The 72,089-nt window shown below is 43.6% G+C and overlaps 2 protein-coding genes and 3 pseudogenes across 2 annotated transcripts; 4 read left to right on the top strand and 1 right to left on the bottom strand.

The window, feature by feature from the left end:
- Positions 1-28,857: 28,857 nt before the first annotated feature.
- On the top strand, positions 28,858-33,739 carry LOC130137096 (disease resistance protein L6-like; annotated as a pseudogene).
- LOC130137077 (uncharacterized) lies at positions 32,386-34,631 on the top strand. The gene is made up of 2 exons (XM_056307809.1): positions 32,386-33,483; positions 34,356-34,631. Exons 1-2 carry the CDS (start codon positions 32,386-32,388, stop codon positions 34,629-34,631), a joined length of 1,374 nt encoding a protein of 457 aa, XP_056163784.1.
- A 1,635-nt stretch (positions 34,632-36,266) lies between these two features.
- Positions 36,267-38,352, bottom strand: LOC130137076 (geranylgeranyl transferase type-2 subunit beta 1-like; annotated as a pseudogene).
- Positions 38,353-66,495: 28,143 nt separating this feature from the next.
- Positions 66,496-67,930, top strand: LOC130134544 (disease resistance protein L6-like; annotated as a pseudogene).
- Positions 67,931-68,101: 171 nt separating this feature from the next.
- On the top strand, positions 68,102-71,264 carry LOC115664454 (disease resistance protein L6-like). The gene is made up of 4 exons (XM_056307808.1): positions 68,102-68,758; positions 68,930-69,244; positions 69,420-69,935; positions 70,149-71,264. Exons 1-4 carry the CDS (start codon positions 68,210-68,212, stop codon positions 71,262-71,264), a joined length of 2,496 nt encoding a protein of 831 aa, XP_056163783.1. The 5' UTR covers positions 68,102-68,209.
- The last annotated feature ends 825 nt before the right edge of the window (positions 71,265-72,089 follow it).

Genomic DNA, 72,089 nt, shown 5'->3' with positions numbered 1-72,089 from the left:
GTCTCGCCCGGATTTGATCAATCACGAGATACTAATCAATTGGGAAAGGCTAAATGGAACAAATACGTGGACCGAGGACCCGATCGCGATTGGGCACCGATTTCGAGAAACGTCGAGGGAATATTTTGAGCCAATATGAGCCGATCTTAGGAAAATGACGGATTTGATATAGTCAGTAACGTACCATCGGATCGCGGGTGATTTCGCACGACCGAAAGTACGCCTGACAAACGAATCCCGATTTTAATCCGAACGATCGCGACCTCCGGTACTAGTGATAATTCCTCACGTTCGCCCGATAGTCGAGGTCATCACAACTCGGACAATACTAGGTCGATACGCATAACACCTAAACAGCCGCCCATTAGTGAGAGTCCCTAGAACTTCAAAACGAGTAAAATTTGATCGCGATATTTGACCCGAACTTCGATATCAAAATTTCAAGGGTAATTACGACTATTTTGTAAGACGGACATCATTTTAGAGTGGCCACACATGTTTGGGACTAGCACGGCTGAAAATTGAAATTTCGATAGAAATTGAGAAAATTACAATTTTGCCCCTGGGGACCTCGATGTCCGTTTCCGAGGCTAAACGAGGTTATTTTTCAAAATCGATGCCAATTTGGAGTGGCCACGCATGTCGAGAGTGCGTACGGTTGAAAATTGGAATTTTGACCCTGGAACGAAAATTTACAGTTTTACCCCTCAAAACTTTTGGACTGATTTTCGAGGGCTTAAAGGATGATTTTTAAGGATCCGACACCGTATTATACTTGCCATGAATATATAAGACAGGTATGGACAAAAATTGGAATTTCGGTCCAGGATCGGAAAATTACGAAAATGCCCCTAAGGCCATTTTAGTTAATTACGAAAATTGGACCAAATTTGGGGGATTAACCAAGGTTAATTAGGCTAAACCAAGTCTGGTCAGCCTTGGGTTGAGGACAAATGACCAATTAACCCTTGAATTATTGAATATGGATGGATCTTGGCCATTAGATTAGGGGCAAAAGTGTCCAAACCTTTGGATTAGTGACACTTGGATTCCACTAAGTCCAATTTTGACCATAACTGACCTCTTTCTCTCTCTTCTTCCCATTGTGATCAGCCGAGACCCCCCATTTCCCCCTCTTCCTTGCCGTTCTTCCCTTTGACGTCATCACCGCCGGGAGGCCACCCACGTCGGACCGCCGTGCCGGAGCCGCCACCGCCGAGCCAGCCACCGTCGACCTCTCTCTCCCCTGGACCGCCACCCACAGCAGCCGTTCCAGCCCCAAGCCGAGAGGACCAGCCGCGAACCGCCAACACCGTCGCCGCCGTAGACCGCCGGCTTGCCCCCGGGACGCAGCCGTCGATTTTTACCGCGTATCGGTGATCGACCGCTCGTTCTCGTCGTCCCGAGTTAATATTAGGCAAGTATAAACCCCTAAACCCTTAATTAGTCTAATTGTGCATTTAAGGGGGTAAATTAGGGGTTAATTAGACTTAATCATGGTTTAATTAGGTCTAATGTTGTGTGGGGTGATTAGGGGACCGAATTAGTGCCTAATGAAGTGAATTAGAGTTGGTTTAGGGCTTAATTAGTGTCCTGCCCTGGTACTGTTCACCAGTACCGAATTTGCCTAAAATGGCTTAAGTTGTGCACTAAGTGGGTTCATTGGCTAAGGACTTTGAATTGGGCATTTTAGGGGTTAATTAGGCTTAATTAGGTGTATTTGGTTGTTGGGTGATTAATGGTTGTGATTAGGGCCTAATGAGATGGTTTAAAGGTGGCTTAGTGCCTAAATGGTATTCTGTCCTGGTACTGTTCACCAGAACCGAAAATGGCACTATTTTGCTTAAATTGGGACTTAGTTGGTTCATTGATCATTGGCTTGAGATTGGGCATTTTAGGGGTTAGTTAGGACTTATATAAATCCTATTGAATGACCCCGTGATAGTGAGAATGAGGACTAAGATTGTTTTGTCCAAGGCGGGCCTTAGGCGCATTAAAATGATTTGTAATAAATGTGCAAAGTAATGTTGGATTGATTGGACTAGAATGGGAATAATTGGGAGTGCCAATATTGCGTTGATTTCGTCTAAGTTGAGAATGGTTGTATTTAGCATATTGGCGTTGGAAAATTGACCTTGGATGCCCTGACTTGTAATTCATATATTATGTTGTGAATTGATTTGAAATCGGGCCTACGGGTCGTTTTATCAAACTGTTGCCTTCGGTTCGGGCCTACGGGTCGTTATATTCAATTGTGAGCCTTCGGGTTGATATAATTACACATGATTTATATTGATGTCAAATGCTTAACCTGCAGGGTTGAGATAGTGAATTGGGCTGTAAGCCTGGGAGAATTTATAATGATATACTGGTTCAATGCTTGATGTGTTTGATTTGCCTGTCTGGAAGTGCACGTTAGCCTAGTTTAGGATTAGCGATTTATACTTGCTGAGTTTTCTCACGGTTGTGGTAAAACCAACATTTCGGATCCTCGACCATGAATTTTGGAGACGCGCCCGTACGCTTTGGGATTCCCCACCACATAGAGCGTATGATGACCGTGCACCCCGTAGGGAACGGGGAGAGATACCTTAGACATTACACGATAGTTTGGGTAGATATAGGTTTGTCCCATTATGAGGCCCACGAGTATCTGACTTGGTGCTTTCGAGACAGTGATGGAGAGGTGTATGGCCCCATCAGATCGGCAGACGTTCCATTTAATGGGGAAGGTCAGATGGATAGACAGTGCCCGGATGGCGACGTTGTAAATATTGATATGGATGACACGGATTCCGATCTTCGGAGATGAGATTTTGGAGGTCGAGGAGGAGCATGAGGAGCTTGGTGGGATAGCTTTTGAGCCGAGAGGTTGTCGATCCCGTTCGGAGCGGGCGGACGCGAGGCCCCTAAGCCGATGGATATTGATGAGGACGAAGAGCGGGACCTTGAGCCGAGAGACAGTCGAGGCCATGAGTTCCGAGGAGGAGCCGGAGCGGTAGAGAAGTTCCTCTAAGTCGTTAGGCTCGATCCGGCCGGGTGCCACGGGTTAGATTTCGATTATAGAAGTGAGGGCCGACCCTTTTTACTATAACCCTCCTGTCATTAGTTATACCCTCGACCACCTTGATCCCTTTTTGTTTTCGTGGACCCTTTTTTTGTATCTTTGTTTATAAATAAATAATGTACATAAGTTTTATAATGAATATATATATTGTTTTAATCGTTCTTAATTTGTTGTCTGTTGCTATTCATGGTTGCTTTGTTTATTGTCCAGGTGTATATATAATATATATATACGTCATTTTCGCATGTGTCGTGTTTTCTCTGATTTGAGTTTTCGGGTCGGTAACGTAAACTGGGAGCGTCGCACCACTTTTTTGACCTGTAAGCGGGATGTTCATGCTTCGTGGGGTACGGGGCATGACATTAATCGTATTGATTTCTCCTGTTGTGCTATCCTTGGTCATGTCAATTGATTTATACGGGTGTATATATATATATATATATTTATATATATATATTTATATACGTTGTTTCTGCATGTGATATGATCTCTTATTCGGGTGTTAGGTCGGTGACGTAACCTGGGGACATCGCACCAATATCGACCGGTATGTGGGATGTTCGCGCTACGTGGAGCGCAGAGCGTGACATCCCCGTTTGGATTGATATCAGAGCAAGGTCAGCTCGGTCCAGTCAGGTCGAAACTTGGAGTGATAATGAGCGATGACCATGGATAGCCAGTAGGGTGACCTCGTGTGCTAAGTGTACCTCCCCTGCGTGTTTAAGTGTTTTGGGTGATTGATTTGACCCGTATGATGCAGGTCTTTGCAGGGACCCGATATAAGTGTACAAATTCCTTGGGTGAAATTACGTGTTGTTGTGCTAGGCCGCATCTTTGGGTGCTTGGTTGTTATTGTGTTAGATACCTGCCTAGGACTTAGACCAATTTAGTTGGTTTAGGTCTCTAATTCATAAGCGGAATTACAACAGGTAATTGAGTACCAGAGATTTGAAAGATGAGCCGAAGAAGGGGAAAGGAACCCCAGGGTCAGTCGAGTTCAAGAGGCCCGAGACCCCAGACTGGAGGACGTTATTCAGACCCTACATGAGATCGGGAATATCATGGGTAGACAGGCTCAGGAAAGGGCCGTTACGATTGTCGAGACTACAGCAACTGCTGCTATTAATGGGAATCAAGCACAAGCTCAACCAGTGGTGTCGAATAGGCAGATGCACCAGTTGGTAGAGCAGTTTCTTAAATTGAAGCCGCCCAAGTTCACGGGCCAAGGTGACCTCGAAACCGCTCCACGTTGGGTGGAAGAGTTAGAGAAGGCATTCGATTTATTGGGGTGCACCGAAACCGAGAATATTACCCTAGCAACATACCAATTACAGGATAACGCGAATGACTAGTGAAAAGCCACCAAAGACCGAGTGTTTCCCGAGGGCGTAGACCAGACTTGGGCTGCGTTTACTGAGAGTTTTTATGGGCAATACTTTTCAGAGAGTGCACAAGAAAAGAAAATGGCAGAGTTCATGAGATTTCGTCAGGGTTCATGAGGCTGAATTTGCGAGACTATCGAGGTTTGCTCCTAGAATGGTGAAAAATCCACTGGACAAGGCTTGAAGATTCCGAGATGGTTTGAAATCGGATCTTCGCACTCAGATGCTTTTGCTGAACATTCGAGACTACCGAGAGCTATATGAACGAGCTCAAACCATGGAACGGGATCATATGGATAGAACTGCCGCATCAAGGTTACGGTTTGCTCAAGACTGGGACAATCGCCACCTTGGCAAGAAATCGATGACGGGTAATAGGCGATTTGTCCCACCGCCTAAGAAGAACATTGGGAAGCCTAATCATCAATCGAACAGATTTAGAGCTTGCATTCGATGTGGGAGTTTGGAGTACCAAATCAAAAATTGTCCCCAGCAACGCCCTTTGGGACCCTCAGGACAACCACAACAACCCAGAATTGGGAATCAAGCCGGGAATCCCCCACCGGCTATTCAAGGAAGGTCGCCGGCTATTCAAGGAAGGCCGCCTGCACAAGGAAGGGTCTATGCAATGGCACGCAAAGACGCTGAGGATGCGCCGATCGTGGTCACAGGTATTATTTCTCTCTATGATCATGCTGCATATGCGTTATTTGATCACGGGGCGACCCACTCATTTATTTCAGAGCAGTTCGTTAGGTTGGTCGGTATTAAACCAGTATTACTTGAGAATATGCCCTGTGTGACGACCCCACTGCATGCATGTTATGGTGTTAGTGTCGTTAGGGGTGTCTTGATTGTAAAATCGTGATTGGGGATAGAGAAGAAAGAATTGATTTGGCTATATTGGCCATGTATGAGTTCGATGTAATCATCGGTATGGATTGGCTGATAAAGCAAAAAACCGTTATGGATTGCGGCAACAGGATGATCCGGTTTAATCCGATTGGACATCCTAGGTTTGAATTCCGGGGAAACCGAGGAGGAACCTCGATCCCTTGGATTTCCTCGCTTGAGGTGACTAAGTTATTCGATGAAGGTTGCGAGAGGTATATGATGAATGTAATGGATCTAACAGTGGCAGAACCTAAATTGGAAGAAGTACCCATAATGTGCAATTTCCTCGAGGTCTTTCCTCAGGAATTATCGGGTTTACCGCCGAAGCGGGAAGTGGAATTTGTAATAGAGTTGGCCCAGTGCGAGCCAATCTCTAAGGCTCCATATCGAGATGTCCTTATCGAGTTGAAAGAGTTGAAAGTCTAGATGCGGAATTCTTTGGATAAGAGGTTTATTCGTCCTAACGCGTCTCAGTGGGGGCGCCAATCCTATTTATGAGGAAAAAGGACGGGACGAGGTTATGTATAGATTACCGGCAAGCGAACCAGGTGACTATGAAGAACAAATATCCTTGCCAAGGATCGACGACTGTTCGATCAATTACAAGGAGCTTCGGTGTTCTCCAAGATTGACTTACGGGCCGGGTATCATCAGGTGAGGATTCGGAAGGAAGACATACCCAAGACCCCTTTTAGGACGAGATATGGACTCTATAAATTTACGGTGATGCCCTTCGACTTAACAAATGCCCTGCGGCTTTTATGGATCGATGAACAGGGTATTCAAGGAATTCTTGGACCGAGTTCGTCATAGTATTCATTGACGATATCTTGGTGTATTCAAAGAGCCCGAGGAACACAAAGTATATTTGACCGAGGTACTACGGACCTTGAGGGAGCACGCACTAAACGCCAAGTTCGGTAAGTGTGAATTTTGGCTTAGTAAAGTAGCATTCCTTGGGCACATAGTTTCGAGAGACGGAATCTCTCGTGGACCGGCTAAGATTGAGCGGTGCTTTAATGGCCCAGACCGATGTCCATGACGGAGATCAGGAGTTTCTTGGAATTGGCTAGTTATTATCGGCGTTTTGTGGAAGGATTTTCTTTGATAGCCATGCCACTAACACGATTGCTTAAGAAGGAAGTCAAGTTTGAGTAGGATGATAAGTGTGAACGGAGTTTTCAGGAGCTGAAGCTCAGGCTGACGATCGCCCCGGTATTGACTATTCCGTCCGGACCCGGAGGATTTGAAGTCTACAACGATGCTTTGCTAAAAGGACTCGGCTGTGTATTAATGCAACACGGAAAAGTAGTCGCATACGCGTCGCGTCAGTTGAGGTCACACGAGACGAATTACCCGACGCACGACTTGGAGCTGGCTACTATTATTTTTGCACTCAAGATCTGGAGGCATTATTTGTGCGGGGAGAAGTTTTAAATTTATACGGATCACCAAAGCCTCAAGTACTTGTTCTCGGAGAAGGAGTTGAACATGAGACAGCGTAGGTGGATGGAACTTCTGAAAGGCTACGATTGCGATATCATGTATCACCCCGGAAAAGCGAACCGAGTAGCGGATGCGCTAAGTCGCAAGTCGAGTATGGCGCACATGATGATTAAAGAGTGGACTTTGCTAGAAAGGCTCAGAAATTCATAATTTAAGTTTGAGTTGAGCCATGTATCGAACTTGTTGGCTACACTGAGGATCGAATTGGAGATTCAGACCAAGATTAAGGCACTACAATTCACGGATCAGGAAATTCAAAAGATCGTGGGAATGGATGCCGCTACGAGGAAGTCGGATTTTCAAGGGCAAAAGTACACCACAAGTGCCATAACTTGTGTACGGTGATCACTTTGGTGCCATAACTTTTTTTCGGATCACTTTGGTGCTAAGTCGAAGGAAAATAGATCACTTTAGTGACTCCAGCCAAAATTCCGACCAAAAAGCTAACTTTGGCATTTATATTTAAAAAATGGTTTGCCTTGTACACGTGAAAATTACGTGGCTTTTTTTTGAATTTTTAAAATTTTAGAAAAATAATAAGAATTAAAATAATTTAAAAAAAAAAAAAAAAGTTGCGGCGGCGGCGAGGAAGCCTTCGTCGCTGCTGCCGCTAGCTTCACCACCGCCGGGAAGGGCGGCGATGGTGGCACTGATGGTCGCGAGGCCGGATCCGGCGAGGCAGGACCTCATCGTCGCGACCCGGGCGACGGCGAGGTCCCGCCTCGCCCGGCCAGGCGAGGCCGACCTCGCCATAGCACCGGGTCGCGACGGCAAGGCGCGGCCTCGCCTTCGCCCGGGCGAGACGGGACCTTGCCGTCACGACCCGGGCGACGGGGAGGTCTCGCCTCGCCCGGCGAAGCGAGCCGTGCCTCGCCGTCGCGACCCGAGCGACGGCGAGGTCCGGCCTCGCCTTCGGGCGAGGCGGGACCTCCTCGTCGCCCGGGTCGCGACAGTGGGTCTCGCCTCGCCGGATCCGGCCCTCGCCGACCACTGCGCCACCACCGCCGGCCCTTTCCGCGGTGGTGGCTTGAGCGGCAGCAAGCGAAGGAGCCTTCGCCGCTGTTGCAAGGGCTCTGTTTTTTTATAAATATAATATAATATAATATTTTTAAAAAGTACACGTCGACGGGCTAAACGACGTCGTTTTGGTTTTTAATGCTGACTGGACCTCTTCGACGAGCCGTGTCAGCGCCACATCGGATTTCCGACGAGCCACGTCAGCTTTGGCACTAAAATGATCGTTTTTCAAAAAAGTTGGCACCAAAGTGATCCGAAAAAAAGTTATGACACCAAAGTGATCGCCGTACACAAGTTATGGCACTTGTGGTGTACTTTTGCTGATTTTCAAGTGACTGACGATGGGATTTTGAAATTTCGAGGGCGTTAGTATGTACCCGATGATACCGAACTTAAGGAAGAAATCCTAAGAGAAGCTCATCGCAGCAATTACAGCATCCACCCTGGCAGCACGAAAATGTACCAGAATTTGCAGTAGCATTATTGGTGGAATGGAATGAAGAAGGACGTGGCCAAACATGTGACTAAGTGTTTGACATGCCAACAAGTAAAGGCACAACACTGTAAGCCTGGAGGGCTGCTGCAACCGTTGAAAATTCCAGAGTGGAAGTGGAAACACATCACCATGGATTTCGTGACAGGGCTATCGAGAAGCCAGAGAGGACACGACTTTATATGGATGATAGTGGATCGACTTACTAAGTCAGCGCATTGTCTAGCAGTGCGAAAGGACTTCGAATTCGAAAGGTACGCCGAGCTATATGTACGACAGATCGTTCGTCTGCATGGAGTACCAGTGACGATCACTTCGGATCGTGACCCGAGATTTACGGCTAACTTTTGGAAGAGTTTGTAGACGGCCTTGGGAACGAAAGTACAATTCAGTACGGCCTACCATCCGCAGAAAAATGACCAATCTGAAAGAACAATCCAAACACTTGAGGATATGATAAGAGCCTACGTGTTGGATTTTCAAGGCAAATGGGAAGAACAGCTGCACTTGGTAGAGTTCGCGTATAACAATAGCTACCAACAGAGCATCCAGATGGCACCATTTGAGACCTTGTATGGTAGGACGTGCAGGATGCCGGTGTGTTAGGACGAAGTAGGTGAGCGAAGTATTACTAGCCCAGAGTTGGTACAGCGAATAGTGGAAGCTGTCGAGATTATTCGGGAAAGGCTAAAGACAACACAAAGTCGCCAGAAAAGCTATGCCAATCGGAGACGATGACATTTGGAGTTCCAAGTCGGAGATCACGTATTCCTCAAGGTGTCGCCTATGAAAGGATTGTCCCGATTCGGTAAGAAGAGAAAGCTGAGTCCGAGATTTGTCGGACCATTTGAGATTTTGGAGAAGATTGGCAATATGGCCTATCTATTGGCATTGCCGCCCAATTTGTCCCAAGTACACAACGTGTTCCACGTGTCGATGTTGAGGAAGTATGAACCAGATCTGACCCACATTCTAAGATACGAAGAGATAGACGTGAATGACAGAGTGTTAGACGTAGAGAGACTAGTGCGGATCGAGGATAGGAAGGATCGCGTCTTTGAGGAACAAGACGATCCCGATGGTCAAAGTCGTATGGGAGCACCATGAAACGGAAGGTGCCACGTGAAAAAAGTGAAGAGGCCATGCGACGTCAGCACCCCCACTTGTTTAAGGAGTAAGTGCAGATTTCAAATTTCGAGGACGAAATTTTTTTGTAAGGGGGGAAGAGTTGTAACATCCCGAATTTCAACCCATTTTCGGAATCAATAAAGCGTATATTAATTCTCATTTAATTTTAGTAAGTCTCGCTTGGACTTGATCAATCGCGAGATACTAACCCAATAGGAATGGCTAACTAGGAAACGATACGTGGACCGGGGACCCTATCGCGAATTGGGCACCGATTTCGAGAAACGTCGAGGAAATATTTTGGGCCAATGCGTGCCGATCTTAGGAAAGTGACGGATTTGATTTAGCCAACGACGTACGATCGGATCATGGATGATTCTGCATGACTAAAAGTACACGTGGCGAACGAATCCCGAATTTAAACCGAACAATCATGACCTCTGGAACTAGTGATAATTCCTCGCGTTCTCCTGAAAATCGAGACCATCACGACTCGGGCAACCCTAGGTCGATACGCGTAACCCCTAAACAGCTGCCCATTAGTGAGAGGCTCTAAAATTTTGAAATGAGCAAATTTGATCGCAAAATTGGATCCGAACTTCGATGTCGAAATTTCGTGGATGTTTGCAACTATTTTGCGAGGCCAACGTCATTTTTGAGTGGCCACACCTATTTAGGGTTGGTACGGTCGAAAAATGGAATCTCGACCCGAGACTGAAAAATTACCAAAATGCCCTTATACCCTATTTTTATTATTCAGAATTTGGGCTGATTTTTGGGGTTTAATTAAGGAAATTATTAAAGAAATTACATTAGCCTAATAATTGAGACATTGGACAAAAATGACCTTGCATTATTGGAGAAGGAGGAATGTAAGCCCTTGGATGAGGGGTAAAATGGTCCAACCCCTTGGATTAGTGATACTTGGATCCCACTCACTTATATTTGACCCAACTTTGACCCCATTCTCTCTCTCCTTTCATCTCAATTGGTCCCTCTCCCTCACGTTCTCTCTCTCTCCCGTCGATCACCCTTCTCGGCCACTCACCGTCGGAGCGCCGTCGCCGACCGCCGCGCACCACTCAAGCCGCCGATGTGCCGCCGCGCCGCTGCCACTCCGTCCGCCCACCCTCACCCCCCATCGTCCACCCCTTCTTTCTCCTCCTCTCTCCTTGCCATTCGAGCAACCGCCGTCCGCCGGTTGTGGATCACCACCGGCCGCCGTCCCCGTCGCCGTTGATCACCACCGTCACCACCACCATCCGGCCACCGTCTCTCTCTCTGTCCCTTTCTTTCTTTCGTTCAGGCCAAAGGGACCACCGAACCAGCCCGTGGCCGTGAGGACGCTGGCCAAGCCACCGTCGTCGCACACCGTCTGCCGTTCGTACGACCGCCATTTGTCGTTGTCGCCCATCGCCTTGCCATACCACCACCTGGCCACCATCGATCATCATCATCACCGCCGTTCGTACACCGAGAACCGCCGTCCGTACGCCGAGGACCGCTGTCCGTATGCCGTGCCGCCATCCGTACCATCGGAACGCCGCCGCCGATCTTGCCGTCCTTTGGTGATTGGTCGCTCGTTCCCATCGACCCGAGTTAGATTAGGCGAGTATTAATTCCTAAATGTAAATTAGTCTAGATTGCATTTCTAAATAGGTGGATTTTGGGTTTAATTAGACTAGAATTTAATCTAATTATGGGTTGTTAAGTATTAGATGATTATGGGGGTACATTTGGGAATCAATAAGCTAATTTGGAGGTGGATTGGTGCCCTAAGTTGGGCAGTTTTATGACTACCCCTTATAGAATCGAATTTAATTAATTTTGCTAAGTTGGGGTTCAATTAGGTCATTGCCGTGATTGTTTGAATTGATTGATTCAATGATTAATTGGTGTTTGATCGTGATCAAATGTGTGGTGCCACGTGTATACTTAGTGGCCGAGAATGATTTGATAGTGCCGGGCCTTGATTGTGCAGGTTTGTGTGCACTAATTATGTGAATTACATGTCGTGTCGAAATGTATTAAATGGCATAATTGGGCATGCCGTGGCTGAATTGATTGGACATGTTGAATCGCTCGTTAATTTGGCCATTTGATGATTATGTGCTCTCGAGAAATTTGGCATTCATTGTGCATGGCATTGTCGCCTGAGTGTGAGAATTGCATGGCCAATAATTCGTATGTTAAGGAAAGTTACGAGTTGTTATATTCGTTGGCCTTCGGGTCGGTTTATCATTGTTGGCCTTCGGGTCGTTGGCCTTCGGGTAGGTTTATCGTTGTTGGCCTTCGGGTCGTTGGCCTTTGGGTCGGTATATTTGTCGGCCTACGGGTCGGGCCCAAAGCGTTCGCGCGGGTCGGAATATCTATTGGCCTTCAGGTCGGTTTATAACTATAAACGAGTTGCGTGCCGGAGTGCATTGCTTGAAATGATTTATGACCATGGCAAATGTGTGCCGAAGTATGTGAACCGTTGTACGTGTTCGGTGAATCGTATGTGAGGCAGACATTAATAAGCATGAGCATGCGTGTGGCGTACATGTGCCTAGTGTGTGCACGTATGTGCCGTGATTATTATTGTAAAATGCCTAACCTGCAGGGTAGTTGTATGAGTGATCTGGGTCACGAGCCAAAGACAATGATTGTGACATTTGTGGTATACTGTTATGAGTGTTTTATTCATCTATCAGGAGGTACATGTTAGCCTAGTTTAGGTTTAGGGGTTATTACTTGCTGAGATTCGTCTCACGGTTGTTGAAAACCGACATTTTAGACCCCCGACAGTGAGGATGGCAGAAGCGCCAATCCGTTTTGGGATTCCCCAGCACATCGAGAAGATGATGGCGGTATTTTCGGTAGGCAATAGGGAAATGTACATTAGGTATTATACTTTAGTTTGGGTAGATGTGGGAGAGACACACTACGAGACCCACGAGTATGTGGCATGGTGTTTTAGAGATGCGAGACGGAGTGGAGCGGGGACCCCTTCGGACGTTTGATGTTCCATTTACGGGGCGGGCCGGTTGCCCGCGGTGCCCGGCAGACAAGTGATAGACCCCGGCACCTCGGACGAGGAGAGTATGAGCTTCAATGGCGTACTAGTGGAGTACGAGATTGATGAGGTCGAACAGAGATGGACATGGAGACAGAGATGAGGATGAGTTAGATCAACCGATGGAGGAGGACCCCGAGCTCGAGGAGATGGACACGGAGGACGAGCCGAGAGGCCGAGTGCGAGTTAGACTCGTTGGATTCGATGAGGAGCTGCCGGCAGGTTCATCTTCGTCGAATCTTACGGTTCGACCCGGACGGGTCTCCTAGGTTGACCCTGACCATAGATAGAGCGGGCTGCATCTTTTTTACTGAAGCCCGTTTTAGCTCAGTAACCTTTGGCCACTGACCCTTTCTGACCTTAGTGGCCTTTGATCGTTTTTTGTGGTAGTCTGTACTCCTCGTAAATGGATATTATATCTACTTTTAATAGTAATGAAATGTATGTGTTTTAATCGTATTGATTTCTCCCGTTGTGCTATCCTTAGTCATGTCAATTGATTTGTACGGGTGTATATATATATTTATATACGTTGTTTCCGCATGTGATGTGATCTCTGATTCGGGTGTTGGGTCGGTGACGTGACCTGGGAACGTTGCACCAATATCAGCCAATACGTGGGATGTTTGCGCTACGTGGAGCGCGGGGCGTGATAGTAATAGATCTTCTATCATCTGGAGACCCTGCCTAATCAGCATTAGAAAATCCTTCAACTCTACTATGACCATGATTTTGATAAATAATGCCTTTCCCTGGAGTCTTCTTCAAGTACCTTAAAATTCGAATTACTGCATCCCAGTGAGAAGTACGAGGAGAAGACAGAAATTGGCTGACCACACTAACTGGAAAAGGCAATGTCTGGTCAAGTAATTGTGAGATGATTTAGTTTGCCTACCAATCTTCTATATCTCTTGGGACTATCGAATAGCTCTCCTCCTTCGGCAACCAGTTTAACTCCTTGTTCCATGGGTGAATCAAGAGGCTTGGATCCTAACATGCCTGTCTCAATGAGTAAATCTAAGACATATTTTCGTTGTGACGAACAATACCCTTCGTGGCTTGTGTCACCTTAATTCCTAAGAAATACTTCAATTTTCCTAGGTCCTTAGTCTGAAACTGTTTCTGAAGATTGATCTTTAGTTCATCTATACCAACTAAATCATCTCCCGTGATAATAATATCATCCACATAGACAATCAAGAATAATTTGCCTTTCCTTGACTGTCTATAAAAGAAAGAGTGATCATTGTCACATCTAGACAGTCCAAAAGAAAGTACAGCTTCAGAAAATCTTCCAAACCATGCTTGAGGAGACTACTTCAAACCATACAAAGATCTTTTTGATTTGCAAACCATTCCTCCAAACTTCCCCTAAGCAACAAACCCTGGAGGTTGCCCCATATAAACTTCTTCATGTAGAGTACCATGCAAAAAGGCATTCTTAACATCAAGCTAAAATAAAGGCCAATGATAGGTGGCAGCAAGTGATATCAAAATACGAACAAAAGTAAGCTTGGCAACAAGAGAGAAAGTATCCGGATAGCCAATCCCATACACTTGAGCATACCCTTTTGCAACAAGTCTCGTTTTTAAGCGAGCAAGAGAACCATCGAGATTAACTTTGACAGCATACACCCATCTACAACCAATAGCAGTTTTGCCTAAAGGAAGAGATACCGAGTCCCAAGTTTGATTTACCTATAGAGCTTGTAACTCTTCTTCCATTGCTGTCCTCCACCCAGAAATTTGTAATGCCTCAGATACAGACTTGGGAATAGGATATGATCGAAAAGAAGGAGACATAGAAGAGTATGAGATAAAATTTGCGATAGAATGTTGTGTACAAGCACGTGTACCTTTGTGATGAGCTATTGAAAGATCAAGATCTGACACATGAGGAGAATCGACTAATGGTGGATGCAGGACGGAAGATGACGCGATCGTGACGGGAGGAAGGGGCGGAGTATGAACCCAAAGACGCCGAGTATAAACTCGTAGAGGAGGTGGTTCCTGTGTAGACGTAGGTGAAACAAGCTGGAGCAGAGTGGAACAGGTGAAATAGCTAGAATAGTTGACCAAATTGTAGTCATGTGTAATTCTTCATCCAACTCAGACATAGAAATTGGAACATCATGATATGGAGTGGATTCGAAAAATGAGACATCAGCACTTATGAAGTATTTGTTCAATAATTGAGAATAACAATGATAACCCTTTTGAGTACGAGAGTAACCAAAAAACATACACTTGATAGCCTTGGGATCAAGTTTGAATACTCCAGGTCAATGATCACGAACAAAATAGACATAACCAAATACATGAGGTGGTAAGGCAAATAGTGGCTGATTTGGAAACAAAGTAGAAAATGGAATACCACCTCGTAGAACAGAGGAAGGCATGCGATTAATGAGATAGCATGCAGTCAAGACAACATCAGACCAAAAGACTTTAAGGACTTTCATCTCAAATAACATATATCTAGTAACTTCCAACAAATGTCTATTCTTCCTCTCAGCAACACCATTCTGATGTGGTGTATCAGGACATGAAGATTCATGAATCATACCATGTTATGTCATAAAATCAAAAAAAGGTGCAGAAAAGTACTCCTTAGCGTTATCAGAACGTAACACTTTAACATGCACACCAAATTGAGTAAAGATTTCAAATATAAATGCGTGAAATATAGAAAACAACTCAGAATGATTTTTCATTAGATATAAACAAGTAACTCTGGAATAGTCATCAACAAAAGTAACGAAATATCTAAAACCCAACTTGGAAGTCACATGACATGGATCCCAAACATCTTAATGAACTAACAAAAATGGAGACTCTGTTCATTTAATGACTCGAGGCGGATAAATAACGCGATGTAATTTGCCAAGTTGGCATGATTTACACTCTAAACTAGAAATAGATTTAAAACTGGAATTCAATCTCTGAAGACTGTGTAGAGAAGGATGATCAAGACAACAATGGATCTGATGTAGAGAAGTAACACCAGAACATGCAAAGGAAGTTGAGTCTTCAAGCACATACAGTCCCCCTTCCTCACGTCCTTTACCAATCGTCCTCTTCGTAGCCAGATCCTGGAATATACAAGAATCAGGATAGAATGTTACCGAACACTAAAAGGTTTTAGTTAACTTACTGACTGACATGAGATTAAAAGGAAATTGTGGAAGATAAAGCACTGAGGTCAAAGGCAGTAAAGGAGTTGGATGAACTGTGCCAACTCCCTTAGCATGTGTAGATGAACCATTAGCTAAAGTAATGGTGGACGATGATGGAGTAAGAGAGGAAAATATACCTGAAAGACCTGACATGTGATCATATGCCCCTGAATCAATGACCCAAGAGCGAGAACTAGCTGAAACGCATGCAGTAGCATTACCTGTCTAACTAGAGTAGCAGTGGAAGACGAAGTAGATAGTGAAATCTGAGACTGGTTGTATCATGCAAATTCCTCATCAGATATAACAACTACATTGCCTTGTGAAGGCTGTGGTAGGGACAAAGAGTCAATGCCAAATGCCGCATTTGCAAATTGTTGTTGTTGTCCTGGTCTACCATGTAACTTGTAGCAAAATTTCTGAATATGGCCAGGTTTTCCACAATAATGACAAGTTTGAATAGTTCCTGAGCTCTCAGCAGTAGTTTGGGGTGATCCATAAAGCCGCCTTTGTCCTTGGCCTCTTCCTATTCCTGTGCCATGGCCACCACGACCATTATACGCTCCACGATTTCTTTCGTCACCCCTACCTCCACCAGTTCGATATTGAGAAACAAGAGCTGAATTATCAACCACAGCTGTGGTGCTTTGAGAAAAACCACGGGATGCTCGAAGAACTCGAGCATATCTATCCCTAAGTGACACAATAGTCTCTCCTCCAAGAATCGGAGACCTAACAGTATCATAGGGTGGACCAAGACCTCCTAGAAAATTCATTACAGCCAACTGTTCTCTTTGGAGTCGCATTTGTTCAGCATTAGAAGAAATAGGAAGGAGAGCATTCAATTCTTCATACATTCTATTAAAATCAGTAAAGTATTGATCAATAACAAGCCCTTTGCTATTAGATCGGTGAAACTCCTGTGATAGTTCATATATCCTAGAAATATTGTTCTGGCCAGAATACAATACATCTAAGTACTCCCACAAGTCCTTGACCGTATCAATATGAGTTACCAAGTCTACAATATTACTCTCCATGGAGTTCAAAAGCTGACCCATAAGATGTGCATCAATAACATCCCAATTTGCATCATTAGTAGGTATAGTTTCAGTCAAGTGCATATGCTGATTTCTACCTATCAAAACAAACTTAACAATCTTCTTCCATTATTGAAATTGGTAATACCCTCAAGCTTCTTGTCAGTAATTCGAGAAGATGAAGAGGAAATTACCTCAGTCGTCACGATATCACTCTTTCTAGAACTACCATCAATTTTACTTTGATCACTCATCCTTAACAATTCAATAATCCACCACAATTGAAAAAATATCGCATCAATCCACCAGAGCCCCAAATAATTAACTCCAAAATTCACCTAATCAGCATCGCATAAGTTCCGAAAAACATTATCCACATCTCTAATAAAGCGCTACCCACATCATTATCAAGCCTAATCAACAAATAACGCCTCAAAATTCTCTTTGTGAAGCTTAGTAACTATCAAGCCACCAAAAAATCAAACCCGTGGGTCCTAACCGAGAGAAATGGGTGCTGAATCTGGCTCACTGACAATGGGCGATGCCTCACTGATGCTGGACGACCTCTCTACAAGACTGCCCGATGATAGACAACGCTGGATTTGGACTTGCTGGCCTCGGTGACGCTGGGTGACGTCTCTACATGGGTCCCTGGGTCTTGCTGACTCCAAATTTGGCCTCGCCGGGCCTAGGCGACATTAGGCGATGCCCTGGCAAGGCTCGCCGGCTTAGATGACGCCCCGGCAAGGCTCGCCGGATCTCGGTAACACTCGATATGAGCTCGCCGGGCCTGGGCAACGCAAGATCTAAAGAGTCCGGTGAGAAGGGGGTTGATTGGTGGTTGACGGTGGATGGTTCACGGCGGCGACTAGTGGTAGACGGTGGTAAGCGGTTGTTTAGGGTTTAGAATTTTTGTGGGTCTGATACCATCTTAGACAGGGAAAAATTATCGTATTATTAAGCAAAATACTGTATTTATACAATGGTAATCAAATAAACCCTAAGAGTCCTAAAGACCACTTTGCCCTTGACACTTCTAACACCTAACATATCAAAGATTGACGTTTTTAATGGCAACAACTTCAAAAGGTGGCAAGAAAGAGTTTTCTCCATCCTAGATGTGCATGGTAGCTTTCGCACTTACAAAGGTCGAACCAATTGATACTAAGCTGCAAGAACAATGAATACATGCTAATAAGGTATGTAACACAATTATCGGTATGCTTTCTAACAAATTGTTTGATGTCTACTGTCCGTACAAAGAAGCCAAACAAAGTTTGTAAACTCCTTAAATCATTATATGGTTTGAAGCAAGCACCAAAACAATGGCAGTAGAAATTTGATCAAGTTCTAGTTAATGATGGATTTTCCTATATTGGAATAGATAAATGTGTGTATACCAAAACCGTTGATGATGAATCCATAATAATTAGCTTATATGTTGACAACAAGCTTATTTTTGGTAACTATATTGATGTAGTGAAAGAAGCACAATGTTTTTTTACTTCAAAATTTGATATGAAGGACATGAGAGAAACCAATGTTATTTTGGGTGTTAAAATTATAAGAAGTGATAGTGGCCTAATGCTTACTCAAGAGCATCACGTGGAGAAGCCACTTAAAAAATATAAACACTTTGAGTCACACTTACGAGTACTCCTTATGATGCTAATACACAATTAGTGAAAAATAAAGGAGATAATAGTGTGGCTTAGTTAGAGTATGCTCAGGTAATTGGGAGTCTAATGCACATGACACTGACACCTTCTATGTCTGTGCATTGTGATTGCCAAGCGGCAATTACTATTGCAAAGAATAAAATTTCAATGGTAAAAATAGACACATCCAATTAAGGCATAAAATGGTAAAGCAACTGTTTAAAAATGGAATTATGTCCATCGATTATATAAAGTCAAAAGTGAATTTGGTCGATTCTCTGATTAAACCCTTGGAAAGAAAATTAATTTATGATACATAGAGCGGAATGAGATCCAAGCCAGTTGAGAAAAATTAACAATAATGACAACCCAACCTATGTGATTCGCAATCCCATGAAGTAAGTTCATATGGGCTAAAAAATCATTTGTTAATCTAGTGAAGCACTATTGAAAACTATTGTCCCTTCCAAGGTGAGAGTAGTGTAAGACTATAACAAAAGAGTGGTTGAGCTAAGTTTCTAATGAATTATATGTCCATTATTGTTGGTGCATTAAACTGTAGTTTACACTTGATGAAATGACCTACATAAGTGTAGAGTGGGGTCACTCCTGTGAAAATTTTGGCAAAATCTCTAAAAGTACTTATGAATAAATTAGGCATATGCATGGTCTATTAGAGAAAAATTGTGCTGAGCAACAAAATTTGTGGGGAAGTAACGTGATCGATGAAAATTATAATTCACAAAAGAAATTCTTGATTCATAGAAGTTTCAGACTTCACCAATGCTTCATGAATTATGTGGTCTTTGTGCAGCAACTGGAAGATTAGGGCAGGAATCCAAATTGCGAGTCAATGACGACGAGCAAGGAATGTTGATGAGAAGAGTGCGACGACCCGCAAGCTACATTGAATGTAAGCAATATTAAAGCCGCGATGGTGACTGCTTCAAACTTGAAGTGGCTGTGAAAAGACAAGTTATGCCGTATGAGGAAGCACGTTAGTACAAAAGAAATGTGTTTGCTACTGGAGTAACCGACACTTTTGAAAGTCGAAAGCGGCCTTTTACCATCCCCCTAAAAGGAGAGAAGAAAAGGATAGTGTTACATGATCTGAATAAACTAGAAACTCACCAAAGTGGCGATTTAGGCTAGCCAAATGCCGCATGAGAACGCTCCTATAGAAGGGTTGTTCTACCATGTCGCGCCCCTGTGCACGGCAATCCGTCGGGCCCGAGCTATAGGTCGACATCAAACATTAGTGATCTAACCTTCGAGATTATTAATCACATTCAGCAGCAGCTGATTTAAATCACTTTGATTCGACTGCTGATGTCACGCCTACTTTTCCGTGCATCAGGGCACTATATTATAGAAGTACACTCAAGTAATAGGTAGCACTGCCCCGCAGGTGTGAAAAAAACATTACCGACTTCGGAAGGGTAGTACTCCTTATGATAGTTTCTTTGAAATATAGTCCAATCAATCATCCACGACAATGAAAACGAAGCTAGCAAATGACCACTTCCAATTGCCTCCCACCCCCCAAACTTTTCCGCTACTAATCACTATTGCCATCTCCATCGCCATCGCCATCATGCTGCCAAACAGGATGGTGAACATGATGTTTATGCTATTATGATGTTCTTAGAGATTCATGTCTACTGCAACTCCGTGTAATAAAAAGTTATCGATCATGCAATAACTATTACTTCATCGCCGGTGGGGGCAGCAGGGATGGCCGGCGACCCTCGCCGGCCAAAGGCGGGGGCCAGTAGGCCCTCGCCGGGGGGGAGAGAGGCGGCGACCCTCGCCCGGATCCGGGCGAGGGTCGCCGCCTCTCCCGCCTCGCGAGGTCTACCGGCCCCTACCGACCATCCCCGCCGCCCCACCGGGTGTGGGGGCGGCGGCCATAGGTGGGGCTGGCCTCCCCCTTCTTTTTTATTTTAAGTTTAGCTTTTTTTTTCATTTTTGAGTTTATAATAAAGGAAAAAAATAATAAAAAAATAATAAAAAAACGAAAATGCCCTTGATTCCGGTGAGGTGAGGCCTATTTTTGAAACTAAGATGGTCACTTCAGTTCCTTATTTGAAATAAGGTTATGTTCATGTCCTTATTTGAGAACTTAAGTCCACTTCAAGTCCTTATTTAAAAAAAGATCACTTTGGATCCTTATTTGAAAATTTTCTACTAAATTATGACTCCAAAGACCTTCGACAAAATCACAAGAACTCCTGGCCCACTGGGCACTTGTTTCGCCAGGCCAAGCAGCAGCTCCATCGAGTCCAAAAGCCCCATATTACTTTAGAAATTGGGCGTGTAAAATAGTACACTCCATAATTGTCCTCCATCTCATTTTTTTCTAAAGCCATCAACTTTATTGACTATAAATTGAAAGCTGCAGCTTCTGTGAAGTTGCCTGTCTGTAATTTCAATTAAATCCCGTGAGTCACGCAATACAAACGTCCAAAATGATGTCTCTGACCAACAAAAGTGGCATCGGACTTCGGGCATTCAAATCAAGAAATTTATCATTTATATCTTACAATAAAGATCCTTTTATCCTTTTCTAATGTAACACACTCGTTCTTCTTTTGTAAATTTCTGAAGGAGGATGATACGGTGGAGAAGCTTTTCCCATTAAGGCTCCGTTCGTTTTGCGGAAAATATTGTGTTTTTGGAAAATGTTTTCCCGGAAATCATTTTCCTAGAAAATATTTTTCCGGAACACAATTTTCCGGTGTTCGGCTGAAATATGAAAAATTTTGGGAAAATATTTTCCGGTGTTCGGCAATGATCGCCGCGGGTTGTGTTCTTTTTCCTTCTTCTTCTCCGCGGGTGGCCGGCCACGGCCACGGGCCGACGTCCGGCGACCGGCAGAGGCGAGCTCGAGCGTTGCCACGGGCCGGCGAGGCCCGGCTCGCTCGCCCGGCCGGCGACACAGGGTGAGGTCACCCGATTCGGCGACTGGGGCGAGGTCGAGGCTCGCCCGAGGTCGCCGAATCCGGCGACTGGGTGAGGTCGCCGGATCTAGCGAGGCCCGAGCTCGCCGGCCGTGCGTAGCCGGGGCCTCGCCGGATCCGGCGACACAGGCGAGCCTCGACCTCGCCCCGAGGTCGCCGGATCCGCGACACAGGCGAGCCTCGAGCTCGCCCGAGGTCGAGCTCGGGCGCGGTCGCGATCCGGGCGACACAGGGCGAGGTCGAGCTCGCCCCGAGGTCGCCGGATCCGCGAGGCCCGAGCTCGCCGGCCGTGCGAGCTGGGGCCTCGCCGGACGTCGGCGAACCTCGCCCGAGGTCACCGGCGAGGCTCTGGCCAGGCTGAGCTCGCCGGTCGCCGGCCGCCGACTGGCTGAGGTAGAAGAAGCAGCAGCAACAAAAAAAAAAAAAGGGAAGAAGTCTGAAGCTTAGACTTCCGGAAAATGACTTCCGCTTCTCAGAAGCGGAAGTCATTTTCCTCAAAATTGTGAAGAGTTTGGGGGTGGGGTGGGAAAATGTTTTCCCACGGAAAACATTTTCCGCCCCCGAACACCGGAAAACCCGGAAAATATTTTCCGGAAGAATATTTTTCCGGAAACGAACACAGCCTAAGAAAGTAAATAGAAGCTCCTCCCATTAATGAATGTAATGTTATTGTTGCTAAAATGTCCGATCCAATATAATGGTGGGAATTTCATGAACAAGAATCAGCGCACTCGAAATAAACTGAGACAAAATCGGGCTATGATACATGTGAAAATATCCAACCCATTAACTTGATAGGGAAAGGGAGACCAGATGCATACAAATAGAATGTAAATCGTACAAACAACCAATGTGGGATACTTTAATAATTTTTATTATACTTCTTTTCTTTGTTTGAGGATTTCTACTCATTACTTCAAATTTGAGGACTTTTTCAAAATATTATGACATTCAAATTTTGAATTTTATTTAGGGTTAATACCACAAAAAACCCCAAACTAGTTCACATGTGATAATTTTACTCCAAATAAATTGTTTGACCACAAAAAACCCCAAATTTGTATATCTGTGACAAATTTATCCTCCATTAATTTCCGTTAAATTGTACAGTTAAATTGCTAAGTTTGGTGATGACCGTACTAGTTTGGGGTTTTACCACTCTGTTTATCATATGTTAATCAATTGTGATTTTTCGTGGTATTAATTCACTATAACATAGGGTAAATTTGTCACAAGTGTACCAGTTAATAGATTTTTTTGTGGTAAAAAATTAGTTTAGGGTAAAATTGTCACGAGTGTACTAATTTAGGGTTTTTCGTGGTATTAACCCTTTTATTTAATACGAAATAACAAAACGTATCAAAACATAAAAATATATACATGTTATCAAGACTATTTCGCTATAAATATGTGAAATGTAATGTTATTTTATAAAGATCTCACTAACGAGTGTCATAAAGGCATTCGTTAAATTAAACATCATGCAAAATATCTAAACAGTCTCCTAGAAGTCTCAAAAGTCTTCGTCAATCGTCATGGCTTTAACATCAGAGTCCTCGACTTGTATTCGAGAACCGCGAGCCTTTCTGCGAAATTGCGTAGAAGACCATTGATCAATCTTTAACATCGGCGGTGGCCATCATCAAACTTCTTTTCCTTTTCTTCGGCTAAGCATAGTTGTTTCTTATGGTCAAGAGACTCAAGACCATTGACCGGCCATCATTACAATTCCTCAACAATAGATAGTCCATTTCCGAAAAAAGGTAAAAGATTTGCACAATCATTTGATTTTTAATAGAAAGGCACATTTTATGAGAATATTTGAGTGATTAAAGGTAATTAATTATAATAAAAGGTAGGTCTTTAAGGCGAAGAGATAAAAACAAATATTTCATAATGAGTAGGAAGCATATGCTTTAGTAGTGCTTAGGTGAAGCACTTTTTGTGGTGAATGCAGCAAATCCAATTTTCTGTGATATGAAGGAAAATTTTCTAATCCAGAGTTCCACGTGTCATAACGAGAGGCGATTCTTTAGGAACTTTTTCTTATTATTGCATTTATATAGATAAATTGTGAATTTACAATACTGGATTGGAATTTTAAGTAGGGAAAATTTCAATTAAGGACCCCAAGTGGGGTCAAATTCTCAAAAAAGGGTCCAAAGTGAACATTGTGTCAAATAAGGGTCTGAAGTGCTCAATCAGTCTCAAATAAGGACCCGAAGTGCCCAAAAAATCTCAAATAAGGACATGGGTCCTCGGCCGGCCAAAATACTTGCCGGCCGGCGGGAAAGTGCTTGTTCGGCACCGGAGCAAGAACTTTTAAATTTTTTTATTATTTTCTTTCTGTTTTTCCTTTTGTGCTTTTTTTTCTTTTCCTTTTCCTTTTCTTTTTTTTTTTAGTCGTCTCAATGGCTTGGGACTACATCGTCGTTTGGAAGCTCGTCGACAGACCCCTCCATGTACTCACTTCCGACCCTGCTTCGATTCTAAATGAATGCTCTCTGTTCTCGCTTTGCGTCTCTCGTCACTCTACCGATTCATCCAAAATGGTAATGTTTTTCTTTTCTTTTATTTTGACATACTTGCAGCTTCATTGAATAAGTGGGGGTGCTGTTGCTTTGGAGGAACGAACTTGGATGGTATCAAAGAGGAAAAACAAGAAGTTAATGGTGCGTTTGTCTTGCGAAAAAGTAAATGATTTGAAAAACTTTTTCCTAAAAATCATAACTTATATTGCTTATAAAAAATAAATGAATAAGAAATATTGTCATTATTTACGAAAATATTTAGGGATAAATTATTAACTAATTATTTTAAGCAATATAAATTATTATTTTTAAGAAAATATTTTTTAAATTATTCATATACTATAAAACAAACGGAGCATAAGCTTAATCATTTAACTACAATACTTTGTAGGGACCTTCGTAATCACCTTCCGATGAGGACGAGAGCTTCTGAAGTCCTTGCTCTTTACCCTTCTACTTTCTCTCTTTTCTGGGTAAAAGTCACTTTTCATTTTCAGAAACGAAGAATGGAAGCGATAATCATCCACTCATTTGATTGAATTTCTTGAGTCACAAAACATTAGAAAAATTTATGATGTCTAGGGTCAAGATTCACGGTGGTGATATCGAAGCAGCCCAGGTGGATTCAGAAGGCAAGCGCCTCGTACTCAAATTCTATTTAGATGAAGGAAAAGAAAACGAAGAAAAAAATTTAGAAAATTTAAATGAAATTGCAAAAATCATTCACTTCAGCCATCGGTTGTCCAGCTATGCCATATAATACGGCAAGCACTAACTGAACTGTCACGTCAAAAATTTTCGACCAAAATTGGTAGGATGGACTATATTCGAAAATCGTTATAATGTTTAGGTCTAAATTTGCCAAATTGAAAAGTTTAGAACTGCATTAACCGCCGTGCAATAAGTTTATGACTTTTTGAACAATTTTTCTGTCTATCAACAAGGCTTAAATCCATTAATGCAATACTTCAAGCCTTCAAGATGAAATTGCCTTTCCAAAAAGAACGGTAGCTCGCTCTACAAGTACATTAATTTCACTCTACACTCAAGGCACTTTGTACAATAATTACATCAACAATCTCTTAGAGAATTACGAGTAGAATCGTTGTTAACACCTATTTTTAATTACCCAAAATTAATTATTAAAAAATTTAGGAATTAATGTTCTTAATTCCTAAAATCAAAAAAATTTCAATTTTAATTACATTGCATATAGACATAAGTACATTTTCCATTATTAGAGTGTATTTTTTTTCTTTTAATTAATTTAAAAAAAAAAGAAAAAGAGAAAAAAAAGTGGATCGGGCTGGGTCAACCTGGCCTTCTCCTTTTTCACCCCTGCGGGCCAGCCCGCTCCCTTTTCTTCTTTTCCTTCTGCGCGAGCTAGGCCCGGCTCGGCCCGGCCCGGCCTAGCTCCTTCTTCTCTTTCCTCCCACCAGCCCAACCTCTCTCCCTCTCTCCTCCTTCCTCCCTATCGCTGTAATCGGCTGCCTAGGATAGATGCGGAGAAGCCGCTCCACCGCACAAGTCTGGCCACCAAAGTCAATGGAGCAAAGAGCAGTTAAGAGCACTTAATGGAGAAGACTTCCGGGGCAAAAGCAAGTGGCCGGTGGCCGCTATATAAGCTAGCGAAGAGGAGAGAGAGGGGGTCGGCCAAAAAAACAGAGCAGGGAGAGTGAGAGAGATTTTGAGCGATTTTTGAGAGGGAACAGAGAGTAAGAGAGTGAATTGAGTGTTTGCAGGGACTGAAGAGGAAGCCAGCCAACCTCGCCATCACCCGCAGACCGCCGGCGACCCCCCTGATGCGTCTTCACAGGTGCGGCTTCTCGGCACCCCCTATTTATCCCTATTTTTGTATGCAGGTTCGCCGGGACTCGCGCTGGCCGTTTCGCGCGTATCCCGGCCCAACTGACACCACCCTCGATCCAGAATCGCCGTCGAAAGTGAGTCGTGGTTGCTGGAGTTGGCCAAGGCCTCGAGAGAGGTCGGAAACCTCCTGTTTTAGTCATGCACTCCACGCGTTCAACCAAATGCCCACATGAAATCAGTTTTACTTAAGTCCTGCGCCGGGGATACCGAGCCGATCGGCGGAGTCTCGGTCCCTTTGGTGGCCTTGTGATGGCCGTTGGAGGTCGGATGTAGTCAAAGTATGACTGGGTCGGCCAGCCAAGCTCCGATCGACGTTTGGGCTCAACGAGCCCTAGTCCGAGCTTTGCCGGGGACCATCCCGGTCGGCCGTCCGGCGGTCCGTCGCCCCCAATCTCCTCAGCTTGAAGAGCTAAAGAGAATGAAACCCTCGGCCGGACGAAGCAGCCAACAAATCTTCGGAATTTTGTCCAGTCAAAGGTCCCCGACGCCTAAAGCGCATTAAGCCCGGCTAAATCGGTCCTGTTTGACAGGACCGGCTTGGTTGGACTGGCGATTTTTGTCCGTTTTGAACAGGCCGGGCCCTAGCTGGGCCTAATCCTGTTCGAAACCCGGTTCATTAGCCCGGGTCAGTCATTGCCCGATCCGAATCTGATAACCCGACTTGAATCAGCCAATTCGAATCGGTTTTGCGAATTCGGGTTAGTTCTGACCATACCCGGATCCAATGACCCGACCCGGAGCTGAATATTTTATTATTTTTATATTTTAAAAAATAACAATTAAAAATTAATTAATTTTTTATTTAAAAAAATTGAAAACTAGGAAATAGTTTAGAAATTAGTATTTTCTAATAATTTTCTAAATTATGTAAATTATTTTGATTAATAATTATGTCTAAATCAGATAAGCCTATAGGACTATACAGTAGGATTTTGCATCTTATCTTTATTACTATTGTATTATTATTATGCATGTTGTTTCGAGTTAGAATATAATTGCACAAATGGTCATGTTTTGAATGTTGTCGCCTTAGTTAGGATTAGAAACTTAGGCTGCATATCTATCTTGATTGCTAATCGTTAATGATTGTGCATTCGCTTAATCACTTTACATGTTAGGAGATAGGTCCTAAAATCAATCCAAACTGTTTGACAAATATTTTCTCAAATGAACAGGATAAAAGGTACCGAAAGGGCACTAGCTATTCAACTAGTGTAATCAAGTTCCCGAACTTATTTAATCTCTGGTTTGCAAAAGTAAGACAATTCTCCCATTGCTTTACTTGGGTGTCTAATTGACCCACCATAAACTGATTAGTGGCGACTCCTAGATAAAAATCACTTGTAGGTTAAAAATCTAAACCACAAGTCATGATATGGTATGAGCTTGGGAGAGCCCGAGTTAAGTCCCAAACCTAGACTTAGCGCGTACCAGGCTACGCCATTTTCCCTCTCCCAGAAAAAATCTGGCGAGTCGTGACAATTGTAATTTTTTTTTCAAAGAATAAGCAAAGAAGTAAAAAAAAAAAACCTTGAAAGCATTTTGTTCAACTCGGCCAACCTTCAACAACCACTTTGATGCAATATATAGCCCTCCAAACTAGATCAACATGTTGAAGTATTCACATAGGTCATGTAGCGCCTTGCCCAACGTTCTGAGCTCCGAGGTTTTGTTCTGCAGGAGGAGCAGCTATGTAATTGAAAAAGGGTTTTGGAAGTTTTGGGCCATTTCTAGGGTTTTATTCAAAGAAGGAGATGAAGTGGTTACCAATCAATTTAAGAAAATTAGGCTGATCATTTGCGAGAAAACGAAAGACAATTGTAGTAGGGGGGTTCATTTATGTGTGGGGAGGGGTTAGACTCCCCACAACACTTTTTCGATGCCACATTTTCCAATTACGTCCTTTAAGTACAATTCTCGAATAATTCCTCACATTATTGATGTGACTTATGATTTTTTTGAATGACACATATATTAATTAATTGGCTTCATTTTGTGATGACCCGGTAGCCAACCAACTCTTGTCTTAATGGGAAATTGACAGCCTTATTCAAGCTTATTGACAGCAAAATGATGGAGACAACTGAGACAGCTCTGCTGACAACACTGAAGAAGGATTCTGCAATGAAATAGGTATGTGATATGTTTGTGAGAGTGTCAGTGTTTCTACTTTAAAGATGCTTGTACTACTTATTATATAAGAGGAATCCAATGCTTCTATAACCACACCAAGGTATGCCTATACAAGGCAATGTATTGTGCTAAGAAGGGGCAAGACTTAGCCACGAAAATAAAATCATGTTGTATTCAAAATCATGGCTCCCTAAGCTCTGTCCTTTCTTCTCCTAGAATGATCTCTTCTAATTAGGATCTTGCTATTAATTCAGTATGGTGATATGATTAAAGTATGCTCTCCACTTGCTACAATGTGGTGCCTATGAATCAGAAAATTTGGAACTTAAATGATCGTTTTTGAGAAGCAAGTAAGAGACTATAATTTAGTCCCCTTGGAATGGCTAGGTGTGCCTGTTGGTTTTGGGGATAGCATACCTATCTCACTCGTTTCTTTCAACTCAGCCATTTTGGTAAGAAGAAAACCTTTCTAAATAAAACCTTTAAGAGGAAATTTCCAATCTCCTTTGTGCAGCCCTCATAGCTCTCTATCACATCAAGAGCTCTTCCTGTTCGTATTTAAAGAGGAAATTCAGCCGAAGAAAATAAAGAAGAAGAAAGGAAACATGAGTCATAATAAGAGGCGATTCTTTAGGAATATTTTGTTATTATGCATTTATGTAGATAAATTGTGAATTTACAATACTGAATTGAGATTTTAAATATGTCCAACTATAGATATAGGTATAGAATAATCATAAATGATTTAAATGTTTGAGAATCTTACTTTTTTATAATCCAAAAGTTCAAAAGCACAAAGCGAAAAGGACGAAGAAGAAACTCAAAAGACATTGGGCATGTTAAAATGTACACCTCCATTATTGTTTTCCACCTTATTAATTGTAAATCCACCTACTTTATTGACTATAAATTGGACGTTCCACCGAAGTTGCGTTTAACTTTCAATACAACCGTCCCTATAATAAACATCCTTTTTCTCCTTTTCTAATGTAGCGGCCTGGTTCTCCTTTTGTAAATTCCTGAGGGAGGATGATCTGGTGGAGAGAGCTTTTTACATTAAGAATGTAATAAAGGCTTTTCACATTCGAGGACCGCAAGGCTTTGTGCGATTTTGCTAGTAGAAAGTATTTCAACAGTGTCTGTTGGAGACACAGAGAGAGGGCTCACCCTGCTAAGTGCGAAGTGAGCTCCTATGGTGAGCTCAGAAACCGGAACGAGCACAAGCAATACATATGGAAGTGAGTATCAGGTGTTCCTGAGTTTTAGAGGACCCGACACTCGTTGTGGATTCACTAATTGCCTCTACGTTGTCTTGAAAGACGCCGGGATTCGTGTTTTCATCGATGACGAGGATCTTCGATCGGGTGAAAGAATTAGTGACAATCTTCTGCGAGCGATCGATGATTCCAAGGTCTACATACCCGTCTTCTCCAAAAACTATGCTTCAAGTCACTGGTGCCTTCGAGAGCTGGCGAAGATGGTGGAGAACACCTCTAAATCTAAAGCTGGGAATAAGAAAGTCATATTGCCCATCTTCTACAACGTGGAACCTGATGACGTGAAGTTGAAAACCATGTTGTACAACGAAGCCATATTGAATTTGGAGCAGAAGATAGAGAATCAGAAGAAGAAGTTCAGCTCCAAGGATATAAAGATGTGGCGGCAGGCTCTCAAAAAAGTTGGCGGCATTAAGGGATGGAAGCCGAATAATTATTCAGGGTAACTTTCTAACCATGATTGTGAAAATAATTTTGTAAAATCGGACCATAGTTCTTATAAAAATTCATTAATTATATTCAAACTCTAATTTCCCTCTTTTAAACAGAAAGTTTCAAATTCTTCTTTTAGTTTTTTTGAACCACGAGATATCCAAATTTTTTTCTGACCGAATAGGGTTATTTAATTTCGTTTTTCACTTATTTTCCATCATGTAAAAAATTTGGCTTTGCTTCATCTTTTTTACACTAATTTGATCCATGTATGTATTAAGATTCCTATTGTATACCAGAGAACTTGATTAAGGAACTGTTGCCTTTGCAAAGTTCTTTTCCACGTCGAAAGAAATAAGTAAATCTTCTATTACTGTAATTCATTAGATGTTTATATTTGGATTCTTCTACCCTTTTTTGCCAGACATTCTGATTCTTTTGCTTGATATAAAGATCAAACATTTCTCTTTCTCTATTCCTTTAACTTAAACTTGTAATGGATTTTCAAGTTCGTAATTCATCATGTTCCTCAAGCTTTGGGGGTAACGTTGAACTTTTTATATATCCTAAACTTGATCGCGTTCCCACCCAGTCGCTTAGTAGATGATTGGTCAACATGCAAATTTGTCACCTTTTCTCAATTGAAACTTTTCAACTTCGTGGCAGCGATGGGGAACTTATCCAGGCGGTTGTTGAAGCGGTTGTGGTCAGGCTCGAGACAAGAAAAAGACGAGTGACCAAAGATTTAGTTGGAATGGAGGATCAAATAGCAGCCATGAACGATTTATTAGACATTAACTCCGGTGGTGTGTGGCTCATTGGAATTTATGGGATGGGCGGTATCGGTAAAACAACCCTCGCCAAGATTATCTTCAACCAACTATGTCCTCACTTTGGGAGAAACTGCTGCTTTCTTGATGACGTGAGGGAAACGGCAAAAACCAAGGGCTTAGTCAAGCTGCAAAAAAATTATTGTCCCGTATCTCTTCCTATAGTGTGGCTCCTAACATTTCTAACATTGATCATGGGATCAATATGATTGAAGAAACAATTTGCAACAAGAAGACGCTAATTGTATTGGATGATGTTGATGAGGCCGACCAGATCCAATATCTAATCGGAGAGAAAACTTTGTATCCAGGTACTAGAATACTTGTTACTACTAGGGACCAGAGCGTTCTGAAAACCAGGGGTAAGAATAAATTTTGCTGTTATGAAATGATGGGGTTGAGCGACGAGGATGCACTTAAACTTTTTTGTAGGCATGCCTTCAATGACAACTCTCCTGCAGCCAATTACCACACTCTTTCAGAAAGGATTGTCTATACTGCAGATGGATTACCTTTAGCTCTTGCAGTAATAGGTTCATCGCTTTATCAGAAAAAGAGAGAAATATGGAAAGAGTGGCTAGGGAAGCTAAAGAAAACACCTCATAAGGATGTCTTGGCAAAGCTAAGGATTAGCTATGATGCCTTAGAGCCAAATCAACAAGAGATATTCCTCGATGTTGCATGCTTTTTCATTGGTGAGAATAAGACTAATCCAATGTACGTGTGGAAAGATTGTCAGTTTTGTCCGGAGGATGCCATCGAGGTCCTTAGTGAGAGGTGCATGATAAAGGTTTTAGGTGGTAATAGGTTTTGGATGCACGATCAGCTTAGAGATCTTGGAAGGGTAATTGCCAAAGAAGGGCACACCAGATTGTGGGATAAAGAGGACATCATTTACGAATTAAGATCAACAAAGGTAAAGTATGGCCAAATCTGAATAGAAAATTGCCTATAACCTCTTCTTAATCGAGGATTCACGTTTATGAATTGGGAGCTACTCTTCTGTTTCGTTTTTTCTTTTCTTCTACGAAATAAAATTGTGGGATATTGACAAATTCCTGCTTCTGCTCCTCAATGTCATTAGCAGACCCAGGAAAGCGTTCAGGCACTCCGTTCGAGAAATCTTGCAACTATCACTTCGGAGCAAATAAAGTGGTTCCCACATTTACGGTTTCTTTGGTTGTCTTGGGAAACCTGCAAAGGTGACTTTACAGGCTGTCTTTCCGAGTTGAAATGGATCAGTTTGAGTTTCAGTTATTCTATTCGTGGTGGCCCTAGTCAATGTTTGGAGGCAACCAATTTGTTGCATCTAGAAAACGCGGTTGTGGTGAATCTTACTGGGCTTGATATCACGGAAGATGTGTTCAAGAGCCTAATCGAGGTACGCCGGTTTCCTTCTTAGTCTAATTTTCTCATTCAATGAAGGACAAAATTTGATGGATTTATTATCTAATTTTCTCATTGGTAGCCTAAATCCACATTCATTTCTTGTCTGTTCTGAAGTTTCATTGGCTTTTGTAGCTGGCAAGGAAATTGGAAGTTCTCACCATTAAGAGTAATCGTACGATACATCGGACACCAACCTTTCCCAAGTACTCAGCTTTAGAGAAGTTGACTATTTCTCAATTTTTGTCTTTGATGGAAATTGATTGCTCTATTGGAAAACTGATGCGACTGACTGAGTTGAGTTTTGAGTCATGTTCTGAACTTGAAAAATTGCCTGCACAAATTGGAGAGTTACGGAAGCTGCAGCACCTCTCTCTTAGGAGTTGTAATAGCTTGAGTGAGCTCCCCAACTCAATTTTGAAATTAGAGTCGTTAACGAAGTGGATCTATCATGCACGGGAATTACAAGATTACCGGATTCCATTAGTAAACTATCAAGCCTGTCATCTGTCGACGTATCAGTCACACCGATTGAAAAACTGCCCAGTACAATGAGCAAGCTTCTTCAACTCCATACACTTCGTTTGAATCATTGTGATGGGATACAAGAGTTGCCGGAGCTCCCCATAAGTTTGACCACTCTACAGCTGAGATCTACATCGTTGCCGACTGTCCCTAACCTCTCATTCCTTACTAATCTAGTTGAACTGGCCCTAGCTGATGGCTCTAAATCTATGGCCAGATTAGATGGAATTCAAACTTGCGACTTGCATTGGATTGGGAGTTTATCCAAATTGAGCAAGCTGCAATTTGGCTTTTCAAATGTCCGTGCACCAACTACAGAGTTGGGTTCCCTTTCTCAGCTGAAAGAACTTACTCTACATGGAGTAGATGTGCCAACTTTTAGACAACTTCCGTCAAAGTTGATAATTCTAGAGCTCTATGACACTCGAGGGAAACAAGTACGGCTTCCTCCATCGGAGAAGGAGACTGTATTCGTTTCATCAAGTTCGAGACAATCAGGAGAAAACAAGGCGTTACAGCAACTTGAACTTGAATTTCCCGAAGACTATGGATCGTTAGAGAGGTTGGTTTGTCTGCGGGAGGAGCCGGGGTGCATTGAGGTACAAGCTCTCGAGTTGATTGATCATTGGAGGGGAGCCTTCCATTTCCCAAGCTCCCTACAGAAGCTTCAAAAATTCGTTCTGTGGGGGTGCCCAGGGCTACAGGATATTCAATTTGTTTTTACGTTGGAATTATTGTTAGTATTTTCCGTTGGAAGGTGCACTTCATTAAAAAGGTTAGGCGATTTGTCAAACTTGAAGAACTTGATGGAGTTAACTCTTAAGCGGTGCCCGAGCCTGCAAGTTGTCGAGGGCATCGATGAATTAGAGTTTTTGGATCAGTTGAAAATTGATGGGTGCAGATCACTGGAAAGGATTTTGGACGCATCGAGCTCAAAAATACCTAATGGGAGCCAGATAAACATAAAAGATTGTGAGAAGTTACCCAACACTAGTCCAGATCTTCATTTCGAAAATTGGGAGTCTTACAGAGAGAAGATTCTGAATGGAACAAAGCAAGCGCCAGACTCCGAAACAGAAACAATGGACTCCGAAACAGAAACAGGGGATCCCCTGCAGAAAACGGTGCGCCTTCTTTCTATTCATAGATCATCGCTGTTTCTTCTGCTTTGCTTGCTTTCTATTTCTGCTTTATTCTAGCGAAGAGAGACAATGAACCGATTCTAAAACGTGCAACCAAGGACAATCTCATTAAAAATGCCCCATCTTACTTGGAATCTCCATATGCTCTGTGTGTGTGTGTGTGTCAACTTCGGCGGTGAGGTTGGGGGATATTACGATCCCTCACCATCTAATAACAAAAGGGACCTCAAACTCACCTTATTATTTCCTTTTGCAGAACCAGGGAAATAAAGAGAAGAAAATAGCGAGAAAGACAGAGTCGGCAAAGGAACAAGGAAAACGAAAGAGGAGAAGACTTCAAAAAAGGGCTTGGGTGCGCGTGTTTCACGGAAATTTCAAGATTTGGAAAACATTTTCAAAAAAATACTCATCTCTTAAAAAAAAATAATTGAAAAATATTTTTATTATTCATAAAAATAATTATGTATAAATTATTGTTGATAATAATATTATTTTCCGTTGGCTAATTTTTAAAGCAATTTCTAAATTTCAAGTTTTTCGTTAAAGAAACGCGGAGTCATTTTCTCAAGAAAAAGCATGAAGTGACTAAGTCAATTTCAAATAAGAGCTATATATGAGCTCGTCCGTCGACCAAATGTTCATCGGCCGACATTTTCCGATGGCTAAAACAACGGCAATATTTGTCCGAAATTTGAACAAAATCTCGAATTGAATTGGGATTAGGGTTCTCTTTCACGTTGTCTTCTTCCTCTCTCCCGCTGCTCGAGCAAGTTGCTGTCCCCCAATCCTCGTCGCTACTCGCTCGCTCCTCGCAAGCTTCAGTCCGTCGTTCGCCGTCGTCTCTTCTTTCCCAGGTTCTGTTGTCCGCGAGCTTCAAGTCCGTCTTCGCGAGCTTCAAGTTCGATGTCCGTGAGCTTCAAGTCCTTCTTCACTGCCACTTTTCGCTCGCCTGCTCATGTTCTTCTTCAGTGCCGATCAGCTGGAGGAATTTGGTGCTACATGAGGCTCCGATGGTTGCACTCATTAACTCCATCAGTGGCGAAAGGCATGGGCCTGAACTCAAGCTCTGGAATCACCAGCTAACCGCTGAAGAACAGGCACGGATGGTGTGGCAGTTGGTGTTTAGTTGAATGTAATCGTGTGATTTATCTTTGCGTAGTTAAGCATGAGCTCGATCTCTAGCTTCATATGGTAATAGCTGTATAAGGGTCTGCTTTCTTTTCCAATTGTTTGACTACTGGAAAACTCAGTCTAGTTATGTTGCTATGCTTCTGTGGACTGCTCGATTGCGTGTAATCATGTGCCGGCGTGTTGTGCATCTGTTAGTTGGGGTGGTACAAGAATTATGTGTATTTGTGAGCTGAATTAATATTAGAAAGTTGCATAATTTGGGAAACAGAGTTTATTACAGCTTTGATGGAGAACGGTGATGTAAATCTTTTGAGTCGACCGTCTGAGGATCGAACCATTCCCATGAATGTTGATGCAGAGCGCACAAAGCTTTCTACACAGGATGTTGAGCATCTTCTCATGAAGAGTTTGTAAGTATATGAAATGGTCTCTTTAATGAGTATCCACTGTCTCTTTATTGCCTGTGAGGAGCTCTCAATGATTGAAAATGAAGCAAACAATGCTTCTCTTTTCGGTCCTTCATACAGAATTAAATGGGATAGCCAGGTTTGTTTTTTACATATTTTGGGCAGTTGTATTTTCCATTGGGAATTTGAGGTCTGCTGCATATGGTTGAAGGGGCTAGAAGTTCGTGGGTTGGCTGCACGAAATGTGCCTGAAGTGACTGCTGTGAACTTGCGCCCTATTAATAGACTTAGCTTGTATTAATCAACCATAAATACTTTTATACAACAAGTGCGGGTGTAAAGGATGATTACTTTGAGTTATTCATGCTTGTAGACTGACCGCCACTATTTCTGGTGTAAGAACAGAAGAGCTTCGGATATGCATCAGTGTGCTGTTGCTAAAAATCTAGAGTACAATTTCCTTTTTTTGCATTCGCCGTCATGGCAAATACTTGGATGTTGTAGTTGCTTACACCTTCTCTACTCTAGCATAAGTAACGAAAAACCGACATTGAAGCATTTACCTTATTTTACAGTAGTCTAATCATTAGAATCTCAACTTAGGTTCATCTTAATGAGGGCATATAATCGATCAAGTTGAGTGGACAGTATATATTTCATGGGTGCATCCAAGAGCTTTGGGGATTCCACAGGTCAAATTACTGCGTGACTGACTGGACAATTGGCTGGACAAAGTACACACGGCTTTGTTATATGTTCAAGCATCCGTTTTTGCAACGATCTTCTGATTTGAACTGAAAGAAGAGAGATAGATGAGACACTTTGTAGCAAGGTGCTTGGTCAGGCAGTTGTGCATCTCAATTTACTTCCTTAGTGCTTCACTGTCTCATGCCTAATTCCTTCCTACTTTCTCACGTCTAAGATGAGTCCTCTTAAAACTCTGGCAACTCGGTTTATCCTTTGGATGTGGTCATTGGAACACGTATTGATTTCTTTTTGCTCAATTGTGTCCATTTTGATCCACCGTCATGTGGATGGTGCACATTTAATTGCCGAAAGCCCAGGTTTCCTTCTCACTCTAAAACGATATACAACGTTGGTTAGATAGGACCTAGAATGGAATTCTTCACCAGCATAATTGGGAGACCACCATGTATTTAAGCAAATACATGACTTACTAAGCACCAATCAAATATTTGAAACCAGCGGAAGAGCTCCAGCATAAGGTTATCTGACATGAGACTCTGCACCAGGAGTGCTACCAAACCCGCCATCCAAAGTTTTGCAACTCACTGTATATCTCGCAGCCTTCTCCACGTCTGTCGAATCCAACCGTTTTAGTATTGCAATACAGCATAGAGCACAATAAGAGAACCTTCGAAGGGAAATAAAGGGGTGAAAGGGATGTCAATTATTTAAGTAACATCCTCAAGAAGCACCAAAATTGTAATTGATCAAAGGCGAGGACAAGACACCAAGTATCGACTTCTCCCCACATATCACCAGAGAAAGATTCATCTTCATTTTGCAGTGCTCTTGTTGCGGAAGCCAAGTGATCGAACAATAAAATTAACAGAATAAGAAAATAAATCGGACACCAAATTTACGTGGTTCGGTCGTAGTGACCTACGTCCACGGGGAGAGCAGCACGGAATTCCACTATAGTTCAAGCGATACAACGGAGATTACAACCACACTCGAGTCACTCAAACACTTTAAGTGTTTCCCAAGCCCCAATTACACCCAATAACTCACACAGTGTTTAGCCCCACAATTCCTCACGAAATAATCTCTCAATCTCGCAAAAGAATTGTACACAAATCTTAATACAAGATTTAATCGCTACAAACACTTGAACTCTTGGTGTAATTCCACGAACAAAATCCTATACCCATTGCCAAGCACGCAGCACCTATGGATGACACTAGCACTCCCACGGCACTCAGAGTAAACGGTGCTTCCCCGAACTCCAATCCTCTGCCACGGCATATATATATATATAGAAGCAAGACCGAAATGTACCCTTAGAATCATTAATATCACCGCCACGGAAGAAGTCCAGTTCGGTCAGCACATATTGGTCAGGAAAGAAATCAAAGTTGACCGAATATTGTCCCCAGGTGGGACTTTCCAATTTCAGTCCAAGAGCCCAACATAATATAGGAAAGTTGATATTATCTTTGCAGCTTTAACATGCCCAACTTTGATTCTCGATTAAGATTCCAAATCGTAATCTACTTTGCTTAATCTCAAACTTTCCTATAATAAACCGAGCTTCTTTATAATTTATCTCGAATCGGGTTTCGTTCACTGGTTCAAACTCGAGACATATTTTCAACAGCTTTGATGTCTGAATCATAGTTCAGGCACAACAATGTTTGGCTAGCAATATACACATTAAAAAGTAAGTGTAAACAAAATTCCATAATATGACATAATCCGATCTCTTACATGCAAAACAGAGCCGAAGGTAAGTTTATTACTCTCATGATGTTGAAAACTAAAAAACATATAATAACACTGATGAACTTGCATCTATGGTAAGAGTTTGAAGATCTAGGGCGCTTTATTCCAAAGGATACAATTTGTCACCTTATTGATGTCAAGAACATCTAACTTGTCAAAAAGGGCCAAAACTTGCACGGCACAGAGTGTATACAGCAGATGCGGATCACGTCCAATATTTCCCACCAAATCCGCCTGCACATGCAGCCCTAAGTGACATTCGTATTTTGTTCTTAAGGGTGAAGTTTTAGAATATAAATAAATAAAGCAACACTAATCACTCCTAAGACGTGGTCATCATTGTAATAGATGGAATTTGTTAATCCCAAGTTAAAATCTTAATCATACTGTCAAATAAGAAAAATTTGATTGAATGTGGGGTGGAGGTTCCTGTTAGCTGCATGTTTTTCATGGGTAATCGCGAAATAGAAGCCAAGACAAGAGACAAATAAATACAAACCAGACTTGTGCTGGCATTGCAGGATCCACGAAACTTCATTCGAATCCACAGTGTCAAGTTTTCCAACAAGATCTAGAGTGGTCAATCCTCAAAATATGCCCCAGTCAATGTCAAGTGCTCCATAACCACCAACTCAAAACCATCCTTTTTCTGAGTGCAAGATATAACCCAAAAACTCAAATCAGTGAACTCCAACATGCTGAATAGCAGATCCAGATAAACCAAGTCATTTTCAGTAACCGGTAGGAGGTGGACAAGAGAACAAGATGAGAATTGTAAAAATTTCATACCTACATTTTCAACAGACAATATGTACTTGACATGTTTATTGCCGGCGAGCTCCCCCATCTCTCGATAAGAGACTGCATTTTTATCAACATGGAATTAAATCTTACACATACCACCTAAGAACACAGCAAAGGAAGTGCAAAAAGCATATGATTACGAAGTTTTTGTGAGCTCATCAAGGATCGTAACAATCCTATAAATTTAACAAGCCCTAGTTTCATTTCAAAATATTTTAATCAAATAAGTCCGCTTATCGATAATAAAATGATAGAGCAATGATCTCAATTGTAAATTGGTAATTTGTAAATCCAAGTACTAGCACTTACCAGTTATTGAGGACGATTATGCACAAAAGTGCGTAGTTAAATGCTTATGCACGAAAGTGACGCAATTGGATTTATCGTATGTTTCATTTTTTCTTTGATTATTCCAGTTAAATTTTTTTAAAATACTATTGCAATTTGCGTGTGTTATTTTATACCTAATACCCATGTTAAATGCAATTTGGGGAGACCTACTTAATTTTAATTTGGGTTACTTACTTTTTGTAAATACTAATATTTTCCATAACATATTTTTCCTTATTTCAAGAGTTTAGGTAAGTAGTAAGAATCAAATGTTTTTCCCCTTTCTCAAATTAAAAAAGTGGGTTTTCATAATTTTTTATCACAAATATGAATAGACATACTAAAACTTTCGGACCAGTCGGGGCCATTTGAGATCCACCATGTGAAGCCTGAATTTTGGGCCCGGCCTGAACAGAAAATAAAAAGGGCTCGAAGACCGGGTCGACCATTTCGGGCATGTGAATTCTGGGTTGGGCTGGTTCGAATTTTCGGGCTTCCGGTTAGTTGTTTAGAAGTAGGTAAGTGTGTTCGGCTCGTATCTAGGACATTACTTAATCTTTTCACAAATAGTTGGGCTTGTACTTCGGTTCTGTTACGCCCCGCACTCTACGAGCTCGCAACATCCCGCCTGGTCGTTAAGTATGCGACTTCCTAGGACTAGTCGCCGACCCGATACAAACGAACTAAGAGTAACACATGCGGAAGCAACTCGAACACTCCATTCAACATTCAACTAAAAGGGATAGTAAAGAGACAAATGAAACAGAACAACAAGCCACTTTATAAACATAATGTTACTTACAACGGCACACCAAACAAGCCTTACTAGAGGCCTCCACTACAAACCACACACATACTCAAAAAGGATCGGGTGATCGATCTACTTAACTTCTCTATCAAAAGAGGGCATCCAAAAGACAGGATCCCTATCTTCACCAACCGGAAACTCCGCCAACATATGCTCCAAATCCATTAGTATCCCAAAATGTTGCAGAGGGCCGTTCATGTTCATGGTTGAGGGTCTGAAAGGTTTGAGTTACAACAATGAGAATAAATCTCAATAAGTAAACTCCCTAAGCCTCGCTTAGGGTAACACGTACCTCCGGATCACCCTAATCATACGATCCTACTAACATAGCAACTCAATAGCAAAAACCTTTCCTTGGCACAACCAACTTGCAAAATATAATATATGTTCTAACAAACACTCAACGGTTCACCATACCACACGTGGTCACCAAACACAAACAAATCATGGCATTGCATAAACATGCATATCGACAGTTAATAATCCAGACATGCTCAAATATCACTCTTGAACACAAAGCATTCCCCAATGCAATTAACACTCGTAGTTGTCCAGATTATTAATGACCCATTGGGCCACACCGAACCCCCGCCGGTCTTCCGATCTAGCCGGTTATCGCCTTGCTACTTCGGGCGTGGCAACGTTGGGGATCAAACACCCCCCCCCCCCGCGACAAGCCGGATACCTAACGGCATTCCAATAAGGAGCATCGATCCGGCCTCCACTGCGATCGGCAACGTCTAGAACCCCCGCCTAGACGGCATCCAAACTCCCGCCGGGCATCGTCTAGAACTCCCGCCTAGACGGAACTTGTCATGGCCATGCACGCAAACAATCTTCATCTTTCTTAATTAGCCAATGTAAAGTGTTTATGACGTGTATTTTCCTACGAACGAACATGTCATGAATCGCACTCATAACCATATCAAGCATCATTATCTAGTCATAAATTGCCATGATACACCAAGATTAGCCATGATTAATCACACGATCCATATCAAGCCACAAGATCAATGTTCAAGCGTAAGATCCACCATTGATCATCTATTTCGGCCACATGATTGTCATCACAGCCACACGATCAAACATTAATCACTTAATCAACCATGATTAAACTAATTAACCACATGATCATCAATCATAACCACACGATCAAACATCGATCACTTAATCAGCCATGATTAAACTAATTAACCACATGATCATCAATCACAACCACACGATCAAACATTAATCACTTAATCAACCATGATTAAACTAATTAACCACATGATCATCAATCACAACCACACGATCAAACATTGATCACTTAATCAGCCATGATTAAACTAATTAACCACATGATCATCAATCACAACCACACGATCAAACATTAATCACTTAATCAACCATGATTAAACTAATTAACCACATGATCATCAATCACAACCACACGATCCACATTAATCACTTAATCAGCCATGATTAGACTAATTAACCACATGATCATCCATCACAACCACACGATCCACATTAATCACACAATCAGCTACATGATTAACTATGATCACATGATCAGCCAATCTAAACCACATGATCAAACAATTAGGACATGATCAACCACATAAGCCATATGATTAACATTAAACCACATGATTATCCACTATCAGCCATACACTAATCAACCCTAGATCAGACCACAATTAGCCACTAATTAGCCCACAATTAACCTCTAATCAGCCCCTAAATTAGCCCATTAGTCACCCATCAACTTAATCAAGATTTAGGAAGTTACTTACCACTAATCCTAAGCTCAAAGTGTCACTAAACCAACTGCAACAGCCCCCGGAGTGCAGCAGCTACTCTGGCGAACGGCGGAACGGCGAAGGGTGGTTGACACGGCTTGAATGGCGGCTAGGGGCGATGGTTCACGGTGAGGTGAGGGCTAGATGGTGGCATGATGGTGGCTGAGATGGCTTGGCCAAACCAAAAAGAAAAGGGAGAGTGAGAGAGTGAGTGAGTGATAGAAATGGCTGATCTGAAAAATGATGGGGGAGAGAGAGAACGGCTGAATAACATCATCCAAATAAAGGGTTGAGATCACTTCTTGGTCCCCAAGTCAAGATCCAAAGGCTAGGGTTGATTCTTGAAAAAGTTTCTAGAAAGGGCAATTAGGAAAATACCAAAGCAAGAAGGGCAAATCTGTCCAATGAAATTTGGAATCACTAGGGGGGTACAAAAACCAACATGCCCTTCCACTCAATCAAGAAGTCCTAGAACACTAAGGGGTGAAAGGGTCTTTTCCAATTCTCAGGCCAAAATTTACTTTTTCAAGAATTTCCGAGTAAACCAATAACTAAGCGAGCTTAATGAGGTAACGTCCAATATGATAGTTTTGATATCCTTGAAAGTTCGATACCCAAGTTTAGATTCCAATTCATGGCCAAAATCGATCAATTGCGACTTTAGTGTATCTCAAACTAGCGGGCGGCTTTTAGGTGTTACGCGTATTCAACTCGTGGTTGATTCGATATCAAGCTACATTTACGTTTACTCAAATCATGGTGACCCCGGTTATCATGTAATTGCGAGGGTCAATCATTAGCTCCGAAGGACACAATCGTTAGAAATTGGTTTAGGAATGTTCGTAATTCAAATAATAGCCAAACGGAATCACCCGCGACCCAATTGTATAACATTGGCAAATCATTCCATAACCATCCTTGGATCAGTCTATAATGACCCAAAATATCCCATCGTCAATCCTTATGGTCAAAGTGTCAATCCAGAGTTGAGTTCTTGGGTCGTGCGTACTTAATTCCTAACTAATCATTCCCTAACGGTTAGTCTTCTCATAAGTAATCAATTCAGAGTGAGATTTAACTGAAAGTGCATCGATGAGATAATCATTTCATAAATCCCGAAAATGGGTCGAAATTCAAAATGTCACAGGTTCAGTTCACCCAAATTTCACCTGGTTGTGCAATGATGAGAGGGATAAAGCCATAGTAAATTCTTGAACTTTTTCGATTCGTGTAATATCATCCCTAAAACTTTCTTTGAGTGTAGTCATATCATTGATTTATCTGTTTCTTTGTTCATGTTAATCCCTCTGGTAAAAATTCGGATGGAAATGTTGAATTGGTCGCCCACGTTAGTGCCACGCAAACACTATTTTCCTATCAAACATATAACATGGGGAAAGAAAACAAGTAAACGGGGACATGCTTAAAAAGAAATTATTTTAAAAATCACAAACATAGAGAGAGAAGTGGGAGGGAAGCTTAGCCTCGGTATAGGCAAGGTTGCGATCCTTGCCGCCGTGTGCCAAGGACCTTCTGGCGACAGTGCACTTGACGGCAAGGGTTGCTTGCCTAGATCCAGGGTGATGGCAACACTTAGAATCTTCACCTGCTCCCTCTCTTCCGATCTCATCGATTTAACTCAATCATTATTGCAATTGGAATCGACATTTGGGACATAATAATTCTGAGACTGTTTTTCATCCGAAGGACTTACTTGGAAAGAGCATCAGAAGTGCGATCCCCCTTCTCTGCCCGACTCTTTGGTCTTAAGAATGCTGAAACATTATGATAGGTACAGGGAAGCCCAATCTTCCAATTCTGGTTTTATTTTGGCAGGCCGAGCTCTCAATGGGAAAGACGCAGTTCTGGTGTACCAGTTATCACGCCCACATTAAACGCTTGGGTAGCCGAGTGCGGAGCGGAATCCTCCCAAATGGAGAGATAGTTCGAGAGGTGAGGGATGCTGTATTTCGCGGCCCTCGCCACCGGCGACCCAGCATTCGGTATACTTGGAAACTTGTAAGATGGTGGATGATTTCATCCCGATAAATCACACAGGTTAAGTGAAAAAACACCCAATCGCCCTAAATACAAATCGCATAATCAATCTAGTAACACATACAAGATACTCATAATAGCCAGATTTTGTGGTCGTCGAGACGACACTAGAAAATCGCCGCCTAGGGCACGGTTTGAGCTAGTTTGCACTAAATACAGTCGCTACCTCGTCGCTAGAGTTGCCGAAACCTCACCGCCATGCGCTGTAACGTCCTGAATTCGACCTACTTTCGGGATTAATGATATGGGTGTTTATTTCTCATTTCATTTTAGTAAGTCTCGTCCGGAACTGATCATTCTCGGGATACTGACCAATAGGGAATGGCTAACTAGGAAAACGGTACGTGGACCCAAGAACTCGACCGTGAATTGAGTCCGATTCCAAGAAATAACGAGGAAATATTTTGGGCCAATGTGGGCCGATCTAAGGAGGGTGACGGATTTGGTTTAGCCAACGACGTACGATCGGATCGCGGGTGATTCCGCACGACCGAGAGTACGCATGGCGAACGATCCCGAACTTATTCCGGACAATTGCGACCCCCGGAACTAGTGATAAATCCTCGTGTTCTCTTGGGAATCGAGACTATCACGACTTGAGTAACCCTAGGTCGATACGCATAACCCCTAAACAGCCGCCCGTTAGTAAGAGACATAAAATCGCATTTGAGCGAAATTGGTCGTTGAATTTAATCCGGACTTGGGCGTCGAATTTCACGGACGTACGCGACTATTTTTGCGAGGACGACGTTGTTTTAGTGTGGCCAACTATATTTGGGATCGGTACGGTCGAAAAATGAAAATTCGGCCCGGAATCGGAAAATTACCATTTTGCCCCCAAGCCTTACCCTTGTGTTTCTAATTTTGGGAAATTATTGGAGGGCATTTGGGGGTTTAAATTTGGACTAATCAGCCCCCTCATTGCCGAAAATAATGGACAAGTTTGTCCCTAGATATTTAGATGAGATTCAATCATAACCCTTGGATTGAGGACATGATGGTCATTTGTGGGGAAGTTAGCTCAACCACCCCACTCACACTTAGCTTAAACACTCATCTCTCTCTCTCTCCCTCATTTCTCACCACCTCTCCTCCGGCCAACTTCTCCCCCACGCCATTCTCTCCTCTCTCCTTCCTTCCCCTCGGCTGCGTGTAAGGAGCCATCGCCGCCGCTCGCCGGACCGCCGTGCGCCCGTCACCACCGGCCACCGTCCGCGCAAGCCGCCGCCGTTCCACGCCGCCGCGCCGCCACCCTCACTCCTCTCTCTCCCTTTCCCGACCGCCACCGACCAGCATTACCCTCTCCCCTTCGCCGTCGTGATCACCGCCTTGGACCGCCGTGATCACCGCCTTGGACCGCCGTTCAACGTCGCCGCTCGCGCTGTCGCGGGAGCCACCGTCCGCCGCCATGAAACTAGCTCGGCCGCCCGTTCCCCCACCTGTACAGCCTTGTTTGGGAGCTTAGGAATTAAGTGAGTATTAACCCTAAATGCTAATTAGACTAATTAGCATTTCTAGATAGGTTTTGGGTAATTTATGGGTTAATTAAGGTGATTTAGGGTTGATTAATGGGATGTTGATTAGTGGCTGGTTTAGTGATGATTTGAGGAGCCTAATGAAGCATTTTGAGGGTAAATTATCGGCCTTGACGAACCTGATTTGTGGCTGTCCCTATTGGATTAAATTGGACAAGTTGGCTAAGTTGGGCTTAACCATATAATTGCCGTGAATGCCTCATATTGTCCGATTAGTGGCTGATTCGTGCTCGATTGGTGATTGTTATTGTGATGCCATGATGTATGCCTAATGTGGTCGCGAATGAGGAGGCATGACGGGCCGTGCATATGCGTATTTGGATTGCTCCAATTGCATGGAAATTGTGTGCCAATTGTGAGCCGTGTTCGAATTGGATTGAACGGATTAATTGGGCATGTCAAAGTGATATTCTGAGCATGCTAAATTGTGAGCTGACCATGTCATGGCTGAATTGAGTTATTGGATTAATTGGGCAAGTTGGTTCGTGGTATTGAGCATGTTGAGACGCACATCGAATTAGCATTAATTGATTGGGTGCCTATGTGAAATCGAATACTCATTGTGGATCATATTGTTGCCCAAGTGCGAGATTTCATGGTCACGCATTTCGTATGCTGAGCATTGGCCTGATATGAGAATTGTGAGAGTATGCGTGCCTGACATGAGCATGTGATCACCTAATCGCCCTGATGCGTTTTACGCGGGGTTCAGATAAAAATTTGGTGTGTGTACGTGTGATCACATAAAGCCTTGATGCGCGTTACGCGAGGTATTGAACCCGTCCTGATGCGTTTTACACGAGACGATGCCCGGATTGTCGGAAGACGGCCAACCTGATGCGTTTTACGCGGGTTCGGTCCGTATATGGAGATCGGTGTTGCGCCTGATGCGTTTTACGCGGGCTAGAGACACTGGGCCTGATGCGTTTTACGCGGGCCAGGAAGTGCTGGATATTGTCAGATCTGATGCGTTTTACGCGGGTCGATTAATAAATGAGAATTGGCAGTGTGCAAGTGTGATTATTGAGCCGGATTATGAGCACGAACATATTGATGGCATATGTGTGCAAGAGTGCATTGGCAAGTGTGTAGGCATGTGCATAGCATACGTGTGGCTAAGTATGATCGCGTGTGCACCATGCGTGGGTTCTGCACTTCTACTGCTATTATGAACTGTCTAACCTGCAGGGTCGTTGTCGCGACCTAAAATTTCTCAGGCTGATGGATTATTAAGACTAAGCTTAACTCGGGCCCTCCCAAGCCCTACCAATTCGCAACTTAGGGTTTAAGTTTTTAACATGCAAAAGTTTTCATGCTTGGAGTCGCCACTAATCTATTTGTAGTAGGTCAATTAGAAACCTAAATAAAACATAGAGAGATATGTTTTATTTCTACGAACCAGAGATTCTAAGCTCGGGGACTTGATTACACTATATCTAGTCTAACGCCCTTTCGGTACCTTTTTTTTTCAAAAAATGTTTATGCAAGCAGTTTGTATCCATTTTATTACCTAATCACTAACATGTGAGGTGTTCATGCGGGTGCGCAACCATTAATAAAACACCCAATAAAGCAAAGCAATAAATAAATCGAAAGGATGGATAGAAAATACTTACCTTAGAGCAACGAAAGCATCTGCAATGTTAATTAGAAAACCACATCAACAACTCTAATATGATTTCTAATTAATACGCAATTTCACTCACATTTTTTAGGAGTTTTCGCTTATTTAATGAAAAAACTAAACTATATGTAATGCATAATGCTAGTCTAATACAACATACAATTACCTAAATGTCTTAATTCTAGCAACGATTAAATGGACTATTCTAATATGGCACACAAATGAACCTAGACGTGCAATTTCTAATGACACGCGCGCAATGACACATGGCAAGGTATGAATGACGTGGCAAGATGACATGATGCGACTAATCTATATGACATGCATACGATATTTTTGTATTTTTTTTTATGGAAACACAATCAATTCAATTTAAACAAAATAGAAAGAAATAGCAATCAAATTAACACGACACCAAATCAAGAAAAATTGTATCCATATCCATTTAAATTTAGAAACAATAGATTGACAAATCGTATCCCGGGCATGAGGATTGGATTGGCCAGTTTTTCACACAATCGCGAATCATATCTCGGGCGGGAGATCGGATTGACGATTTTCCGTGCGATCGCGAGTCATATTTCGGACATGAAATCGGACTGTCGATCATATGCACGTTGTGAAATTAGGAAATAATTCCTAATTTAAAGGCTATTTGGGGACGTAATGGATACGATAATATCATTTAAAGATTCACACAAAATTGTAATATTGTAAACAAGGAAACAATATACTCGAAAGTCAAATTAGATGATAGTTACGTACTTGCAGGCCTTAAGATTATCGCCTATTATCCTTCATGTGACCAAATCTTGGTAATATAACACCAATAGACTGGGCCAAATTTTCAATCCATGCAGGCTTAGTCCAATTTCAATAAGTCCGGAGCCATTCATTTAAATCCATCCAACACCGGTCCAATTAATATGCAAAATGTAATTAAGCTATATGATAAATGCTCCTAAAAACTAAATGCAGTTTAATTATTATTTTTGCTAGGTGTCGGGATCGACTCCTAATTTTCCTATGCAATTGTTCCTAAATGGGTTGCCAAAAATTTAAGTGTCAACAGTCGTTTATATGATCGATCTGGGCCCGAGGGCCTAGGTCAATTGGTTGTTATATTGGTATGTTCGTGTGATTGTTTGCCTGTCAGGAGGTGCATGTTAGCCTAGTTTAGGTTTAGGGGGTTTACTCGCTAAAATTCGTTCTCACGGTTGTTTAAAACCCACATTTTCAGACCCCCGGCCCTGAGGATGTCAGAAGTTCCAATCCGTTTTGGGATCCCGTCCCGGATAGACCGGGAGGTGATCGAGTATCCCGTAGGGAACGGGGATACGTATATTAGACATTTTACTATAGTATAGGTCGACGTGGGCGAGCAGCACTTTCAGGCCCACGAGTGCATAGGTTGGTGTTTCAGGGACTACACCGGGACTTTTGGACCTCTTAGGACCTTTGATGATCCATTCAACGGGCTAGGTGATTTAGATTCCCAGTGTGCCGATGGAGATCTGGCGAGCCCCGAGACCTCATTCGGAGAGGATTTTGACGACGGACACGGACCCGTCATTTAGGAGGTCGACGAGCCAGACCCGATGGATGAGGAGCCGGTGGACTGGGATTCTAACCCAGACCCTATGGAGTCGGATAGCGAGCCGGAGCCAATGGAGCAGGACCTCGAGCCGGAGAGCGAGCCGGAGGAGGGCGATTCTGAGGCCGAGTCCGAGCTGGATTCCATGGACTCCGAGATCGAGTTGTCTGACAGCTCTTTCGAGTCTTCGGGATCTGATCCGGACTGGGTACCTTAGGGTTTAGCCGTAACCCTAGTTAGGTTGGGCCGATACCTTTTTGACCGGAGCCCTTCCTTAGAGTAGTGTTTAGACTGACCGCCCGTGCCACCTACCCCTTTTGATGTTAGTGGCCGTTGACCCATTTTTGGCTGATGTATATTGTTGTGAATGGATATTGTAAATCCATGTTATTAATTGTGACATTCCGAATTTTGGCCCATTTTTGGGATTTATAAAACGGGTATTTCGTCAGTGCGCTTATAGTAAAAATCTCGCCCGGGAACTGATCACTCCCGGTTATTATTTTTAAACCTTGAGATTTCGCTAGAATCGCATTCGATCGAATTTGGCCGTTATTTAGACCCGACCTTGGCGATCGATTTTCGAGAGTATCGGGACGAAATAAATTGGACGGTGTCGATATTATTGTGGCCGCCGTCGAGGCGATTAGGAATAGTGAGAAAGTGGATTTTTGGACCGGGTGCGAATTTGGGTGGTAGACCTCCTCGTGGTGTGTTTTGGCATATTTTATTTTGGCCATTTTCCTATATTATTAATTAGGATTATAGGGGACCGTTAGATCGTTTTCGGGTTTGAACCGTGTCCGTTGGATCGCACTCGAGTGAGAGCTTTGACTTTGAGTCTCACTCTCTCTCTCTCTCTCTCTCTCTCTCTCTCTCTCTCTCTCTCTCTCTCTCTCTCTCTCCTCCCTCTGCCGCGCTGAGCACGTCCCCTCCGCGCACGTCCCACCCCCTGCCATGCGCACGTTTCCCCCTTCCCATGCAACTCTCTCTCTCTCTTTCTTTTTCTTTTCTTTTCCTTTCTTTCTCTCTTCTCCGCTTCTTCTTCCTCGTTGGCTTCTTTTCCCCCGGACCGGTTACCTTTCCGCCGTGCCACCTTTCGCCGACCGCCCAGATTCGACCGCCGTTCCGCCTCCGCTGGCTAACGCCCCCCCCCGCCCGATGCCGCCGTCCTCCCCGCGCCGTCGTTGAGCCGCCGTGTCGCCGGTAGCCCCAAACGACTCTTGCCTTCTCCTCCCTCCCGAGCGCGTGAGCTCGGCTCGCCGCTCGTTCCAGTGCCGCGAGCCGCCGCCGCGTCCGCCTAGCCGCCTCGTCGTCGGCTGCCGCTCTGGCCCGTCGCCGGCTTGTCCGGCCAGATCGCCGCCGCCGCCCCCTTCGGCCCCAGCTTCTCTCTCCCTCACCTCGCCCTCACCGCCTGGGCCGACCTCCATCTCTCCTCCCGGCTCGTCGCCGCCGCGTGCCGCATCCTATATACCTGCCCGCTACCGTCGCCGCGGCTGTGCTTGCCGCCGCCGCCGGCCCGCCACTCCCTCGCCCCCTGCCTCCTCTCTCTCTCTCCTCACCTCACCCTCACCCCGGCCACACTCTCTTTCTCCCCTGTTCACTCGTCGCCGCCGCTGTCGCCGTCGCCGGGCCGCCGCCCCTGCCCAATGCAAATTTCTGCCGCTGACTCAAACCCAGCCGTAGTCCGAATGCCCCGCCCACGCGACCAAGCCGCGCGCCCGTCGGCCGTGCCCGCTCCCGAGCCCGTGGCCGAGCCTTGTGCCCGTGGCCGAGGGCCGGCCCATGGCCGAGCGCCGTGGCCGAGCTCGCCCGGCTGCCGTGCCCGTCCGACTGTGCGTCGCCGCCCGTCCGACTAGGCGCGTCGCCCGTCCGTTCGCCCGTGCGCCCCTTGGCACGCCCGCACGGCCATCGCGCCCGCGCGCCAGTGCACGCTGGATCGGCCATTGTGCCCGCCTTGGCCGGCCACCGCGCCCGTTGGCCCGTGCCCGCGCTCAGTCCGGCACTGTTCACCCGGGCCATTTTAGGCCCGAGCCGATTTTCTCCGGGCCAAAACCAAGTAAGTGACTTCCTAAATCCTACCTAGTACTTTGGGTATTTTTAGACTTGTTTAGGATGTGATTAGTACCGGGTTAGGAATTAATTTAGGCATGGGCTAATTAGATTGAGTGTGCCTAATTGATGAATTATTGTGGTGATAATTGTGTGGCTAATTTAGTGATTGACTGAGGTAAATAGCATGACTGAATTGTCGTGGCGCTTGTGGGTGAATTGGAATTTATTGAATGTGTTGACTTGAATGTCGGGTCGGTGGACCGATGTCGGGAGCATGAATTGAGTTGACTGATGTGGCGTGCTAGATTAACATTGGTGAATGGGTGGTGATTGAAATTGATTTATATGACTAAGAGCATGGTGAATTTTGTATTGTGGTGCATGTGCATGAGAAAAGCCCGGCTTGATCTGAGGGCTGACCTGAGGCGCAGTAGCGCGGGTCGTGGGAAAGTGTGAAATGTCCAGTGAGGGACGAAGCCCGGCTTGATCTGAGGGCTGCCAACCTGAGGCGTGGTTACGCGGGTGTGGCTAGAAAGGCAAGTAAGGACCTGAGGCGTGGTTACGCGGGTCGAGAGAAATGTCCTGAGGCGTGGTTACGCGGGGCCGAGCCCGGCTTGATTCGGGGCCGCCAACCCGAGGCGTGGTTACGCGGGTGTGGCTAGAAAGGCAAGTAAGGGACCCGAGGCGTGGTTACGCGGGTCGAGAGAAATGTCCTCGAGGGCGTGGTTACGGCGGGCCGAGCCCGGCTTGATCTCGAGGGCTGGCTCGAGGCGTGTTGACGCGGCCGTGTGAAAGGACCTGGGAGGTCGTGAGAAAGTTGCTCGGCCACGCATGCGAATTGAGTGTGATTGAATTGACTGGTTGAATTAGTTGGAGTGATTGAGTGAAAGTGTGGTTGGTGTTTGAGCGATTTGTGATGTGCTATTTAATTAATATTATTGCCTTATCACGTGACGACTAACGTGTAGAGTTGGCATGGACTTGATGACGAGGTAAGTACAATTATGTGAATTTTATATGTTATGGGGTAGATTGCATGTATGACTTGTCTGGGTACGCATTGGCCTACGTGGGGTTTAGGGGGTTGCTTATTGAGACTCGTTCTCACGGTTATTATATAACCATTTCAGATCCGCGACCGTAATCGATTTGGAGACGCCGCCAGAGCACCACAGGGATTGAAGAATAGATCATTTACCCTGTCTTTTGAGTACCTTTTGTAGAGGAGATAAGTTTGTCAACCACCGCCCCCTTTTGAAAACTGTGGTTCTAAATTGATAGCCCGAGTTATCGTTTTGTATAGTGACTATTTTATGATGGTATGCAATTATTGTTTCGCACTATCCCTTTGTCGTTGTTTATTGTCTGGGTTAATTAGTTTCGCTTCCGCTTGCTTTTATTGTTGAGTGTTTCGTTTGGGTCGGCGACGCGTCCTGGGACGTCGCGTTCAATGATCGACCATCGAGGGATGACCGCGCGCTCGTAGGGTGCGGGGCGTGACATCCCCGTTGATTTGGTATCAAAGCAAGGTCAGCTCGAACCAAGATGGTCGAAGCCTGGAGTGATAAGGAGCGATGACTTTGGGGTAGACAGTTAAGGAGATTTGTGTGCCATGCGTACCCCAGACTATACGATTGTGATTGCTGAGTGGTTTTTATGCAATATTATGTGAGGTGCAGGTGCGTCAGGACTTGAGGTAAGTGCATGAACTCTGTTGGTTGTGATTGGGTGTTGTTGTGGTTGGCTGCCTGCTTAATGGAATGTGTTGTGATGCACTGCCTAGGGCTTAGACTGGTGTAGTTGGCCTAGGTTTCTAATTCCTGCGTGGAATTTAGCAGGTGAGCCTTGTGAGGACCGGTAAGATGAGCGGTCGAGGTCGAGGTAGAGGTCGAGGTAGAGGTCGGGGTCGAGGTCGTATAGCCCCGCAGGCCGAAGTTGTGGAAGATCCCAGGTTGGATGAAATCTGGAGGGCGCCTGAGGAAGCGGGATTATTATCGGGTAGACAGACGGGAGAAAGGAGCGCGACTGTCGCTGCTGCAGCTGCCAGTGAGATCATAGGGAATAATGGAAACCAGGGGAATAATGTGATTAGTGGAAATCCGGGTATAGTGCGAGTAAATGCGAAGGCCGATGTCCAAGCTAGTTGAGCAATTTCGAGGTTGAAACCCCGAAGTTTGATGGGAGAGGCGACCCCGAGGCCGCACCAAGATGGGTAGAAGAGCTAGAGAAAGCTTTTGAGGTGCTGGGGTGTACTGAGGAAGAGAAAGTGACGCTAGCAGTCTATCAGCTTCAGAATAATGCAAGTGATTGGTGGAGGGCCACCGAGAGGTCAAGTATTCCCGCTTGGTACCGCCCGAATGGATTGGATTGTTTACCGAGACCTTCAATGGCAAGTATTTCTCGGAAAGTGCCCGAGAACAGAAATTGGCTGAATTTATGGGGCTCCGCCAAGGTCAGAGATCGGTAGATCAGTATGAGGCCGAGTTCGCAAGACTGTCCAAATTTGCCCCCAGGATGGTGGAGGACCCGATGGACAAAGCGAGGAGGTTCCGGGATGGGCTGAAGCCGGACCTTCGCAGCCAGATGATCTCGTTGAACTTAAGAGGCTACAATGAGATATATGAAAGGGCTCAGGCAATTGAGCGAGACCAGACGGATCGAGCTGCCGCTTCTGGATCGCGGTATGCCCCGACTAGGGACAACCGTCAACTGGGGAAAGGACCCATGACGGGAAATAGTCGCTTCGTTCCACCCGCTCGGAGGAATATCGGGAAGCCAAACCGTTACCAGAACGCCCCGTGTAGGTTGTGTGGTGGAAAACACGGGAATGGACCTTGCCCAAATAGGGGCGGAGCATGTTTTACATGTGGTGGAAGGGGCCATAAGATGAGAGAATGTCCAAACAACAAGCAGGCCGGGTCACCTGCACTTCTGCCGCCGCCGCCCCGGAATGGAAATCAAATTAGAGCTATCCAGCCGGCCACTCAGAATCGGCTGCCGGCCCAAGGACGGGTATATGCAATGGCAAGGAGGGAGGCTCAGGACGCGCCTGGCGTGGTCACAGGTACGGTCTCTCTCTGTGATCATGCTGCTTATGCCTTGTTTGATCCGGGGGCGTCGCATTCATTTATATCGAGCGATTCGTTGAATTATCCGGGATTGAGCCAAAATTGCTTGATGTTATCTTTGTGTGTGACTACTCCGGAATGATAAAGTGCTGATTACGTTTGGGTGTCCCGATTGTAAAATAGTGATTGGTGATAGAGAAGGAAGGATAGATTTGGCGGTATTATGTATGCATGACTTCGATGTGATTATTGGTATGGGTGGCTAGTCAAGCGAGAGTACATTATGGATGTAGTAGCGGGGTGATCCGGTTTAATCCGATTGGACATCCTAGATTTGAGTTTGTGGGAAACCGAGGAGGAACCTCGATCCCCTGGATTTCATCGCTCGAGGTAACAAAGCTGTTGGATGAAGGGTGCCAAGGATTTCTGGCAAATGTAATCGATTCGACGGCTGGAGAGCCGAGACTAGAAGACATAGCCGTGGTGTGCAACTTTCCCGATGTCTTTCCTCAGGAATTGCCGGGACTGCCACCTGATCGAGAAGTGGAGTTCGCGATTGAGTTAGCCCCAGGGACGGAACCGATCTCGAAAGCACCCTATAGGATGTCACTGTCGGAATTGAAGGAATTAAAAGTCCAAATGCAAGAGTTGTTGGACAAAGGCTTCATTCGCCCTAGTGCGTCTCCATGGGGAGCGCCAGTGTTATTCGTGAGGAAAAAGGATGGATCCTTGAGGTTGTGCATTGACTACAGACAATTGAACCAGGTGACCATTAAGAATAAGTATCCGCTGCCAAGGATTGATGACCTATTTGATCAGTTGCAAGGGGCGTCGGTGTTTTCAAAAATCGATCTGAGGACTGGCTATCACCAATTGAGGATCAAGAAGGAGGACGTGCCGAAGTCGGCATTTAGGGCGAGGTATGGACACTATGAGTTTACGGTAATGCCGTTTGGGTCGACGAACGCCCTGCGGCCTTTATGGATTTAATGAATCGGGTATTCAAGGAATTTTTAGATCGGTTTGTGATCGTGTTCATAGATGATATTCGGTGTATTCAAAGAGTTCCGCCGAGCACGAGGTACATTTGGAAAAGGTTCTACGGACCTTAAGGGAACACGCACTCTACGCTAAGTTCGGTAAGTGCGAATGCGGCTTCACCAAGTGGCGTTCTTAGGACATGTGATATCCGGAGAAGGAATTGCGGTGGACCCGACAAAGATTGAAGCCGTCACGAATTGGCCGAGACCGACAACAGTAACCGAGGTTCGGAGCTTCCTCGGACTAGCAGGTTATTATAGACGCTTCGTGGAGAAGTTTTCGGCATTAGCGACGCCGTTGACGCGGTTACTAAAGAAGGAGATGAGGTTTGAATGGACGGATAAGTGCGAAAGGAGCTTCCAAGAATTAAAACGAGAGATTGACGACCGCGCCCGGTGTTAACGATCCCGTCGGGCCCGGGAGGATATGAGATTTACTGATGGCGTCGTTGAGAGGATTAGGATGCGTGCTAATGCAACACGGGAAAGTAGTGGCATACGCATCGCGACGGTTGAGGCCACACGAGCGGAACTATCCGACGCATGACTTGGAATTGGCCGCGATTATTTTCGCTCTTAAGATTTGGAGACACTACACTGTGGGAGAAATTTCAGATTTATACGGACCATCAAAGTTTAAGGTACTTGTTCTCCCAAAAGGAATTAAATATGAGACAGCGCCGTTGGATGGAACTCCTTAAGGATTACGATTGCGAGATTATGTATCACCCTGGAAAAGCTAATAAGGTAGCGGATGCAGAGTCGGAAATCGAGCATCGCGCATATGATGGTCAAGGAGTGGACTCTGTTGGAGGGAGTTCGGGATTCGGAATTTAAGTTTGAAGTGAGTCATGTCTCGAGTCTACTTGCGGCGGAGGATTGAACCGAAATACGGACTAAGATTAAGACTTTACAATCGACGGACCCGGAGACTCAGAAGATTTTGAGTATGGATGCCACAAAAAGGAAATCGGATTTTCAGGTATCCGAGGATGGAATTCTAAAGTTCCGTGGACGGTTATGTGTACCCAGTGATACAGAACTGAAGGAAGAGATTTTGTCTGAAGCACACCGTAGCAATTACAGTATTCACCCGGGTAGTACGAAAATGTATCAGAACTTGCGACAGCATTATTGGTGGAACGGCATGAAAGTGGACGTAGCCAAGCACGTGGCCAAGTGTTTAACATGTCAGCAAGTGAAGGCACAACATTGTAAGCCGGGTGGTATGTTGCAGCCATTGGAAATTCCCGAGTGGAAATGGGAACACATCACGATGGACTTTGTAATGGGATTACCGAGAAGTCAAAGGGGTCATGATTCGATTTGGGTGATAGTCGACCGATTGACAAAGTCAGCACATTTTCTACCTGTACGAAAGGACTTCGCCTTGGAAAGGTATGCCGAGATTTACGTGCGACAAATAGTCCGTGCACGCACGGAGTGCCGGTGACAATCACTTGAGACCGGGATCCTAAATTTACTGCCGCCTTTTGGAAAAGTCTTCATGCGGCATTAGGAACAGAGATTACTGATTTAGCACGGCCTATCATCCCCGGACGGATGGCGATCCGAAAGGACGATTCAGACCTTGGAAGACATGTTTGCGAGCATGTGTTTTGGATTTTAAGGGTGGTTGGGAGGAACAGCTACATTTGGTGGAATTCGCCTACAACAATAGCTACCAGCAAAGTATCAGAATGGCACCATTCGAGGCACTTTATGGCAGGGCTTGCAGAACACCGGTTTGTTGGGATGAAGTTGGTGAGAGGAGCATCACAGGTCCCGAGTTGGTTCAGCAATCAGTCGAAACAGTCAAGATAATTCGGGATAGGCTTAAGACCGCTCAGAGCCGCCAAAAGAATTATGCGGACCGGAGACGTAGGCCTTTGGAATTTCGAGTGGGGGACCACGTTTTCCTCAAGGTATCGCCTATGAGAGGATTATCTCGGTTTGGTAAGAAAGGGAAGTTGAGCCCGAGGTACGTGGGCCCATTCGAGGTCTTAAAGAAAATTGGTACCCTGGCCTACCGTCTCGCGCTACCACCAAATTTGTCTCAAGTGCACAACGTATTCCACGTGTCAATGTTAAGAAAGTATGAACCGGACCCGACCCACGTGCTGAACTACGAAGAGATAGAAATGGACGACAGAGTGTCATATGTGGAAAAGCCAGTACGGATCGAGGACAGAATAGAAAGAGTGCTGCGGAACAAGAAAATTCCGATGGTCAAGGTGATTTGGGAGCACCATGGAACTGAAGGTGCGACGTGGGAAAGTGAAGAGTTGATGCGACACCAGTACCCTCATTTGTTTGAATAGTTGGGTTGAATTGTAAATTTCGAGGACGAAATTTTTGTAAGGGGGGAAGAGTTGTGACATTCCGAATTTTGGCCCATTTTGGGATTTATAAAACGGGTATTTCGTCAGTGCGCTTATAGTAAAAATCTCGCCCGGGAACTGATCACTCCCGGTTATTATTTTTAAACCTTGAGATTTCGCTAGAATCGCATTCGATCGAATTTGGCCGTTATTTAGACCCTGACCTTGGCAGTCGATTTTCGAGAGTATCGGGACGAAATAAATTGGACGGTGTCGATATTATTGTGGCCAGCGTCGAGCGATTAGGAATAGTGAGAAAGTGGATTTTTGGACCGGGTGCGAATTTGGGTAGTAGACCTCCTCGTGGTGTGTTTTGGCATATTTTATTTTGGCCATTTTCCTATATTATTAATTAGGATTATAGGGGACCGTTAGATCGCTTTCGGGTTTGAACCGTGTCCGTTGGATCGCACTCGAGTGAGAGCTTTGACTTTGAGTCTCACTCTCTCTCTCTCTCTCTCTCTCTCTCTCTCTCTCTCTCTCTCTCTCTCTCTCTGCGCCTCTGCCGCGCTGAGCACGTCCCCTCCGCGCACGTCCCACCCCCTGCCATGCGCACGTTTCCCCCCCCTTCCCCATGCAACTCTCTCTCTCCTCTTTCTTTTTCTTTTCTTTTCCTTTCTTTCTCTCTTCTCCGCTTCTTCTTCCTCGTTGGCTTCTTTTCCCCCGACCGGTTCTGCTCCGCCGTGCCCCTTTCGCCGACCGCCGCCGTTCGACCGCCGTTCCGCCTCCGCCCAACGCTGCCCCACTGGCCGCCGATGCCGCCCGTCCTCCCCGCGCCGTCGTTGAGCCGCCGTGTCGCCGGTAGCCCAAACGACTCTGCCTTCTCCTCCTCCCGAGCGCGTGAGCTCGGCTCCGCCGTCGTTCCCGGCTGCCGCGAGCCGCCGCGTGTCGCTCTAGCCGCCCCGTCGTCCTTTCTCGCCCGTCGCCCGGCTTGTCCGACCAGGATCGCCGCCGTGCCCCCTTTCTCGGCCCCGGCTTCTCTCTCCCTCACCACTCGCCCTCACCGCCCAGGCCGACCTCCATCTCTCCTCCCGCTCGTCGCCGCCGCGTCTGCCGCGCATGCAGCCCGCCCTACCGTCGCGCGGCTGTGCCGCCGCGTCGCCGCCGTCCGCCACCCCGCCCCCGGCCTCCTCCTCTCTCTCCTCCCCTCACCCTCACCCTCACCCCCGGCTCACTCTCTTTCTCCCCCGGCTCGTCGCCGCCGCGTCGCGCTGTGCCGTCGCCTTGCCCGCCCGGCCAGCCCCGGCCCGACCAGCCCGGCCCAGTAGTAGCCGGCTCGTCGCCCACGCGACCAAGCCGCGCGCCGTCGCCGTGCCCGTTCCCGAGCCCGTGGCCGAGCCTTGTGCCCGTGGCCGAGGGCTGCTGCCCATGGCCGAGCGCCGTGGCCGAGCTCGCCGCGCCGTGCCCGTCAAACAGGGCCGTCGCCCGTCCGACTAGGCGCGTCGCCGTCCGTTCGCCCGTGCGCCCCGCCCAGCACGCCGCACGGCCATCGCGCCACGCGCCAGCACGCCATGATCGGCCATTGTGCCCGCCTTGGCCGGCCACCGCGCCCGTTGGCCCGTGCCGCGCTCGATCCGAGCCTTGTTCACCGGGCCATTTAGGCCCGAGCCGATTTTCTCCGGGCCAAAACCAAGTAAGTGACTTCCTAAATCCTACCTAGTACTTTGGGTATTTTTAGACTTGTTTAGGATGTGATTAGTACCGGGTTAGGAATTAATTTAGGCATGGGCTAATTAGATTGAGTGTGCCTAATTGATGAATTATTGTGGTGATAATTGTGTGGCTAATTTAGTGATTGAGTGAGGTAAATAGCATGACCGAATTGTCGTGGCGCTTGTGGGTGAATTGGAATTTATTGAATGTGTTGACTTGAATGTCGGGTCGGTGGACCGATGTCGGGAGCATGAATTGAGTTGACCGATGTGGCGTGCTAGATTAACATTGGTGAATGGGTGGTGATTGAAATTGATTTATATGACTAAGAGCATGGTGAATTTTGTATTGTGGTGCATGTGCATGAGAAAAGCCCGGCTTGATCGAGGGCGACCTGAGCGCTTGATAGCGCGGGTCGTGGGAAAGTGTGAAATGTCCGAGTGAGGGACGAAGCCCGGCAATCTGAGGCTGCCCAACTTTGAGGCGTGGTTACGCGGGTGTGGCTAGAAATGCAAGTAAGGACCCGAGGCGTGGTTACGCGGTCGAGAGAAATGTCTGAGGCGTGGTTCACGCGGGACGAGCCCGCTTGATCCCGAGGGCCGCCAACTTGAGGCGTGGTTGCGCGGGTGTGGCTAGAAAGGCAAGTAAGGACTGAGGCGTGGTTACGCGGGTCGAGAGAAATGTCTGAGCGTGGTTACGCGGGGCCAGCCCGGCTTGATCCGAGGGCGGCTGAGGCGTGTTGGCGGGCCGTGTGAAAGGACCCAGGAGGTCGTGAGAAAGTTGCTCGGCCACGCATGCGAATGAGTGTGATTGAATTGGTGGTTGAATTAGTTGGAGTGATTGAGTGAAAGTGTGGTTGGTGTTTGAGCGATTTGTGATGTGCTATTTAATTAATATTATTGCCTTATCACGTGACGACTAACGTGTAGAGTTGGCATGGACTTGATGACGAGGTAAGTACAATTATGTGAATTTTATATGTTATGGGGTAGATTGCATGTATGACTTGTCTGGGTACGCATTGGCCTACGTGGGGTTTAGGGGGTTGCTTATTGAGACTCGTTCTCACGGTTATTATATAACCATTTCAGATCCGCGACCGTAATCGATTTGGAGACGCCGCCAGAGCACCACAGGGATTGAAGAATAGATCATTTACCCTGTCTTTTGAGTACCTTTTGTAGAGGAGATAAGTTTGTCAACCACCGCCCCCTTTTGAAAACTGTGGTTCTAAATTGATAGCCCGAGTTATCGTTTTGTATAGTGACTATTTTATGATGGTATGCAATTATTGTTTCGCACTATCCCTTTGTCGTTGTTTATTGTCTGGGTTAATTAGTTTCGCTTCCGCTTGCTTTTATTGTTGAGTGTTTCGTTTGGGTCGGCGACGCGTCCTGGGACGTCGCGTTCAATGATCGACCATCGAGGGATGACCGCGCGCTCGTAGGGTGCGGGGCGTGACATCAATGCAAGCTGTATTTATTGTATTACTGCTATCCTTGGTCATGTTGTTTTATATTGTACGGGTGTTTGTTGCTTCCGCATGTGCATTGTTCTCTGTTTTGGATTTTGGGTCGGCGACGCGTCCTGGGACGTCGCACTTGGATCGACCTCGGTTGGGTTGTCGCGTGCCGTAGGGTTCGGGGCGTGACATGCGCCGAAGGCTGCTGACACCACCGAAGCTCTTGCAGCTGCTGTTTGGTTCCAATCACATCAAAAGTTGAGCCTTAGAGCTCGCTTGGACGGGGCATTTGCGGAAGGAAGAAGAAAAAGAGAAGATGACAGAGAAAAGAAAAAAATTAAAGAAAAATGCCCCTTGACGAAAATGCCCTTGATTGTGGCTTGGAAAGTAGCATGTGAGAGGCACGATCTAATTGAGGCCCTTATTTGAAACTCTTATTTAAAAATAAGTTTGTCACTTTATGCCCTTATTTGAAATAAGATTCACTCTGAACCCTCGTTTAAGAAAAGATGTATACTTCAAGTTCTTATTTGATATTTTCCCTTTTATTTATAATTACAACAAGATACGCTCACATGCAACTCCTTCTCAAGCATAGAAGGCGAGGATGGTGTCGATTAGAGGGAATAAGCCCTAGAATGTCGAGTAGAAGAAGAGTAGTTTAATCTGCGAAAGTGGGAGCAATAGTGTCGTCGCTTAAGGTATTGGTGGTCCGAATTGAACTTGATGTCTTTCATTTTTTTTTTCAAATTTTCCTTTATGAAATAAATTTAACTTTTGTTCATTTTTAGTTTTTTCCAGAGTTAAATAAGCACGTAGGAGCCATGCGGTAGCCGGAGCCAGCATGCCATTTAATAGCCACTCAACAGTCACATAAGCATTTAACAAAGGTGTAATGTGAACGTACAAACCTTAGTTCAAGAATTTGATTGCAAAAAAATAAATAAATCAAGGACCACATTACACAAATCAATAAAATGGGGATTTCCGATAGCTTTATTTCATAATAAAATGATAGTTTACCAAAGAAAAGTGGGAAGTTTTTGGCATTTGTCGTCTAAACTTTAGCCTCACCATGAAACATTTCTCTGGATGCTTAAGAGATGCATTGTATCTCACGGACATTGACATCATTTTACTAGTGGAGACCGCAAATAATGCGCAAATTGGAGAATTTTCTATATATTTCAGTATATAAAAAGAGTATATGGATAGCCTATTATATGTTTTATTAGATGACTATATAAGGTAATAAGATCAACACAATATCAAATATAATCAGTCAAGGATATGCACTATTAAACGAGATCTATGCATAATCCTGATCGATATGCAGAATCAAGTAAAATTCATAATCTCACTAACATGTCTGGTCATGCCAACAATTCAAAAGTTTAGGCAAAGGATTAATTAAAGACATGGTCGGACTTGAACAAAACATTATGAATAAGCACCACTTTCGTGAAAGTTGACAAATGTGATGATCAACTACTAACAAAATGAAAACCATTGGGTAAAAGATATCGCATATCTTTTTTCCGTTATTCTCTTATTTAAAAGGACTATAAGAGAAGAGAATATAATGGAATGGTTAATACTTTGTCCGTTCTTCCTACTTGGCTCGACTACATTTTCCATTACGCAGGGGACATAGCAAAAATCATTCTCAACTTTTATTATAATTTATTCCACGTCTTCTATGATTTCGAGCATGCATTTTCCGCCTTGATGTCAAAAAAATGTCTAAATTCTACATCTTTGAGTCTAACAAACTATGGAAATTAGATTGTGCAAAGTGTAGATCTTTTGAAACCCCTTGTTGCAAAGTGTGGATAGATTTCGAAATTAGCTGATGTGAAATTAGTATTTGGGGTGAAAATCAAAGATTGGTTTTTTTGTAATGGAAGAAAACGTTTCCACCCGTTCTCATGAGGGAAATATCAACGAATTAAAAGAATAGCATCTTGACATCACTCAGTTGCATTGGATGAACTAATGTTAGAGGTAAAACATATATTATTCAAGGCCATTTCTCTGCAAATATGGTGCCCATGAAGGTCATTTCTCTGTTAATTTACCTCTCTCACTTATGTACCTAATCAACGATCTTGATCATTCGTACTTTCTTCTTTTGTTTTTGGGTAATAGCATGGGTGAATTTTTCCTTAGTACTCAATTTTGTCCAAGAAACTTTTGCGTTTCAATTTAGTCCTTATACTTTTTAATTTGACCCAATAAATACTGAGGAAAATTGTTGATGTTGCAGTTAACACCATTAACTAGTCATTTAATATGTCGACCAGGACACCTATGTGGACATCGCAAATTATGCGTTCAGATATGAGGCCATGTTGTGTGACCCAGATCTGTGCTCGAGCACCTCCATCAATTGAAGGTCGCGTGCAGGGGAGAGAGAGAGAGAGAGAGAGAGAGAGAGAGAGAGGGGCTTGATGAGGCTTGATGGAACGATGCCGATAGCAATGGCTAGGCGGAAGGGTTTGACATTGGGAGTGACGGAGGTGAGGCACGATGGGACCACACCAGGGATGACAAAATGCTCTCTGGTATAGTGATGGCCAGCATTGCAGAGTGACCAATGATGGTGAGAATAGATGAACAGAGAAGAAGAAGAAAACAAGGAAAGAGAAAAGGAGAAATTTTTTTTTGAAAAAATAATCAAATTTAATCGAGTTGGTCACTCCACATCAATTATGCATGATTTCCCAGGTTCCGTCGTCCACGAGCTTCAAGTTCCATGTCCGTGACCTTCAAGTCCTTCTTCAGTGCCACTTTCCACTCTCGTGCACATTTTCATCTTCACTGCCGCTCAGCTGGAGGAATTTGGTGCTACATGAGGCTCCGATGGTTGCCCTCATTAACTCCATCAGTCGCGGGAGGCATGGGCCTGAACTCAAGCTCTGGAATCACCAGCTAATCGCTGAAGAACAGGTACGAGTGGTGTGGCTGTTGGTGTTTAGTTAAATGTAATCGCGTAATTTATCTTTGCGTAGTTAAGCATGAGCTCGAGCTCTAGCTTCATATGGTAATAACTGTATACGGGGTCTGCTTTCTTTTGCAATTGTTTGACTATTGGAAAGCCTAGTCTAGTTATATGTTGCTATGCTTCTGTGTGGACTACTCGATTACGTGTAATCATGTGCCGGCGTGTTGTGCATCTGTTAGTTGGGGTGTTACAAGAATTATGTGTATTTGGTGAGCTGAATTAAGATTATAAAGTTGCAAAATTTGGGAAACAGAGTTTATTACAGCTTTGATGGAGAACGGCAATGTGAATTTTCGGAGTCGACCATCTGAGGATCGAACCATTCCCATGAATGTTAATGCAGAGCGCACAAAGCTTCTACACAGGATGTTGAGCATCTTCTCATGACGAGTTTGTCTGTAAGTATGTTATAAGGTTCGAATAATGGTCGCTTTATTGAGTATCCACTGTCTCTTTATTACCTGTGAGGAGCTCTAATGAGTGAAAATGAAGCAAGCAATGCTTCTCTTCTTGGTTCTTCATACGGAATTAAATGGGATATCCAGGTTTTTTTCTTTTAATATTTTGGGCAGTTGTATTTTCCGAAGGTAATTTGAGGTCTGCTGCATATGGTTGAAGGGACTAGAAGTTTGTGGGTTGCCTGCACAGAATGTGCCTAAAGTGACTGCTGTGAACATGTGCCCTATTAAGAGACTTAGCTAGAATTTATCAACCATAAGTAGTTTTATACAACAATTGGTGGCTGATGTGAATCAGCATTTCTTTTTATTCTTTTAACGTTGATGCTAAGTTTCATAATTGGGGGGCTGTAAAAGATGATTACTTTGAGTTGTCAACTTCTCCCCACATATCCCCACATATCCCCAGAGAAAGATCCGCCTTCGTTTTGCAATGCTCTGATGTCTGAATCATAGTTTAGGCTCAACAATATAAAACATTTGATACCAGATATTATCCAACGGTAGCAACTTCAATCTCATAGATAGAGCCCCCTTATCAATGTTTGGCTAGCAATACACACACTATAAAGTAACTGTAATCAAAATTCCGTAACATGACATAATCTGACCTCTTACATGCAAAACAGAGCCTAGGGTAAGTTTATCACTCCCATGATGTTGAAAACTTAAAAACATAAAACAACACCGAGGAACTTGCATCAATGGTAAGAGTTTGCAAATCTAGGACGCTTTATTCCAAAGTATACAATCCGTCACCTTATTGATGTCAAGAACATCTGACTTGTCAAAAAGGGCCAAAACTTGCACGGCACTGAGTGTATACAGCAGATGCGGATCACATAAATAAATAAATCAACACTAACCACTCCAAAGACGCGGTCAGTATTGTGATTGATGGATTTTGTTAATCCCAAACTAAAATCTTAATGATGCTGTCAAATAAAAAATATTTGATTTAATGTGGAGTGGAGGTTCTGTCAGCTGCATGTTTTTCATGGAAAATCGCGAAAAAGAAGCCAAGGCACAAATAAAATACAAACCAGACTCGTGCTGGCAATGCAGGATTCACGAAACAACTTCATTTGAATCCACGGTGTTTAAGCTTTCCAAGAAGATGTAGAGTGCTCAATCCCCCATATGCTCCATTCAATGATACGGGGCACCAATTTAGTCAGCAGGTCAAAGCACCGAATAACGCCACGAAAAATAAATAAATATGGCTAGGCTCTATCCGATCTTCATTACTGCTACTATAACCATTCAAATTCCAAAGGATAATATTCATAGGGATTTTCAATTTCTCATGAAAAATTTATTATGAGATGCGATATGAAAATGATTTATGTTAAATCATCCTAATAAAAAAATCTATCACTAACAAATGTCGTGAAAATCTATGTCCGATCACGTGAAACCGACTTATTTAATATGTCAAGGTTGTAGTTGCAAATTTATGGTCTCTTAATATGTTGCGTCGAAAACTAAATAAATAAAATATATGTGACCATGAAATCATGGAAAATGAATAAAGGAAAGCCAAAGGTACACACGGGCTGGCGTGATTCAATGTACAAAATGGCAATAAAAGACCATCATCACTATGCATTGTCAAGGGGTCTTAGAAGAAACAGGTCGGGTAGATTGCTTCGAATCTCGTCTTTATGATCGGAGTTATTGTTAGGCTGGTGGCGGGACAAATTTTATCATCAACCACGAGTTTAAACTTGTAAATATCGATTAATATCTTAAGAAAATAAAAAAATACTTTTTTATGCATTTATTCATGAATGCCTGATGCTGGTCGCATTGAATATCTTTTAGTTTGGTTTCACTTTTCTTCAAACCATATTCCTTATTGAAAAGAAAAAAATAAACGATCAAATAAAATGCACAAAATAAGGAAATGAATCGAACATTAGATTTATGTGGTTCATACGTTCATACAGGGAGAACATTATAAGACTCTACTATAGACCAAACGATCCACATTCAAGTCACTCACATACTCTCGGTATTTTCCAACCTCAATTACATCCAATAACTTACATAATGTTTAGTCCTCACAATTTTTCTTGAAATAATATCTCAATTTCACAAAGTAATGACACAAATCTTAATACAAGATTTAATCGGCTTGTGAGTGTAATTTCACGAAGAAAACTCTCTGAATTATACTTCTCCCCAAGGGGGACTCTCGGCACACTTTTCAATGCTATGCTCTGTGCAGCCTTCAAGGCTCTCTTTTGACATTAAGAGCTCTTCCTGTTCGTATTTAAAGAGGAAATTCAGCTGAAGCAAATAAAGAAGAAGAAAGGAAACAGCGAGTGGCCGACATTAATCTCTCGTTTTCCCATGCATCAGCTGAGCAAAAAGTCGTCTCTTATGGCCAAGACCATAATGGTTTCTCTTGCTTTCTTTCCGCGCTCAGAGGACATTTATATAGAATAGTTGAGTGGTTAAAGGTAATTAATTATAATAGAAGGTAATAAGTCTTCAAGGCGAAGAGATCAGATCAAAAATTTCCATAGTGAGTAGAAAGTATATCCTTAGGTGGAGCATTTTTTTTGTAGCGAACGCGGCAAATCCAATCTCTGTAATATGAAGAAAAATTTTCTAATTATCCAGAGTTTCATATGTCATAGTGAGAGGCGATTCTTTACAGATATTTTGTTATTATGAATTTATATAGATAAATTGTGATTTTATCTATGTAAACATGTTTAACTATAGATATAGCTATAGAATAATCATAAATGATATAAATGTTTTGAGGATCAAGATTTTTTAATCCAAAAATTCAAAAGCACAAAGTGAAAAGAACCAAGAAAAAACTCGGAGGAAATTGGGCGTGTGAAAAAGGTAGGCCTCCATTATTGTCCACTACCTTATCAAAGTGTAAAGCCATCAACTTTATTGACTATAAATTAAAAGCTCCACCTACTATGAAGTTGCCTTCACGCGTTTCTTATGGCAATTGGCAAATGGAATCATATTCAAATATGTTAAATGTAATGTTTTCTGCACTTGCTGCGAAGTTGGCAATACGCGTTTTTCATGGCAAATGGTTGTGGAAGAAGATTTTATAGTTGTGAAAATATTTGTTTCCCTTTATATTTTGTCAATTCCGATATTTTTTTGAAACCTTTTTTGCGACAGGGCAACTAAAGTAAACCCCGTGAGTCACGCAATACACACGTCCAAAAGTCTCAAAAGTCTTCCTCGTGACTTTAACATCGAAGTCCTCTACTTGCATTCGAGAACATCAAGGCTTTGTGCGAAATTGCCTAGGAGAAGTATTTCAGAAGTATCAATCAGAGAGAGACGTGTGAAGGGAGCTCCTATGGCAAACTCAGAGTCAGGAGCAAGCACCAGCAATACATTAGGAGGTGAGTACCAGGTGTTCCTGAGTTTTAGGGGGCCCGATACTCGTCGTGGATTCACCAACAGCCTCTACCATGCCTTGGTAGATGCCGGGATTCGTGTTTTCATAGATGATGAAGAGCTTCGGCCGGGTGAAAGAATTAGTGGCAACCTTCTGCGAGCAATTGACAATTCCAAGCTCTACATACCCGTCTTCTCAAAAAATTACGCTTCAAGTCACTGATGCCTCCGCGAGCTTGCAAAGATGGTGGAGAACACCTCTAGATCTAAAGAAGATGGGAAGAAGGTCATATTGCCCGTCTTCTACGACGTGAAACCCGATGACGTGAAGCTGAAAACCCCGTTGTACAGCAAGGCCATATCGAATTTGGAGATGGAGGATCGGAAGACGAAGTTTAGCTCCGAGGATGTAGAGACATGGCGGCAGGCACTCAAAGAAGTTGACGGCACAAAGGGATGGGAGATGGAGAAATATTCAGGGTAACAATCATAACCATGATTGTGAAAATTATTTTATACAGTCTGGTCATAGTTCTCATAAAACTTCATTAATTATATTCTAACTCTAATTTCCCAAAAATTAAATAGAAAGTTTCAAATTCTTTCTTATTAAATCACGAGATTTCCATATTTTTTTCGAACCTAATAGAGTTATTATAATTTCGATTTTCAACTAATTTCCATCGTATAAATTGCTTCATCCTTTTTTATACTAATTTGATCCATGTATGTATTATGATTCCTATTGTATGTTATAGAACTTGATTAAGGAACTGTTGCCTTTGCAAAGTTCTTTTCCACGTCAAAAGAAATAAGTAAATCTACTATTACAGTAATTCATCATACGTTTATATTTTGATTCTTCTTCCCATTTTTGGCAGAAATTTTGATTCTTCTACTTGATATGAAGATCAAACATTTCTCTTCCTCTATTCCATTAACTTAAACTTGTAATGGATATTCGAGTTTGAAATTCATCATGTTCCCTGAACCTTTGGGGGTAACGTTGAATTTTTCTATATCGTAAATTTGATCACGTTCCCACCCGATTACTTAGTAGATGGTTGGTCAACATCCAAATTTGTTACCTTTTCTCAATTGAAACTGTTCAACTTTATGGCAGCTATGGCGATCTTATCAAGTTGGTCGTTAACGAGGTTGTGGTGAGGCTCAAGACAAGACAAAGACAAGTGACCAACGATTTAGTTGGAATGGAGGATCGTATAGTAGCCATTAACCATTTATTAGACATCGACTCCGGTGGTGTGCGGCTCATTGGAATCTACGGGATGAGCGGCATTGGTAAAACAACACTCGCCAAGGTTATCTTCAACCAACTATGTTCTCAATTTGGGAAAAACTGTAGCTTTCTTGATGATGTGAGGGAAACGGAAAAAACCACGGGCTTAGTCAAGCTGCAAGAAAAATTATTGTCCAATATCTCTAATTCTAGAGTGGCTTGCAACATTGATGATATTGATCATGGGATCAATATGATTGGAGAAACAATACAAGAAGATACTAATTGTATTGGATGATGTCGATGAGGGCAACCAAATCCAAAAATTAATCGGAGTGAATTCTTTGTATCCTGGTACTAGGATACTTGTTACCACTAGGGACAAAAGCATTCTGAAAATCAGGGGATTTAAGTATGATATCATGCCTTATGAAATGGAGGAGTTGAGCCACAAAGACGCACTTCAACTTTTTAGTAGGCATGCCTTCAACGACAACTCTCCTCCTGCCAATTACTACACTCTTTCAAAAAGCATTGTCTCTACTACAAATGGACTCCCTCTAGCTCTTGAAGCAATAGGTTCATCGCTTTTTGGTGAGGAAACAAGAGAAATATGGGAAGAGTGGCTACAAAAGCTAAAGAAAACACCTCATACGGATGTCTTGGGAAAGCTAAAGATTAGCTATGATGCCTTAGAGCCTAATCAACAACAAATATTCCTCGATGTTGCATGTTTTTTCATTGGTGTGAATAAGACTAATCCAATGTACATGTGGAAAGATTGTGAGTTTTTCCCAGAGCATGCCATCAAGGTCCTTATTAAGAGGTGCATGATAAAGGTTTTAGATGGTGATAGATTTGGGATGCACGATCAATTTAGAGATCTTGGAAGCCAAATTGCCAAACAAGAGCATACCAGGTTGTGGGATGAAAAAGACATCATTCGCGAATTAAGATTAACATCAACAGAGGTAAAGTATGGCCAAATTTGAATAGAAAATTGCTTATACCCTCTTCTTAATTGAGGATTCACGTTTTTGATTGGGGAGCTACTCTTCTGTTTCATTTTTTCTTCTCTTCTACGAAATAAAATAGTGGGATATTGACAAATTCCTGCTTCTACTCCTCAATGTCATTGGCAGATCAAGGAAGGCGTTCAAGTTGAAGCACTCCGTTTGCTATCATCATGGGATCGTATAACTGTCACTTCAGAGGAAATTAAGCGGTTCCCACATATACGGTTTCTTTCTTTGTATGACGTAAACTGCCAAGGTGACTTTACAGGTTGTCTTTCCGAGTTGAGATGGATCAATTTGCGTTACCCTTATAGAAGTATTGACGAACCCCGCCGTTATCAACGTTTGAAGGCAACCAATTTGTCGCATCTACAAAACGCGGTTGTGGTGAATCTTTCTGGGCTTGAATTCACAGATGATGTGTTCAAGAGCCTAATCAAGGTACGCCAGTTTCCCTCTTAGTCTATTTTTTCTGATTCAATGAAGGACAAAATTTGATGGATTTATAATCTAATTTTCTCATTTAGTGAGAGGATCATATGACATGTGATACAAATTGGTAGCCTAAATCCATATTTATTTCTTGTTTGTCCTTATGTTTCATTGGCTTTTGTAGAGGGCAAGGAAATTGAAGGTTCTCACTATTAAGCATAATGACTTGATCTATGGGACACCAATCTTTCCAGAGGACTCAGCTTTAGAGAAGTTGGCTATTTGTGACAGTTTTCTTTTCTCGGAAATTGACCACTCTATTGGGAATCTGAGGTGTCTGACTGACTTGAGCCTTGAGTTTTGCCATGCACTTAGAAAATTACCTAAACAAATTGGAGAGCTACAGAGTCTACGACACCTCTCTCTTAAGTTTTGCCGTGGCTTGATTGAACTCCCTGACTCAATTTCGAAATTAGTGTCGTTAACGAAGTTGGATGTATCATGCACGAAAATTACAAGATTACCAGATTCCATTGGTATACTACCAAGCCTGAAGTATGTCGATGTATCATGCACACCAATTGAAAAATTGCCTAGTACAATGAGCAAGTTTCATCAACTCCGAACACTGTACTTGGGTCCTTGTCATGGGATACAAGAGTTGCCGAAGCTCCCCAGAAGTATGACCACTTTATTGCTGGTATCTACTTCATTGCTGACTGTCCCTAACCTCTCGTACCTCACTAATCTAGTTGAACTGGCTCTATCCAATGGCTCTGATTCAAAGGCCATATCAGATATAATTCAAACATGAGACTTACAGTGGATCGGGAAGTTATCCAAACTGAGCAAGCTGTGGTGTTGCTTTCCAAATGTCCGCGCACCAACTATAGAGTTGGGTTCCCTTTCTCAGCTAAAAGAACTTACTCTTTATGGACTGGACTTGCCAACTTTCAAACAACTTCCGTCAAACTTGATAGTTTTAGAGCTCTACAACACTCACGGAAAACAAGTACACCTCGATGGGCTTCCTCCATCGAAAAAGGAGACTGTATTCGTTTCATCAAGTTCGAGAAAATCGAGAGAAAACAAGGTGTACGAGCAACATGATGTTCAATTACTCAATGTCTTACAATCGTCGGAGAGATCACGTATTCAGGACTGCAAATCTTCCGAGAAGTTGGTCTGTTTGCTAGAGGAGCTGGGGTGCAATGAACTACAAGCTCCCGAGTTGATTGATCATTGGAGGGGAACCTTACATTTCCCAAGCTCCCTGAAGATGCTTCAAAAATTCGTTCTGTCGGGGTTCCCAGAGTTACAGAATATTCAATTTGTTTCTATGTTGGAATCATTGGAAGTATTTTCTGTTGAAGATTGCTCTTCATTAAAAAGCTTAGGCGGTTTGTCAAACTTGAACAATTTGAAAGATTTAAGTATTATCCGGTGCATGAGCTTACAGGTTGTTGAGGGCATTGAAAAATTAGAGTATTTGTATCAGTTGAATATCAAGGAGTGCAGATCAATGGAAAGGATTTTTGATGCATCGATACACATAACATGTAGTGCTTCTTTTTCCCAACTTGATTGGGCGGTCCATCGTCCTCACGATCCGTCATCGATTCCGAGATCGTCAAGTACAACAGCAAGCAATGATGACCCAAGACCCCTAAAGATGCTTAAAAAATTCCTTCTGTCTGGGTGCCCTAAGGTACAGGATATTCAATTTGTTTCTACGTTCAAATCATTGGGAAAATTTTCTGTTCGAGAGTGCTCTTCATTAAAAAGCATAGGCGGTTTGTCAAACTTGAAGAACTTGAAGCAGTTAAAGATTGACCAATGCCCGAGCCTGCAGGTTGTCGAGGGCATTGACGAATTAGAGTTTTTGCAGTGGTTAGAAATTATTGGGTGCAGATCAATGGAAAGGATTTTTGATGCATCGAGCTCAAAAATACCAAATGAGTGCGTGATAGAAATACAAGATTGTGAGAAGTTACTCAACAGTAGTGCAGATCCTCATTGCAACGATTAGGAGTCTTACAGAGAGATGATTGTAAATGGAACAAAGCAAGTGCCGGACTCTGAAACAGAAACAGGGGATCCTCTAAAGAAAATGGTGCGCCTTCTTTCTATTCATAGATCATCGCTGTTTCTTTTGCTTTGCTTGCTTTCTATTTCTGCTTTATTCTAGTGAAGAGAGACAATGAACTGATTCTAAAACGTGCAACCAAGGACAATCTCGTTAAAAATTCCCCATCTTACTTGGAATCTCCATATGCTCTGTGTGTGTGTGTGTCAACTTCGGTGGTGAGGTTGGGGGACAATACATCCCTCACCATCTAATAACAAAAGGGACCTCAACTCACCTTATTATTTCCTTTTGCAGAACCAGGGAAATAAAGAGAAGAAAAGAGCGAGAAAGACAGAGTCGGCAAAGGAACAAGGCAAAAGAAAGAGGAGAAGACTTCAAAAAAGAGTTTGGGTGCGCGTGTTTCACGGAAATTCCAAGATTTGGAAAATATTTTCCAAAAAATATGCATCTCTTAAAAAAAAAGAATGATTGAAAAATATTTTCATTACCCACGAAATTAATTAGGCATAAATTATTATCGATAATAAAAATAGTTTCCGTAAACTAATTTTTTAAGTGATATAACTAATTATTTTTCGAAAAATATTTTTCTAAATTTTAAGTTTTTCGTGAAACAAGCACCTTTAAAGTGAAGTCATTTTCTCAAAAAAGAGCTAAGTTGATTTCAAATAAGGACCTGAGCTCGCCGGTCGATCAAATGTTCATCGATCGACATTTTCCGACGGCTAAACAACGGCAGTATTTGTCTGAAATTTGTAATTTGAA

Source organism: Syzygium oleosum, unplaced genomic scaffold (genome assembly GCF_021117445.2).
Source record: "Syzygium oleosum isolate NSW1041296 unplaced genomic scaffold, Sole_v2.1 Sole_v2.60, whole genome shotgun sequence".
Lineage (NCBI taxonomy): Eukaryota > Viridiplantae > Streptophyta > Magnoliopsida > Myrtales > Myrtaceae > Syzygium > Syzygium oleosum.
Note: the sequence above shows the minus strand (reverse complement) of the source record. Positions and strands in the feature narration are given on the sequence as shown.

What these genes read in the sequence shown, in the direction of transcription:
- LOC115664454 (XM_056307808.1), top strand. Translation starts at nt 68,210, where the DNA reads ATGCCTTATGAAATGGAGGAGTTGAGCCACAAAGACGCACTTCAACTT. An exon ending in TGTTCAAGAGCCTAATCAAG is followed by an intron (nt 69,245 to 69,419) that starts GTACGCCAGTTT and finishes TGGCTTTTGTAG; the next exon opens with AGGGCAAGGAAATTGAAGGT. An exon ending in GTATGACCACTTTATTGCTG is followed by an intron (nt 69,936 to 70,148) that starts GTATCTACTTCA and finishes TCCCTTTCTCAG; the next exon opens with CTAAAAGAACTTACTCTTTA.
- LOC130137077 (XM_056307809.1), top strand. Translation starts at nt 32,386, where the DNA reads ATGAGCAAGCTTCTTCAACTCCATACACTTCGTTTGAATCATTGTGAT. An exon ending in GGGATCCCCTGCAGAAAACG is followed by an intron (nt 33,484 to 34,355) that starts GTGCGCCTTCTT and finishes CTTCTTTCCCAG; the next exon opens with GTTCTGTTGTCCGCGAGCTT.